The following is a 72,089-nucleotide window of genomic DNA, read 5'->3' as shown; positions in this document are numbered from 1 at the left end:
GATGTGCTTTTGATTATTAAAAATTAAAGTTGATAAAAACACCTAAATGATGAAACATCACTTCAACTTTTCTCAAAAATTTTTAAATATTATATTTCTCACGTTTTGATAAAAAATAACACATCATATTGAATTCATTTTCCCACCTAAGGATCACCTAATTTTCACCTATTTTAACTAAACGAAATAAATGATACTGTAAAAAAAATGATGATTCATTTGTTTTAAATTTAGCATTTTTTTTTTTTGTAGAAAGAATTTGAAATATGATTAAAAAATGATGGTGCGGGTCAAGCATAAAAAGTGAAGCAGACGTTCGGAACATCCTCGAACCACGGCGCTCTAGCTTTTTACGATTATTTTTCTTTGTGTTCACTTTTATTACAGTGTCAAAATGCTGGTGGAGCCGCGCGCGGCTTAATAATCTTGGGCGTTATTTCTTTTCGGCGAGCGCTAAGTGTTTATGCATACCCATCAAAAGGCACAAGACTGTTTAATAGATTTTCAATGTAATTAAACCATAAAATCCCCGCGAGCTCTCTTGGTGGCTTTTTTATTATCAATCCTCTGCTCCTTTTCTCCGTGTTTATTTTCCTCCGCGTCTGCAGACGACACAAAAAGATTGACACCGACATTTTCGAATTTATTCATCTCCAAGAGAGAGAAAGAGAAAATAATAATCCGAGCTCTTCGTAGATTCAGCATCCGAATGACGAGACATGCGGAGAGAACTAGATTGTAATCTTATTTCACAGTTGACCAAACATTAGTTATGAGATATCATTCATCATTCGGACTTAGCGGGCTGTTGTTTTGCGAGGGAGGGGGATGAATAAATAATATTTACGGCTCCTCTCTCTCTCGCTCCGGCAGTCCGTGGAGGACAGATTTTTGCATAAAGAAGAGAGAGATCCAAACTTCGAGATGTGTCTCCGTCATATCAGAGTGTGTAGTAATAATAACGCCAGTTAGATTAATCAATATCACGGTCGGTCGGGGCTGCCGCAGAGTGAGTGGCACGTCCAAGAACAAGGGATGGAAAAGGGAGAGATGGATTTGACAACACGCAAAACGGGGGTGAATGATTTTGAGCAGGGCCGCAGGGATGAATGCCATCATCCGATGGACACTCGCCTGCCTTTCCATTCGCCTCGCAGCCTTATTCAAATTAATGCTATCGGCTTTTCATGACGAGAACAGCGTGAGAGAGAAGCGCACAAGCAAATAATATTCAGTGCAGACATACATATCACAAAGATATGTATTTATGTAAGACCAGGTAAATTTCAAGATTTATAGACATAACATAATAGAAGACGTATGCGTTCGACATTTTCCACTATTGCAATATAGTTGCACGAGTAACATGGCATAACATTGTTTACAAACTAGGTTGATTGATTTAAAAGTAAGAAGATAACATTATTTATTGTTTTATAATATGTTATAAAATTTGGTTTCAAATGTTTAATACAAATAAAAAATAATTTTGTTTTTATTAATTCAGATTTTTATTTTAAATAGATCATTGAAATTTATCTTATTTATAAAATTAGTTTTTATTTTACTTTTTAAAATCTACTTTAATGTTATAATTGTTGATGAGTTCCACTTAATTTGATTAGTAGGGTGCTTGAGACTCAAGTTATGTTTAATTATTAATAGGAAAAACACTCTAATTCCACAGTCATTAAATCCCACACAAAATCATTTGCCAGGAATTTTTTGATAAAATATAAGTTGCAGGAAGTATACATATTATGAGAGTAAAATAAAAATCTACGAGAAAATCTCAAACTTTTCCAGATATTATATATATTTTTTTTTTAAATATTGCTACTTTGCTAAACCCTAAATCGTTTTCCTTTTCACTAAAAGTTCAAAACGTTCTCTTTTATGCATTTATATTTTCAATTTAATTGAAATCAATTTCAAAAATGACAAAAATTAATTGTAAATGTAATTTTGTAAAATGAATAGATTTTATCATCAGTTTTATAAAAATAAACCATTTATGTTCATAAATTTTTTGGAAATTGTATACTCTTTTGGTGTGTGACAAATCGATTCCAATTAACGCACTGGGAAAAAGGACCGGTGTGGTCAGTTTCGGTGGTACTTTTTATTTTCCATTTGGGTGCTACATGCATTGCCATTATAAATAACAACAACGGAGAGTGAGAGAGAGAAGGCCCGAGAGAGAGTAGCGAAGCATTATTGTTATTAGCAAAAGAGAGTCTGTGTGTGTGTCTGGTGCGGCTCTGGAAATAACAATAGTAATAGCGGTGGTGCTATGGTCAGCGGCGTAACGTAACGACATTGGATAATTCGCAGACCGTGACGAAAGTCTCGGCTCATATTTGATGTCACTAGCGCCGCGCGCAATTATTGTCCGGCAACAGCCAAAATTTACCTAACTTGCAAAAGTAAACACGCGTTTTAATTTAAAGGGTTGCATACTACTCTTTTAAAGCGTGTCCCCATCGTCGTTTTAATGAGAATCCGTATATGTACGAAATGGCAAAGGCTCTCGGTACTTTTTGATATCATTTGTCCTGGCCATTTAACACCGCCTCCATCAACGTGCCTCGCAATTTGAGCGCGCGTGGATTTGCAAATTCCGACCGAGACCCCGAGCAGCCGTTCAAACATGATGTCGAATGACACGCTTTGCTGACCGGCGTTTAATTCGGGGTGCAGCCAAATTCGTCTCGCCTACAACACTATTACAGAAGTCACGAACGTGAGAGAGCAAATAATAATATTCAAATGACGGGCATTTAAAAATTGCATCGTGCCAAATCCAAAGGTTTAAAAATTGAGTATAATTTGTTAAATGGAATAGATATTTAGTATTTAAATTCAAAAGTGTTTCAGTTTTTGATTATTTATCAATTATTATAAAAATTTCTGAGACTTATTACAGATTCTTTTTTCCACGGAGATATTTAATTCAACATTTAAACTGTGAATTGAATGAGGAAGATGATTAAATTTATAAATATTGTAAAAGATTAAATATTTTTCAATCAGAACTATCAAAGCAGATTCAAATTTCTGATTTAAGAAAAGAAAAGTTTTTAAATTAAAACATACAAATAAATAAAAGCAATTGCAACACCCTGAGCATGACTTGTGAAGTTTTCTTCCATTTCATTTTCAAAATAAACTTTGAATGTGATAAAAATGATTGAAATATAAAATTTTGAATTTGAAATATATTGACAATTTTGTGATTTTCATTGCTATTCACTTTTAAATTCTAATTTTAATATTCTCTCAAGCCTGAAAGAAATAACAAATTTTGCATGTTGTAGAGTAATTGGTAACGTTTTGCATGCCAACAGTAAAGTTTTTCCCAGGAAACTTCAATATTTCAAGTTGGCGTACACAATCCACTGCAGCAATCATTAAAAAGAAAAGTGTTCTCTCTCGGCATAATACTCGCGAGAGGGTCGCGGATTAAAAATATTTCCCTCAGGTGTCAGCAGAGAGTTTCAATCTGCAAGCAGGCAATTGCTCGCGGTGGAGGTGATGGAGAGGCGCGTTGTTTGGCGCGTGATAAATAATATTGCTCAAGGTTCGGCGGCGTCTATACCTGTGGGGTTAAAAGTGAGAGGAATTAAGGGGTTGAATGAGAGGTAAACGTTTTCGGGTGAAGTGCAGAGGGTGGTGAAGCGGCGGCGGCGGGCAAAAGAGCGAACAGCGGCACGGCGTGTACTACAAGTTAGTTTTCAACACTTTAGATCACAATATAGAGAGGTATATAGACTGGCTGGCTGGCTCATAAGTCGCTTGATTTCCCGTGAGAGATGACTCGCTACATCGCAGCTATAAACTCGGCATCAGCCGCGCACGCCACCATTCCGACGAGAGAGAGAGAGAAGCAAAGGGATGAGGAAATATTATATAGTTTGCGAGTAAAAATATTTCCATATCCGCTGCTGCCGCCGCTCCAATTTAAAAAACAAACCGACGCCGAGTTCTCTCTCTGCATTTCTTAATGGGCAAAACGAAACTCTGCGGATGAACTTGGTGGGGGAGAATTAAGACAGGTGCGAAATTGCCAGAAAGAAAGAGATGGAGTGAAAGGAGAGAGAAAAAAACATGCAATTTTTAAACTTTATGTAAAGCAATATAAAAATAGTTTGATTAGAGTTTAAGTTGAAAGAAAGGTGAATATGAAGGCTCAAAATAAACTTTGAATTACAAGAAATTTTTGATGGTGACTATAACGCTTTATATATTATCTGCAAAAAGTGCAGAAACTCTCATGATTAACAATTTATTTTGTAAGTTTGGTTGATAAAACTTTTTTCTGGACTTTTCCCATTTCCTGTTTTTTTTTTTAAATATAAGTTATTTAATGTTATTCACATATAAGGGAATTTTTATTTTATCACTCCCAATTGCATTCATTAAGTTAATATGGAAATTGTGAGATCATAACATAGAAAAAAATCTTAAGGACTCCTTATTGATATAGTCAAATCAAGTCTTTGCAACAATAGAAGCAATTTGTTGCTATTATTGTAAATTTAACAAATCATTGTTGTAAAGACTTGATTTGACTATATCAATAAGAAGTCCTTAAATAAAACAGTGTTGCTGCGTAGAGAAGTATTTTGTAATTATCAATGTTTCTGCCAATATCCATTAAATGATAGTCTCAGATTATTTATTATATTACTGGCAGCAATCTAAACATTTGAGCTTAGAAATAAAGCAGAAATAAAAAATTTTAAACAAAGAAAATTAAATAATTAAAGATCGCGTTATATTAAATAATTTTATATTCCATAAAAGATTGAAACTAATATAAAAACATAATTAAAAAAGCTAAAAATATTTATATATGTATTAAACTATTAAAAACATATAGATAAGCATTTAGTACGCATCTGTGTCTCATTTTGCTGTTCAATTGTGGAATTTTAAGTCAAATGATTTTTTTTCTTGCTCTCTGCTCGCACACGGTTTTAGTAATCCACCAAAGACTGCGCATCCCAAAATTATGTTGGTACACGGCTGCCGTCAGAGGGTGAGAGTTCTTATTAAATGTTTTTTACGAAAATGCAATCTAACATATTTGTATTTCCTAATCTGTTATCTTTTTTGTCTCACCTTTATTATTATTGTTGCTTATGTGTTCAAAATTATTGCATCACATTGTCTACATTCACTTGTTGAAAAAAATTATTCGAAAACAGAGGAATTGCAGGACAAAACGGTCAAAACTACTATTCATTCAAATTTATGATCTCGCTATGCAGCACGCTCATAATTTAGCTTCTCAACCATTTCTATACTTCCATACTTGGGCACATCACTCCCAATATATACAAAAAAATTTGTAATGAAATATACAACTAATGAAAATAAGGAGCAATTTTCAACTAGTGCCACGTGACTCATCAGCAAGGGCGAGCGAGAGCAACCCACACGGCTGCGGCTCCAAAATTGCAGCCGCCGATTTTTGAGCGTGAAATATTCAATGGGGCTAAATTTTTAATAAGCAGGAGGCGCGCGGCTGCCACGGGTGCGCGCGAGAATATTGGCGCTGGGTATTGACGTATAATACGAAGGGGTACATAAAAAAGTTAGTTAAGACGCTTTTTTCCAGGATGAGGTATGGAAATTGATGCTGGCTCCGGCGAGAGAGCGAGAGAGTTTGGCACGCTGCTGGATAAAGCCCTCTTATAAATTATGCCTGGCTTGTTGTGTGGTGCCGGCGCGGTGGTTAAAGGAAGGAGCCTCCAGCTTCATCAAAGTGCCAATATAGAAATTCCACCTACCCACCACTTTATCTCTTGATAACCCCGCAAACCTCATTTCTTTTTAAGCGAAAATGTTGCCCGCACCAATTTATGCCCCGCGTGTATAAAAATGGCAGCGCATTTTTTACGCACGCCAGACCAGAAATGGGCACCGCAACCCCTCGAAGAATCACTCGCCCCCGGCAGCGGAACCTCCGAGCTCTTAAAGTTTCATGCTTCTAATGGCGGCCGCGAGCGCTTTAAATTGTTTATTTCAGGCTTGGAAAGTCAAAAGAAATTTCAAAGTTTCCCAAACGAGTACGAAACTTTGCCAAAGAAAGAAAACTATGATGGACGAATTCAACGTTTTTCTTGCCAATTTCCATTTATTACGGATTTTCGTAGAATTTCAAAAATTCGGAATGAAACAAACTTAAATTTTAAAATTCTCATTGGAGTTATAAAAAAGTATTAAATTATGTGCTTTTAATTTAATTTCTCATGAAAGTTTGGCCAATAGTAATTATAATTTACTTTAATACCAGTGACTTCAAATTCTGAGACTTAAGTTTTAAAAATTTTCAGATTTCAATTAATGATGTAGATCGTTAAGCACAAAATTAAAGTAGCAATTAATTATTATAATTTTAATACAGTTCTTGAAAAATCCTTGCATTTTAATTATCCATTCATTTTTGGTGTTTTATAATCGAATTTCCACTCCACATTATTAATTCAATGATTTTTCTCAATTCTTTAAATTTATTTTCTTTTGTTAAATGCATTTTTCCACTCAACTTTTGAGTTAAAATAGTTAAAAACAAAGTAAAAAAAAAAATTAAGTTGTACAAGATAAAAAAATTCTGAACACTCATTTATCACTTCTGTAGGAGTTTCCCTTTTAAAAACATTAAAAAGTGTGAATCGAGCTCACCGCAGACGGAAACCTCGCATCAGTTGAGGGAATGGACCGTAAACGGCATAGGGGGCTGATGATTTTCACGCTTTTAGCGGCCGAAAAGGTAAACCACGGCAGATAAAAACGAGCGAGCGAAATCACATAAAACACATCGTGGGGTGCGTGGCGGTGAATGGGGATCGCGTATAAAAAATTCCTCCATTCATGCCGCTGAGGTTCATTGAAAAAATATATCACAAATCGTGCAGTCCATTCACGAACGACGGAGGGTCCGAATTGATCGAGAGGGGGTGAATAATGGGCGATGAGCGGCGAAAAATCTGGCGCACGCATCCCCTACCTAAAAGGATTGGAGTGTTGGAAAAAAACTGCGCGAGAGAGGAAATCTGGCGAATATAGATCAAGTTAACGCACTGATAAATCTCGGGTGCGCGCATAAAAGCAGGTGGAAAAGAAAAAGGAAAAAATCGCTGTCGCCCGCGACGGGTTGTTGTTTCCAACCAACAGCACGGCCGGGGTGTAAAGTGTAAAGCACCACTCGCGCTAATGTAAGTGCTCGCACCCAGTTAAATATGCCGTGATTCGATTTGAAATATTGTGGAGAAATGCAAAACAAGAGCAGAGCGCCCGGCCGCGCGACGAGCTCGCTGTTGCTCCTAGAAACTTTTCTTGTACAAAAAAAAACACTGTAGTTGTATATGAAAATGAAAAAAAGCACTGGTTACTGGTTTCATCACTTTTATAATTCTCTGCGACGCTTTGAATCGATTTCCATTTGCGCTTTAAATATGTATCCAATTAGAATTTTGCAGTGGGATGTGTTAAAAATAAGAAATTACAAAGTTATTCTTGCACTCTGGCGGAAAAAGTTTTTTAAATATAAATGGAATTCTCATTAAAATATATATTTTTTTTTTTTAAGAATTGCTGATTCAAATTATTCAAAATTTGTGAGAGCAAAAAAAATAGATTTTTTTATCTATTACTATTTTGAGAAATTTATTTGAAGTTCTGGTTTTTTCAATTATTTTTCTAGAATATTTTTTAGAATGGTCAAAAACGGGTTTTTTGCTAACCTTTTTGAAGAATTTTAATATATTCACATTACTGCTCATTGATTAAAATTGGTAAAAAATTCAACGAATTTCTTTTCAATATAAACATAATCGTTATGATTTATTTATGGAAAAAAAATGAAATAATTTAGCAAGTTTTTTTCTAATAATTTCCTACATCAATGACATAAATGCAATATATTTAACTTCTAAAAATTTTGGGGGAAAAAATGGCATGCTATTTTGAGACTTTTTGCTGGGGGTCTTTCAACCAATTACCAAAATTTGCGACAAAAAGTAATTTTATTTGAAGAAAAAATTAAACTCATTTCACATTATAATACTTTTTGTTTAAACGATCAATATTTCTACCATACATAATATTACACTGCCACATTGGTACCTAAGCAATAATAGGTATATTCATTAAAGAAAACATGATACTTTTTCTACAGCTGGAGAATATAATTATACTTTGTGAATTAACTTTGAAAAATAAATTATATTATTCATGATCCAACAAATCACTCAATTACCAATAATTATTAAAAGTGTTGTATAAATAATTTTTATAAAGTAATTAATTCTAATGCAAATAATAAAAACTTTTAGTAATTTGTATAGACTGTTTAAAATATTGTTGAAAAGAAAAATTTTCTTAAATATTATTAGTTTAAAATTTTAACTACCCTGCGTTTTCCTAGTTGCCATGCAGCACCCACTCTATAACAATGGACATCGATTAATTCAGTTAAAAACGCGGCTGCCCACCATCAACCCACCCACCCACCCATCCATCCGTCTGTCCATCGGATCGTGTAATAAATCTGCGATGATTTTTTACGGCTCTCGCCGCCGAGCGACCGTCCAAGAAGTGACAGGGGACCAATGGATTTGGCTCGGCACTCGCTCTCTCTCCCATTCATTCATTCATCCGGCCGTGTCGCTCAGAGAACGACGTGTCCAGGGTGGCGTTATTATTGTGGAGGAGGCGACGGTAGCTCTCTATGCTCCAATGATTATGAATAGCTACGTAATGTTTTGGAATCATTAGTAATTGTCTGCTGATGTCCATTTATCATCGGACGCGCGCTTAAATGCACGTAAGAGCCGCGCTCGGACGCGCCTGAAGTTGAAGCTGTGAATAAAAGACAAACAGGCCCGAGGGCGCTTCATAAATTGTGTCAAACTTAGTTTCGCTAGACAGCCTTTTCAATATTTATCATTACCACTTTGACACTCGCCGAGAGCTCTCGTTTTTTGCCCTGCTGGAGAGAGCTGATGGTGACAACTCAACTATGAATCCATCCTCCGCGCACCTCACCAGAGACAGACAGCACCCCCGACCGGAGTTTTGCTGCCGCTGAGCACCGACATTCATCACTTTTCAAAAAAGTTGGGCGGAAAAATGAGTTATCGTTCGGCAGTATTTAAGACCGCCGCGCTGATGATTCACGTGCGAGAGAGCGTTTTCTCCTATGAGAAATGGAATTTAAACTGGCCCAATGTTTGACGAGCAATATTTCTCCCGAACACATAACACCGGTGTCAAACGTGAAAAATACTTTGAGCTCAAAATACAAAAAAACTACTTGCTGCTAATAAACAAGTTAAAAAAATAATTATAATTATTATTTTAATAATATAAATTTTTAAATTTTTAATTTCATATTGTATTTAAAATAAATTATTTCAATACTATATTATGTAGTGAAAAAATTAAAGTAAAATAAGATTTTAAATTTATCAAAAAACACAAGAAAAAAAGACAAAAAATTTTTAACATTTTAAGGCAAGGGAAAATATAAAAAAATGAAATTACATCAGTGATAGAATGCAATTTTCAAAAATAATTAGATTAGTCTTTATCCTTTACTCCTTTGCTTCTTTCAAGCTAGTCAAATTGATAATATTATTAAGTTTGAAAGAAATTGATCAGAATTATTTTTATCTTGGAAAATGATAATTTAGAAGACAATGTGAATAAGAGGTTTTGTGAGATTATTGTCGAGAAACATAATTTCCGTATAGATTCAGAAAAACACAGTTTTGAAAAGTTCAAACTTGAATTGTGATTAATGATCATTTCCTAATTTCTTATTGGTTTCACATACAATTCTTTTAATTTTACTATAAAAATATGATAAAAAAAATATATTTATCAAACTGTTTCTGTCTAACTTCTCTGCAGCATGCGAACACAAAAAAGCATAGTTCAAAACTATATCGACGATTTAAAAAGTCGTCAGAATTCGATTAACCAATATTTTTATACCTTTTGTACACAATTTGATAAAAATGATAAATTACATCCTGAACCCAAAAAGATAATTTTAAATTATTTTTTCCATTTCTCACTGGGCTCATTTTAAGAGGCCTAATTTATTAATCTTTTCGATTATTTCCAAGGACCAATCGGTGCATATGGTTAATCACCGAAGACCAGCAGTTGAGCAACAGCTGCCGGGTGAAATTCCAATAATAATTCAGCCTAGCTGCTGTATGTCGCTCTCGGCGCGCACTTTACCAGAGATAAATCGTTTCCATCACCGAAACATCAATTCCATCATCTATTAGAGGGACGAGAGAAGTGGTGCGCGCAGCCCCGGTAATGGCCCCAATATGGTCCTGCTGCTTTTCTTGCTCTCGTCGATCCCCCGTCATTACGAGCTCCGTCGGATAAATAAGATAAAACAATACAAACCAAATGGACGCCATCACTTATACGAGAGAGAGAGGCGCATCACTGTGTGTAATATTTCCTATATCGCACATAAATCGACCGAAATTCATCATCAGCAGCCAGATACCCGAGCAAGAAAGGGCATCTGGGCGCCATATAGAGGGGTGAATTGAAGGAAAATCCTATAAACATACAAGGTTTTCAGATTTAAAGGAAATGATTTCATATTTTTAGACGGTACCTTTTTTTAGAATCTTGAATTTTTATAACGATCATTAAGATCTGCTGCTGAATAAGTTTAAAGTTTATAAATAACTAATAATAGAAATCAAGCCATGATAGATCAAGTACGCAGAGGTTGTCAACCCCATTTCTAGTTTTTTAAATCATGAGGACTTTACTGCATTATGTGATAAATTTAGCATAATATTAGTTCCCATGTTACAAAATAATTTAATTTTATAATATATTATAATTCTCAAAAAACAAATTAATGCTACCGAGATTATGTAGATCACTAAACCTGCTAGGACTAGTAAATTGTGCGAGTATTAAGTTTTAGTTATTTCTGAATTTATTTCTATTATTACATGTTTGTCAAATTTAACATCGTTATTCGTTATAAATCAGCTATAAATAAATGAATTTGATAAAATAATTTAATATAAATAATTTTTATTACTTAAACTCATTAAAATAATATACTAAAAATTTGTGTTAATCAATATTAAGGGAAAAAATATAAAAATTTGTTACTTTTTAGTAATTTTTGTTCAATAATCAGCCAACACCCTGTCTGCATACTCGAGGTACTCGCCTTTAAAAATAACAATAATCAGCAAGTCTACTGCAGCAACACACCTCTCGCGTCGGATAATATTGGATAATTTGAGCTGCAAACTCACTCTCTCACAGTCTGATCTACGTCTCGTGGAAAAAGGCGACGCGCCGTGAATTTTTGATGGGTAATTAGCAAGGATTATTGGCGCTAATTCAAATTGTCCGTACCCGCAAAAAGGGCGTGTGTAAATAACAATAATAATATCGTGCGGATATACATAATGACGGCGAGCGAGACGCGATGGCGGTGTAATTTATTATTCAGTTAGGCGTAATTTATCGCTTGTCTCGACGCCGGAGCCGCCGCAGCTCTCACTCTCTCGCGAAAATCAAACTGCGCTATTTTCGAAGTATTTGCATCACAAAAGAAGTTACGGCGCAGCAGAGGTGCTGAAAGGGTTGCATATTATTCGTTTCCCGGCTCCGTAGATAAAAGTATCGGATTATCTGCCTTGAGGCATCACATGATTCAAATTCCAACTTTGATCTCCTTCTTCCTATACTTCTATATCGCACGGAATGCCACCGCCGCTATATGTACTCTGTGCTGTGTGAGCGCGGTGATATAGCAGAAGCAACTCTTTGTGTACGTACGTATATTAAAGCAGCGAAATATACACACAGCACGCCTTTATGTAATTTTATATAAAGTACTACATGATAGAGAGAAAGAGCGGCCGCCGGCGTCTATAACATAGACTCTCGCACACACGGTAGTGCAGCCCTGTTTTTGTTTAGCATGCTAAGCTCACGGCTTGCAATTAAAAGAAGAGACTGACTTGGGAGAGCTAAAGAGACGCATTCCTTCTGGAAGCTAATACAGTAAACAAAGGTGACATTATAGCTCCAGGTCCTATCCTAACTCTCACTTTGACCTTTTTTAAAAACAAATGTAGCTAATTTCCAATTAGTAAATTAAATCAGAGCCTTAAAATATTCAATGGCTGTTTTACATCATATTTAAAAAAAATTTAAAGAGCAAATAAAGTGTGTTGATTCATGCAGTTTATCTGAAAATTATCTGAAATTAATTGAAAAAAAAAGATAAATATATCAGTTTCAAATTTTTTTAAATTCATACTATCTTTTTAATTGATTGAATTTCAGTGATATAAATGTTGTTTTTTTTTTAAATTTTATTATTAATTTAATGTTTATTTTCACTACAATGATTCATTTTTCTTAAAGCTAAGTATTTTCTCTAATTAGGAATGGCATATAAATATTTTGTTAGCAGAATTGGTTAAAATCAATACGTAACTTTACTTTATCATCTGTATCAATTTCATTGTAGTCATTTAATATAATTTATTGAGGTTATGGAGGAATTTTTACAAATTGTATACATACATATCTTGATACTTTTAATTATAATTAAAGAACATATAAAATTAAGAAATCATTATGAAATATAAAATTTATAAAAAATAAATAAAAATTAATACTTAATTTTTTATAAAAGTAATTTGTAAGGCCAGAAATAAAATATTTATTATAAAATTTATAAGTTTGGAATTAACTTAAAAGAAAATTAGGGGCTTTCTCTGGGCAGCAAAAATCACATGTGGGGCCAGCGCGGAAAAAGAGGAGAAATGCTGGCAAGAGTTAATCTTCCAATATCTGCGGTGCGCCTCGGTTGCCTTAACGCGCTCCATCAAAACCAAAGTAAAGCATTTTGCATGTAGAGCGGGTGGGCATCTCTGAAGCTGCGCTATGGCTGGAGCGATTCTTTTTCCCTGGGTGCGCCTCCGAGGGATTTGTCACTGCAGACCACGACCACTGCTCTGCTCTCTCTCGTATGTAGAAAAGGGTGGCTCGCAATCAATAAGTGTATAGAGTCGGCGGCATCTGACTGCCAAAGGCGGCGAGCGGCGGCCGGCTTAATACCCTTTTCTGATGTCCACTTGCAATTGGCTTTATCTCGGGAGATAGCCGGGCGACCGCCAGCGCCGCCGCCGCCACCACCGCACCCTCGCAAGAGCTTATTTTTAAAATCAATATTCCATCCCCTGAAACAAAGAAAATAAGCATCCCAAATGGAGTTGCTACGCATTTATTAGCCGCTGGCCGCGCGCGTATAGGCCACGTGCGTGCTCTCGTTCCCATCTCCCTAATCAGTACAGCCGAGGGTGCGTGGAAAAGGAGCAATGGCAGGCAAGGGTTGCCGCCGCTGATATTGGCTTCTCGCCCTTTTTATATTTGCTTCGACCACATTTTCTTTAAAATAAAATCCCCTCCGCTCTTGTTTAGAAAATTTACTGCACAGAACCAAACAAAGCTGGCCAAAGTTCTTATTCTCTTTTCCAAAAATAAAGTTAAACTTTGTTGCAAGAAAATTAAATATTCATTCCTTATTGAAAAATTGTGTAATAAAGTCATCAATGCAACGATTTGAAACAAAAAATACATGTATAACTCCATAATTCAATTACTCTTTAGAATTGATGCAAATTAGATATTTAATACAAAAAATATTTGTAAACCTTCTTAAATCTCAGAATTATCAATTTGATTTGAAAGCAGTTTTAATTAAATCAAATTAATTTTTTGCTTTTAAAGCAGAAAAGAGGAAGAATTAAAATCGATTTTCTTCCCAGGCTCCGTTGAAGTTTAAACAGTCGCAGGTCCAAAGTAAATCCCTTTTCAGCCCGCCTGCAAGTAACTGACATTTGTCAACAAAAATTCGGCGAAAAAGCGCGTACCATCTCCAAGCATATTACTTGTATGTGTGTCCCTGCCCGTGTATTTGTCCGCACTAATTTTATGGTCCAGAACAAATGAAACAATAAATCCAGCCGCCGGGTGCAACCCTTTGCTTATTCTCCTCACCCGCCCGCCGGCATTCTTTATCTCGTCGCGATGCGTGCGCGTACATGTGCGTCTGCTGTTTGCATAGCGCCAAAGTTATAGCCCGTAAAGGAATTCAAACCGCGGAGGGCCCATCAGCGAGTGTGTGTGAGCGCGAATTATCGTCTCGCCAGCTCCACTTTTCCGCGCCGAATCCATAAATAAACATTGGGAAGACGAACGCTGCACGCCCGAATAATGCCGGGCACGCGTTTTCATTTGGACCTCGAGGCCGTAAACTGAAACATTTCGTCGGCCGTGGCAATTTGGCGCAATGAAAGAGAGGCTGTCGTTATCCCCGGCGGAGACGATATGAATATATATGCAGACGCATGTATAAGACAAAGGAGACAATCTTGCATGTCGAAGAATTTGCATATCACACTCGGTGTCACATGTGTGTGCGGGGCCGCATTGCTCGGATACTTTTATGCAGATGAAAAGAATTTTTAATACGCCTCACTCACGCCGAGGGACTCAATTTCTCGTGTGTCTCGCGAGAAGGCGTAAAGTCTCTGCACGCGGGTCGATCGACGCGTTATTTACCATAATAATAAGAATTTAGCCTGGGTGTGTGTACAGACGAACCGAGGAATGGGATGATATCGGCGCGTCGTGTTGCCGAGAGCAAGGGTTGCGAAATTTATGACCGGAAGGAAAGGATAAATTAGCGGTGGTATTGTAGAACACACACTCTCGGTACTTATAGCGGCAGCAACTCTAGTACGCGATGTAAGGAAGCTGAAATTGCCGGTTTTGTGTACAGTGCACACTTTCCCAGCACGATTGTAAATATTGAAACGGAATAAAATTGTTCATAGTTTTTAACAACCATGCTATGTAATTTTGGTTTTTATTGAATTAATTCACAAATTTATTTACAAAATCTAAATAGATATTGCTTTCAAAGTATAAAATCATATCAAATTTTCACTGTTAGATCCAAAATATTTTATTATGCTCCACAGAGCTATGCTTTTTTATTTATTTAATTAAAATAATTCATTTTATTCATATTTTCAGTCACAAAATAATCAAAACTTTTTTTAAGAAAGATAATTATAAGTCTTCAATTGTGATTTTTATATTGAACTTATCTTCAACAATACTCAAAAAGCAAGAATAAATAATTTGTGCTTTGTTAAAATTGGTGATTGTTGGAGATTTCAAAACTCCACAAAGTCTTGTGGGTTGAGAATGTGGAAAGGATGGCCGAAAAGTTCTGCCCAGCCAGCCCAGAGATTGCCAAATTCAAAGGTTCAGGACACCACCACCTCGAAACCGCCAAGAAAACGCTCCTTCCGAAAGCCATCCATCTGCATCATGGCCAACCAGGCCATCGTCAAAAAAGCAGCCGACCGACTGGAGCTGGTTGAGGTCGGCGAGAATTCTGCTTGGAACGTCTTGTGGACAGATCAACCCATCACTGTCCAGCAGTGCCTGTCCATGGAGCGCTTCCAGATGGTCAACTACATTCCTGGCATCAGCGAAATCACCCGGAAAGACTTGCTGGCCAGGAATCTCACCAGAATGCAGAAGATGTTTCCAGAGGACTACGACTTTTTCCCTAAAACCTGGTGGCTTCCCGCTGATCTTAAAGTATTTAAAAAAAAATTATTATTATCTTGTTATTTTGAAATTTTGTTACAGGAGCTGACGCTGTTTTCTCGCCAAAATCGTGGCTCCGTCTACATCGTGAAGCCGGGCAGCAGTTCTCAGGGTCGAGGAATTTTCATCACCAAGTGTCTGGGCGAGCTGGAGAGTTTGCAGCAGTTTGTCTGCCAGGCCTACATCGCCAGACCTTTACTCATCGACGGCTTCAAGTTTGACATGCGCATCTACGGCCTGATCACGACCTGTGACCCTCTGCGTCTGTATCTCTACAACGAAGGCATCGCCCGATTTGCAACGCAGAAGTACGAGGTGCCGGGCAACAACAATCTGCACAACGTCTTCATGCACCTGACCAACTATTCGATCAACAAGCACAGTTGCGAGTTTGTGAGCGGCGAGGATGGCAGCAAACGCAGAATTTCGACCATCAACGCGTGGATGCAGACTCAAGGTTTTGACGTCGGCCTGATTTGGAACACGATCGACGACGCCATCATCAAAACCGTGATTCCTGCATCCGAGAATCTGAAGAGGCAGTACAAAATGTCCTTCCCAAGGTGAGTAAAAAAGTAATTATATTTTTATTTAAAAAAAAAAATGTATATATAAAAATAAAAATCAATAAAATGCATTTTATAAATATATTGAATAAATGTATTTTCAGACACCCTCAAGGTTGCTTTGTTTTGTTGGGCTTTGACGTGCTGCTGGACGCTGACCTGAAACCACACATCCTCGAAGTCAATCGGTGCCCCAGTCTAAACATTGATTCTCCTATGGACGAAGAGGTCAAGGAGCAGCTGCTGGTGGACATCTTCACTCTGCTAAATCTGGGTCGTCTTGACCAGCACAGAGTGAAAGACCAGGAGAGGAAGAGACTGTTCGAGTCGAACCAGTTGACCATCAAGAAAATTGCCCAGAAAGTTGCAAATGCTCCTCAGAAAGAGAATGATGAGGATGATTCAAAAATCCAGGCCGACGCTTTAGAGGCTTGTTTGAGGGCCCAGGTTGAGTGGGAGGAGCAGAACTTGGGCAACTTCCGCATCGCCTATCCCAATGTTAATAGCGAGGAAAAATACTCCAAATTCTTCTCAGCAGCAGACGTAAACAGTTCCCTCTTTCAAGAAACAGTTGCCTCAAAGGCCAGAAAGGCGATGGTCTTGAAAAGTCTGCAGGTGGTTGAGGAGGAAATTGCACCAGCCTTTGAAGACTTCAGCCTCAAGGAGGAAGAAATCAAGCTGAATGGGAGCACCGTGTCTCGTGGACGAATCACCGCTCTCAACTCATTCGAGCCTTCCTTCATCAACTTGGCTGAGGAGCGCGAGCGAGTCAGAGAAATGGACAAAAGGGATTTTCTGGTCCAATCTTTCAACCTGAGGGCCTACATCGTCGAGGCAATGAGACAGAATGGACTGCTCAGGCAGCTTGAAATCGAAGAGCCAAGGAAGCTGGAAAAGTCCAAATTCGCTGTTTTGCCAAAAATTCAACCTGATTTCATGCCATTCGAAGCAGGATTTCACCACTTTTGAGAGAAAATGTGCCCTGTATAAACGAAAACTTTTGTTACAAGTTAATTACATTTAAAGCTGACTTAAAAATGCATATTATTAATTTGAGAAACATAAAGTTTAATTAATAAAAGTCATATTTTAATATAAAAAATTAATAACTGAATTACATCCAATTACAAATTGAAAAAAATATGCTAAATAAATATTTCCTCCTTTTAACAGGCCGGTTTTTTGCTTCAACTGAGGCGATCGTCATATGTATTTAAAATACCATGGCTATGTGTCTCGGGATTACTTGTAAAGAATCGATCGTGGAACATTATGAGAAGGAAAGATAAACGCTGAGCTCTTTTAAATAAAAACTCCAACACGAGACATCAGTCTCGGCGCGACCGTCTCTAGCTAAATGCATGCGCACATGTATAGACGGCAGAAGGACAAATGTTGTATGGGCCAAGAATTTATCCCGACGTAAATTAATGTGCGTGATTAAAGCGATCAGGCTTTACTCTCGCTGCTCGCTGCTTTTTTACTTTTATAGATCCGTGGCCATCTTTCATTCCGGCGCTCACTTCACAGATAAATGTACAAGCCGATATATCAGCCGGCGCGGCACTAAATTACAAAATTGTTGTCTTTGGAAAGGCCATTGGATTTATTTTCCGAATAAATCGAGCGTGCAGCCCGCGCTGATCGTGACCAAATTTAATTATTCGCGTTCGCATAAATATCCAGCGAAATCGGTGCCCACTAATTGAATGCAATCGTGTCCCGCCGATACCAGTGTAGGTTATTGTTTTCTATTGAGCAATGCCGCCCTGTAATAAGTAATATAACAATAATCGGCGGCCCACAAAAGGTAGTAAAACCGCTCGAGCGGCGAATTGTTATATTGCGCTTCACACCGTGAGCGCCGGAATTTGATGTTGTTCGACCCCACAAGCCGATCGGGAGAGAAATAAAGTGCCACGGGGAAAATAAATCGGCTCAATTTGTGCATGGAGAGGCACACGAGCAGTAAATATAGCAATTATCCTGATGAGCGGTATCGAAGTCTTTGATTACCCACCCGATACACATGAAGTGCATCTCTGGAGGAAAAAAATCTAGAGCATCTAAATTATTTGACACATACATCTCGAGCCAATTATTAATTTAAAAGAATTTTAAAATTATAATTCAATTGCATAATTTAAAGTGATAAAATTTTTAATATATGTTTTATTTGGGCAGTAATTGTGTAATGGAGTGAAGTTTTATCAATAAATGAAGCTTTGCAACTAATTAAACATTCTAATAAGGCATATAAATTGATTTTTTTTTAATATTTAGTATATATAGAAATTTGTTATAAATTAATTAATTATAATCCTAATAAAATTTTTGAATTCTAATAGAAAGTGATGAGATCAAATAATATAAAATCAGTATTGGGAGACAATAAAAAATTAAATGCATATAATCGCTTATACTAACAAAACCTTCCCGGTCTCCAAGTATAGAAGGAAGCTATAAATCGTATTTGAAATCCATGAGAAATAATAAAATATTTAACCGACTTCATCTAAAATTAATCTCTCTGATCAAATCCAGGATCTCTGATCCCAAAGAACAGAACCCATCCAGATGAATTATGCCCGTCAAAAAGCAACACAAGCTCTGCCCGATAAAATATACGCTGCCGCCGTGTTTCTTTGCCTTCTCTCTGCGGTTCTCCTCGGCTGGAAATTTATCGCGACGCTTATTAATTTATTAATAATCAAATTTGAATTATTTAAGCCGCGTCTAATTTTGAGTTATTGCGCCGAGCATTCCATTCTGATAGTGACAAAATGAGTTTTGTGAGTTGGTTTCGTTGCGGAGGCCTTATATTATTTTTTTAATTCCTCCGCTGCTGCCAATATAAGTAATGCGTGGTGAATAATTCTCTCGGCGCGGTGCGCAGAGCACCCACCTCGCAGCGTGAAAAATAGCCGCGCACACGATAAAGAATAAAGAAAGGAAGCCAAAAGCTTACAAATCATCGGTGTAGTCACGATTTATGAGGTTTCAAGTTCCATACTCTCGCGTACAAGACGCCATACGTTATCCATAGAACGCGGCAATATATCTCTGATCACCGTTGGGAGACTTTGAGGGGGGTCCGTGGCCTCTCGGGCATCCTTATTTACGAGGTGATTTTCTCATTAACCGGCCAATATAGTTGCAAATTAAGGCCACTGAGATACAGGTGTCCGCCTGCTGGGCACTCCTGTTGATTTTCAGAATGCTCAGAAATACATAAAAATTACAGCACTATTATATTTTACAACTGATCCAATTAATAGTATAGAAGAAAATCAGAAAATTTATTTATAAAAAATGTTAAAATAAATAGAGCTTAAAATGTGAAAAATTTGTTCCTTCTATTGATTTTTATTTATAAAATTACTATGAAATTTTAAGAAATTATTCCTAGCAGAATAGTCGGATACAAAATTTTTATTCTTAATATTTTTGAGATGCAGAAAAATGTTTATATAATAAAAAACAAATCTTTTTAAAATTGTAATTACTGAAAAATAGGTTGTTTTCATTTAGGTAATATAAAAATTGCAGATAAAAAAAGAAGCTACTTGCACAAATGAGACTTGGTAACTTTCACTATCAAAACCACTGAAAGTGAGAATAAAGAAAATGCAAGTAGTCGGAGCGTGTCTTCTTCTTCACTGGGCTCGGTTGCTTGGGCACGGCGTGGCCGGATTTTGCAGAGAGAGCATACTTTAGTACTTAATACATACAATGCACGCGGGAGGAAAAACTCTCGCGTAATTCTCTTTCTGCACTTCTTCTCCTTCCCAGATATAAATATATGAAAGTGGAGGCTAAGTAAGGTCGCGGCACTGCACATTTACTTATACTCGCGCATATAAACTCATGTTATAATAATAATAATAATCGTTTTCCCCACCCACGAAGCTTTAAATGTTTGTTCACGCCAAAGACATGATCTACAACCTTCCAGTTCCTTCGCACATTATTTTATTCTGCATGTTCTTTTCGTTTAAAAGTTCCTCGAGGAGAAAAAAGACGACGACCAGCGCCTCTCTCTATAAAAGGAAAAAGTAGCCGTGTGTGTGTATGTATTTTATAAATACAAATATTCGTGCGAACAAATAATGCTGTGGCGGCGCCAGCAAAAATAAATGCTCGTAAATTATCCGCGCCGTCGCCGTCGCGGCTTTACCAGGAAAGGAGAAAAATTTGTCAAAATCTGCATGCAAGGGACCGGATGATAAATCGTATTTGGTTAGGAGATAAATTTATTTTCATTAGATAGTAATTAATTAAACGGGGGTTCTTTTTACTCTTCTTTCTTTCTTGCAGTGCCAGCAGCGGTCGGATGTGCAAATACACCTGATGTATTTCTTCTTGCCCGCAGTCGGACCAAAATGTCACTCCAAGATTAATTTTCTTTCAGCGCCGCCGCGGTAATATATGATGGCGAAACCTTTCTGCTCTCTCAGTGTTTGCGAGCCTTGTTGTTAAATTACACTCTCCGCTGTGGGCCTCATTGTGATACACATTTTTATACCTTTTTCTTTTGGTGAAACACGTTCGAAAATATACGACGATCCGGGCGAGTTTTTATATGCCGCGCCGATGACAATAAATCTTTGTTTTTTGAATAAATTTTTGTGAGAGGTACAATAACAAAGTGCACGGCGGATAGATGTAATCAATTTATTCCAGCCGCAGACGTGCTCACAAAAAGAGAATGGGCGAGAAGAAAGAGAAGAATAAAAGGACGGAAGGGAAGGTCTGAAAAGCGGTGCACTACTTGGGATTTAGTGGCGTTACCAGGTTTAAAATTATTTATCATGTGTTTTGTTGTTCATGGCCGAGACCTTGATGATAATTTCTAAATATGGCAATACCAACTCTTGATAATTTATTGATTGGGGTATCTTCATTTGATTAATTTTTGTATATTTATCCATGAGTACTAACATTGTAGCAAAGACGATCCACCAATAATAAGCTTTGGTTCAAGGGATTGATATTAATAATTGTTTGACTCTGTACACTTATAAATATTTTTTTTTGCTGTAACAATTTTTTTCTGAACTCAGTAAAAAATTAACAAAATATAAGCAATAAATTAAAATTAATGTGCATAATTAATGCTTAAAATAAAACAATAATGCATTATATAAAGTAGTTAAAACATGAAAAATTAAACAACATTAAAAATAATATTTTGTTGTAAATTATTAATTTAATTTGACCATTTTATTAATTTTTTTTTTTTTTTAAAGGGTTTCCAGTGAGTAATAATTCATTGGCACAGTAGAGTGTAAAGCCGGCGTGTACGGCTCGATGCGAGAATGATGCCAAAATCCTCACCTGTTTGCCGAGAGAGAGAAGGGCCGAAAATAAATATAGAAAGGGCATTAAAAATTGCGCCATACTTTACATTATGCAGGGCATTGCGATGGGTCGTGCTGCGTATGATTAAAAGCAGCCAGCCGAATAAATCACGGCTGCCAAAAAACAGCAGCAGCGCAGAAAAAGATGCGCGCACAAAGGGGTCCATTTTAATAAATCAAAATGTTCAAAGGCCCGTTAAATAGGTACGAATTTGCTGCCGCGAGTTGAAGCTTTTTCTTCGCGCCCTATTCCAATAATATCTAGAGACAACTGACTGACTGACCGACCTGCTTCTTTTGCCGTAGCTTTTGGTAAAAAAATCTTCTTCTAGGAGTAGCAGTTCAAAAGTCTGCTCGACGGCGACAGAGGTTAACAGATGGGAGGTGCGCGGCCATAACTCACGGCCGCCGCTGCTGGTAAGTGAGAAACGCCGAATGAAATTTTTGAAAACAACTCGGCTTTTCAGCATTCTTGCCGTTAAATTAAAACATATTTCATCGCACCGCCTGCACGCCGAAAAAGATTAATCTGCCGCTTCAAAGTAGAGACTGCGCGCACTTAAGCAAAAAGAGGAGGCAAGCGAAGCTTTTTGCTCAACATCAAATTTGGCATGACTGGAATTGCGTAATTTTTTCGCCAGCAAATAAGCAAATGGAATGGATGTTTTTAAATTTCTGCGTTTCCTTTTAAACTCAGTATAATTTTGAAATTTCTGTTCATCAACATGTTCTGGATATAAAATCAAACTCTATCTTCGACTCTGAATTGTTAATATTAATGTCACTTCAATTTCTAGGTAAAATATTGTGAATATTTAATTTTATAAAGGAAATGTAAATTTTACCAATAAGGTAAATTAATTTTAATTCAAAAATTTAAAAAAAAATGTTTCAAATATCTTTGATATGTAAAAATCACAAAAAATTATAATTTTATGTTTTAATAAAAATTTTTATTGCACTACAGTTATAAGGTTATTTTATCTTGGCTTAAATTACATTCTGTTTAAATTATAGTATTAACTGTTATTTGAAAATGGAATATATTCTTAGGAGCCAGCAAAATTTTCCTAAATTATCCTTGTTAGGTGTTCCCCAGGTCTATTGAAGACAATTTCTAATTATAAAATGTCAACATAAAATTATGCATTCACCATGGAAACCGTTTAAGATTGAAACAAATGATTAGCTTTGTCAGCTAATGCTTTACATGTGGATTTCAAATCCCTTCTTTCGTTATTTATTAGACCATTCAGGTAAACAACTGGATGAATAAATATTTCCAAACGTGTCTCCGTAAAGTATCAGCATTATTTCGCCTCATTATAATAAAGCAGTTAATCATTTGCGTAAAAAAAACGCGCAGTTCTATCTCCCATTATACAATTTCAGAGGGATATAAGTTATGCTGCTCCGGCAGCGATGAAATGATCCCATGTGTGTTTTACTACACAAATCTCAAGCAGTCATATTTTCCCCAAGATATCGATCGGCGCACTCTTTCTGGACGTGATTCTGTCTCTGCGGCAACTAAATAAATAATTTCTACCTGACTTGGTATCATAATAAAAGACATTAAAAAAGGGTGGAATAAAATCATTCTCGGAATAAATTTCTACATCAGATTTCCAGGCAGCGAAAGATGACACATAAAAGTGCCTCTTTTTCCATTTTCTTTTGTACATATTTATTCTAAAGTTACTTTGCCCAAAGTGATTTGTTGCGTTTCTTATCGACGTGACACTTTAATGTGCGCGCACCGAGCAGCGCGGGGCGAGGAGGAGTCGGAAAAAAAGATGCATGACCGGACCTGGCAACTTGATCTGCCGGAATGTGTGGGAATTTGATTGGATTTACGCGGGTTGATTTATTTTGGCACTGGAATGAAATTAATTTCCCTCGTAGCAAGGGTTACACGTAACATTTATTTCAAACAATTTAAAAGTTGTATTGAAATAGACTGATATAGAGTGTTATGTGAGAGAATGTGCAAGATGACTTTCAGCTCTTAATTCATAATTGTTGCATACTGATGAATAATTATTTATTTTTAACTACAAAATAAAGAAATTTGAAAAAAAAATTAGTTATTTTCCATGCACTTTGAATATTTTCTAGAAATTTGGTTGTAGTAATTTAGCATTAATTAATTATTAATTTATTCGCCATTTCAAAACTTTGTCATTAAACGCGCTTTATCATCAAGAGAAGATTAGGTAGGATCATAAAATTTTAGTCAAACTCTTGTCTTCGCAGATTAATCTTAATTTGGTCCCTAATGTGACACTACTTCTTTTTTGCCTTGCGAAATTTAATGGTTACAACCCTCGGTGGCATTTAATTTGGCCTGCAAGCTCGTCGCAATAACACATTCTCGGCGCTCGCAACTTCGCCAAAAGCCATTAATCGTGCGAATGCCCAGGTAGACGGAATAAATTTTCGCATCTTCGGCGAGAGAGGTCGGGCGGACGTAAAAAGCTCAGCCCCTGCGTGGGTATGCAACACTCACTTCCTCACCGCACACAGCCGCCGGCAGCGCGCACTATTTCTTATTTGAAAAGACCCTTTTCTTATACCTTACATACATCTTGGCGTGTCCAGAAGTTACGGCCCTTGTTATATATTATTGTTTCAAGTATTGTATGTGTAACGCGCGCGCCAGAGAAGTTTAAACTGCCAACGAGCCGAGTGAGCATTGTGTGTGCGCGCTGAAAAAAGCGAGACCGAGCGGCTTCTCGCACTCGCACAGATGCAATTATACGGCCCCGTACTGTGATCTACGAGTTTGGTGTGCGAAAACTATTTAATTGAACTTTAGCAATTAAACTCGAAGAGCAAAGCAAGCCGGTCGACGTCGTTTCACCCTCCCCGCGGCTCCACTTGCACTGTTTCTTACCCCCTTTCAAAAGGAACACTCACATAAACACTGCATAGAAAATAAGGGATGAAAGTTCCACAAAGCTAAACATTAAGAAATGTTTTCTGATTCAAATTTGAGCAAAGAAGTGCAAAGATTCATAAAAAAAATTCATACAATAAGATTTTATTGCAAATTAATGATTTTTTTTTCGTGAATATTGAAACTAATATAAAATTTGGCTAATTTTTTACCCAAAACTTATTCGTTTGAGAAACTACAAAATAAAAATAAATTAAACAAATATTATAAATTATAATTTTATTTATGCATTTTTTTATTATCACTTTTCAAATCATGAATAGGAATTTTATACGTAAGCGTTTTTCTATTATCAGCATTTAAATTTAGATGATTTTTTTTTCTAAAAAAAAAATTAATGTAAAAAAGAACATATCTTCACTTTCTTCCTTTCAAAATAATTGTAACTTGTGACAAAAAAAACTTTAAGATTCCTAAAAAAAAAAAAAAAACGAATCCACGCCCATTCATTCCTCACGTCTTTAATCAAGCAAATGTATATAAAAACTGACAAATAACACGCTTCCTGATAAAAACTGCGGTATCTCTCTCTGGGCCGAAAGTAAACGATCGGAGCGCAATAAAATCACTTTAAACGCCGCGTCAGCGAGCGAGTGCTCTTCGGAATAAAAAAGGATCACGGAACGAACAGTGTGAAATTCTATCAGGCCATAAAATGTGTATAATTTGGGGCTCGCCGCACCGCCTGCCTCTCTTTCATTCCTTTTCTTTTGGAGCCGCCGAGGTGCAATCGCCGCCGATCGAACGCGGCGTGTTTTTTACCTGTGAGGTCTCTCCATTCGCCGCCGCCGTTGTGATCGTTTTGGGAGGAGCAGCGTTTCGTTCGAAAAGAAGAAATTATTTCCTGGCCGATAAGCGACCGGGTATCAAATTGGTGCGATAATATAGCAATCATTAAATTCTCTCTGTAATTTCGGCGCTCTCGATCCTCTGAACGCATGAATATTTCATCAATCCATCGGAATTATTACACGAATAGAGAGCAGAGCGATGCACTCAATTTTATGAAAATTGATCCATTAAATCGGGACGGCGCAACACGACTATAAGCTAATTTTTTTGAAGGAGTGATGATGGAAAAATTTGAAATTGGTTCTGATTTTAATACATTATAATAATTCCTCCTCCTAGAGAGCTCCTGTAATTTTTTTCTACGATCACAAAAAAATGTGAATAGATTGCAACTACAATCTACAAGTAACAGAGCAAGGGAAAAACCCCGTACGTAAAATTCCCTTAAAGTGATGCTGATGAAGTAATCAGTTATCTTATTGCAGTTAAATTATGGCTAATACAGGAGATAAAAGAATGTTGGGGAATTTGAATCCAATTAAGGGAGTTTCTTAAGATTACGGGTTTCCGCCCAAAGACAAAATTGATCAGCATTTCCGGTGATACAGAACTTCAGAGTGATACAATAAATTAAATAAAAACTTTCCACTAACAAAAAAAATAAAAATTTCCTCTTGTATGGTAATTGATACTAAAACTTTGGTGGGAAAACCGTCATCGCAGCAGTTTGGTTTCAAGTTTGCCGGCGTTGCAGGTTTTTAGCACACTGGCGTTAATCAACAAGGGCACTGAAAGAACACGCATAATATAAGGCCTTCTTTATTCGCACACACACGGCGGTCCAGATCACAGACTTTTCTCCGAGAGTCAAATTGCAATTGAAACCGTCTGCGGCAGATGCGTGCATTAGGAAAGAAATTACGTCCGAGTGGATTTCGGATATCAAGCAACGCATCTTGCGCGTGGGAGGAGGTGCAGCTTGTGCGGCCGCCGATCTCTTAATTTGCGCGCGTGGGTTTTGTGTTTTATTGGAGAGAGAAAATAAAATTTGATTGCATTAGCGGCGGCGGCGTCGGGGCCTTTGGTACGTATAGGTGTTGTGTGCCAATGGACCACCGATGAGTGCTAATCATTCGGGACTGTGAAGAGCAAGTTGGAACCAATATCAGCAGCCGCGGGCAAGGATGTGCGCTCGGCGGGGGGAGGCGACTTCAAAGACGCCGACGCCAACCTGCTGCAATAAAAAACTATCAGTCCGTTCCTTATTCTCCGACTTCTCATCTCTCTTGATCTGTGCGTTTCACATTTACACGCGCAGGACACCATAGCGCACACGCTGCACGATGAAGGAATTGCATTGTGCGCGCCCAACTTGATCATGCGATCGGCTCGAGATTTCTGTGAAATTTGTGATATCGAGGACAAACACCAGGAAAGAAAACACGGAAAGTGAATCAGGTGGTTTCCAGCAGGGGAAAATTCAAACTTGGAAATTAAGAAACATAAATTTTATTTATAGCGATTGATCTGACATGAATGATATTTTGATTGTATTTAAAATGTATTGTGTGGAAATTATTAAATTTGTTATTAAATAAAAGGAAGCACAAAATTTGTCTAAGAAAGTGAAATGTATTTATTGATTCATGGATATAATGGAAATGATTATGTTATTAAATTCTTACTACGAGTGAAGTACAAATATTATGAAAATGAATGGTAAAGGAAAAAGAAATTCTAAATAATAGAAAAATGGTGTAAAAAAAAATTGCAAAAAGCTTATTGCGAAGACTTGGCATAAATATGTTTACTTGAAACGCTCATCGCGATCATCATTATCTTTTCTGTGTTAATAAAATCTATCTGCAAAAGAAAAATGCATAAGTGGGCTAAATTTTTGCCCACTTAAATAATCTCTTTGATTATGAAGCGAATAAATAAACGACAGTTTCAGAAGCGTATAGTATAGAAAATAATAATAACCATGATTCTAACTGATCAGCTCTTAGATTGCGTTATGTGTCAGATTATGTTATATTTGCCGATGTGATATTTCAATCATCCGAAACATTTATATGATTTATATTAATTGGTTGGGCTCATGGTTAAGGTAATTATAGATAAATAATATTAAACCATTCAACATTATTTATAAATTTTGCTAGACAATAATATAATTAATATTTTATACATGCTATGAATAATATGCATTTCAGAATTTAAAAAAATATTTACATTATATATTACAAAGGACAAATTGTTGATGATGAGGTCAGAGATTCATATTATGTATATAGGAATCAATTTCTTATATTCCAGATTGCATATTGTTTACATTAAGTAAATATTTATAATACAAAGATAATATTTTTACTATTCTAAGAGCACGTGAGAGAAAAATAGTATAATAAACAAAATATTGATTAAATTAAAAATATATTTGAAAAAAAAATACAAATTTTCTAAATACGTAGTTATAAGTAAATATTTTCTTAAATGCTAAAATAGTATTTATTTTTAGTGGTATTATTTTAAATACAATTAATTATCTTAATTACACTAAAATAAATAGCCTGTTAAAGCTAAATGGTAGTAATAACGTTTTAAAATACTTTGCAAAAATGAAAAAAGGAGGTTAGAAAAAGCACACGCTGATAGGAAACCTTCAGCCCATATAAAAAAATTTATAATGCTGCAGCCCATTGCCCACATCTGTCGTCTGCAATGATCTGCAAGACTGGCAAGAATCTAAAGAATAACAATTACTTAATGAATCCTGTTTCACTTCGCCGTTGCAAAAATTCCGATTATTATATTGGCCGTCGATGGAGGAGACGCTTCTCGGGGCCGCACATTACAGAAGGGCATTAGAAGGATGACGGATCGAGGCGCAATATTGGCTGCAATTACTCTTGATCAAAGGCTCGCCGCCGAGAAGCGCATATCATGACAATTGAAAGAAAAAAAAAATGGAATAAAAAAGTTCGGCGTGATGCATGGATGCGAATCAAATATAGATAAAGGCAATTAAAAATCACTGTCATGCGGCCGATCGTGTATTAATTAGACCATCCGAAGATAATGGCAGATCGTGCCGCCGCGGCCAGAGTTCACTGGCTCTAATTCAAAATTACACCCGCGGCTATCGTCAATACATAATAACAGAATTAATGATAATTTGCTCCTGATGGGTTCACGACGACGCCAAGGCCGGAGAATTGGTAATTTATAATTGTAGCTCTTGGAAAAAATTGCAACTTCTGTCGTGAGAATAGATTAAAGCGGTTTTGTATCTTTTGAAACGTTTGAATTTGCTCTCGGTTTTTCTCTTTAAGGAAGCGAATTAAAAAAAGCTTCTGTGTGACATTGTCTTGCAGCATCGGGGTTCTGTCACGACTTTTACCACGTTTCAATCGAAGATCAAATTAATTCATGCACGAACGGGTTCTTTCACTTTTGCGCAAATCCATTACACGATTTCCAATTCACGGTGCTCAGCCTCAAAACCAACTCATTGAATTTTGACTAACACCTATTGTATCTTTTCTAAAAAAAATCTAAAAATAAGGTTTTTTCATATTTTTTTTTCTATATAGAGATCATGACATAATAAGTGTGTTTTTTTTTTATGTTCAACAGAAAATATACATTAAAAATTTGGAAGTTTTATTTAAGCTTGAAAAACTGTTGAATAAATACCAAGCAATATTTCCCCTTTGAATTTTTGCTGCAATTTTTTTCTCACATCACCTCTGACAGGTATATCCAATTTCTACACCGGGACAGCGGAGAATCTAATCGAAATTCGTAATGAAGATATTAATTAATGAGCCTCTGCGTCCGACTGACTCTCGGCGTGATTAAATACAAAACAGCTCTTAGCCGTCCAGCTCCTCTCTCACTCTCTCGGCTTGGCTGGCAGGGAATAAATTAGAGGCGAAGCAATTTGGTGCTAGGGAGATTTGATTAGAATAAGACGCGGGAGAAATGATATTATTTTAATTCCGACGGTGGAATTAAAGTGGGTCGTCATGCGGCTCTCTTAATTTTAATAATCAGCACCTAAGCAGCGGCTGATAGTGCGCGCCGTAATCAAAGTAATCATCTTATTCCGGCGCGCGCACGAGAGTGAGGGCCTTGCGATGCCCATTCTAATAATTATACTTGTTGGCTGCGGTCCCTGGGCGTCGACCTCACCAAGAATAAAAATTCGAACTTCATCGAATATCAACTTATGCTAATTAAGCAATACACAGTCTCCGATGGTATGTTTTGATGTACAAAATCTTAAATAAATATACCAAATTTATTATTATTTTTTTTTTATTACAGTCAGTCAAAGTTTTCACTATAATAAGAATTAAAAAAAAATATAATGCATCAAAATATAAAATATTATTTTATTTAATGATGTTGTTGATTATTTTTCCAAATTGTTACAATACATTTCATTCAATTGTTGAAAACAATTGATTTAAAAAAATTCAAATATTTTACAGAACCAAACTGTAGTTTAGAATTAAGAATATTAAAACGACTGGAAAGGATTTGTCAGTACAGAAATCACGTCTAAATTTTATTCAACGTATCAGAAGGGGGCTGGGAAAATGATCTTGGTGAGAATAATTCCCCATTATTCAAATGAAGCATGAATGACAGCACCTGAGAATGAGCGATTTCATAAGCCTATATGGGCATTATTTTTCAATCGTTGTCTTTTGTCTGACAAAAATCCCTATCGCATACATTCAAATAAGAGGAAGGGTATAAATAATGTTCAAGGTGTTTGATGGATCTGAGGAGATAACAAAGAGGAAGCGAGGATGCAAGTAAAATCGCTCAACGTGAATATGTATATCGGTCCAATAATAGAATAATGAAAAAATAATGAAAGACTGGAACACTTTTAGCCGAGAGATGTCTATCAGCCTTCTATGTTATAAAAAAATTTTATATAGGCGTCGAGTACTAATTCCATCTGGGCAGATCTGCATGAGAAAAAGAGGGAGCGGAATTAGAAATATGATTTGCATACGCATTTCGATCCTTCCAGGAGCACAAAACCATTCTTTTCCTCTCTCTCGCTCACTTGAGAGAGATTTTATCGCGGACGACGACGGGCAGGTAGAGGCGTCGTGTCAAAAAATAAACCTTTGAACGTTTAATATGTAGATCGCGCGCCGGACTAGGGTTGAATCGGTAATTATTTCCAACTGTTTCCATTCGCACCTTCTGCAATAACTCTTCTCGCTGAACAAACTTGATGATTATCAGAGAATGGGCCAGATGAGGACCTTCTCAGATGATCTACTTTGCATGTGTGCATATTATTGTTTCTCATCTTCTCCCACTTGCTTTGAAGTCCGTTACAAAAAAAATGTCTTCCAACGGTCGGGCAATAGGTAAAACTATAAATTCCATTTTTATTTTTATATTCTGGATACTAGAATTAAAGTATGTATGAATAGTAAGATTAACCATAGAAGTTTCATGTGCTTCAGTTGTTGTTTTATAGACTTTTAATTTTTAATAACGATTTTCTTGAATAACAGACGACCTGTTACATCGGAGATTGATCTTACTTTAGCCTTCTATGCATACGCTACCATATTTATATGATATTTATACATTAAAATTAATACTAAAAAATATTTACACGCAGTCAATTACAATCTAAACCAATAAATGTCAAGAAATAAAACTAAATGAAATATAAATTATACAAATAAAATATTTGAAATGCTAATAAAAAATAAATATGCCATCATTTGAAAATTTTAATAACTCAAGTTGATTTTGACGTTAACAATAAAATATTATAAAAAAGCGCATCCAATACTATTTTTTTCTTTATTATTTCTACTTGAGAATTGACTGCTGCTAAATATTAAATTTTAATCAAGCTTTTACTGCAGAGCAGTGCAATGCCCACACAACAGCAAAGCAATTAACGATTTTTCAGCTACTACTAAAAAAATAATTGCTCTCTTCAGGATGATTAAAACCGAGTGAGAGAGAAAGAGGACGTCTGCAAAAGACACATTTTAATATTGACTGAGCGAGCACCGCCCGCGTTCGTTCTCTTGTGTTTTGAATTAATTTAGATCCATCATCTGCTCTCTTATATACTTTTTTTTATTTATTTCCCTCCACTCAACGACTGCTCCGCTGATAACGCAAACAAGAGGCTCTCGCGTCAGCCCAGCAGCGCCAGACTCATTTTTCTGTTTTATAATAAAATAATAATATTCCATCCGCTCGCTCTCTTTCCGCAAAAACAATCAGCCTAAGATGACATGTTATTAAAAATTGCATAAATTCTTGACGGATTGACGTTTTAATCTTGCAGCATCAAAATGTGAAAAAATAGCGCACACTCTCTCTTGTTCTCTCCTCTCTTTTTTCCCATTCTGCGGAGAGGCCTGTGTGCAAATTGAAACGATTTCCCTCTCTGCGTTTCAGCGGCTGTTGGGCACGGCGTAAAAAAAATAAAGCTGTTCTCGGCAGCGAGCTGTCTTGCCAAATAAGCAGGTGATTTTCCTCCACTTTAATTAGAATTCAACAATTTGTACGAAACAAGCCGGTGGCAAAAGGGGATAAAAGAAGAAGTGTTTGTTTGCATTTTCGCTGAATAATAATGAGCGAGCAGCGCGCAGTCAAAGCTCTCTCTCTCTCTTTTATTTTATTTGCTGTCAATACTTTTGTGTGTTGCGGATTTTCCGGCACCGCTCCCCTCGCCTCGAAACTCAATATCATCACCCCATTCAACTCACACAGCCTTTTGCATTCAGCACCGAATTGAAAGGCGGCAGCTCCCGTGCAACTTTTTGTCTTAATTTGAACAATTAATTCCCGCGAGATAATTGCACCGTTGAATGAATCTTTAATGAACTCTCCCGTGAGTGCCGCCGTCGCTTTTGATTCCTAATTTAATTATCGGCTTCTCCTTTCTGAATCGAGCAGAGGAAAAAATAAAGAAAAATGATTAATTCTGCCTGTGTGTTCTCGGTAATTTCTCCTCCTCGGACGTGCTACTGAATGTTTGTATATTTATTTTTTTTATTCGTATGCAGTGACCATGAAAGGCATACAAATGTGCGTTCGTCTCTTTCCAGTAGTCATCTTTCTCTTCTTTGACTAATGTTGATGATCGAATCGCGCTGCCTGTATTGTCAGTTTGGCATCTACTGAATGTACGTATGTATGAGTGGCAGCGAGCCCAATCAAGAAAAGCTAAAACCCGATCTTGCCTTCTGATGGATGCTGACTGTGGGGGGCCCCCGACTTTGAGCCACAGATGAACGAAAGAAAACTCACTCTTTCAACCGAGATGCAGCAGCAGCAGCAGCCCGAACAAAGGCAGTGCTTTGACTAGCCACCGGAAAAATGAAAAGAATCGAACTGCTGCCTGATGCTTGATTGCCGCTGTTTGAATAAATGAGATGCTGTGGTATCGGAAATCAAAGGAGGCTTCCTTGAAAATTTACGCTCGTTTGAACGCGGCGACCAACAGTCTGGCTCTTTGCTATTCACAATCAAATCCAACAGACCTTGGAGTAAGTAAAATAAACCAAAAGCACCACCACATGGAAACACAGCATTGTATGACACGAAATAAAATATATTGAAATATATTTTATTCCAATTTCCCCCCGAAATGTATGATTTATTGCATTCTTGATCATTTGATTAATTGACCCTTTAAATGTTTTTTTTTATTGTTTTTCTAGGCTTCAATAAAAATCATGAATTTTCTAGAATTTTATTCATTTAATGAAAGTTGCAGTTTTACTTATTTCTTGTAGATCTTATCAAAGCCATTTTTATGCTTTATTTTTTATGTAGAAGTAATTTGTACTCCATTTTTAAGATATGTCCGATTCTAACATTGAGCATCAATTAAATTTTGCAATTAGCAAAAAATTTACTCCAATGTACTTTTTAATTTTATCACAGCAAATTTTTATTTAAATTATTTAGTTAGGATTAGAAGAACGATTTTCTTTGGCATAATATTACCTATTACCCAATATTGAACCAACTGACTAAATTGAATTTTCAATTCATCAGTTTAAACGATAAGTGAAACCGATACACCATGAAATTTTGCAATTACTGATTGTCAGGACCGACTATAATTTTCCGCATCATCTGCCACAGACAAAGTCTCAAAATACTGTGACTTCGTGGTGTTGAGAAATGAAATTCCCGCCAAAGCGTGTCATTGCCTGTTAATAACAATAAAAGAGCGGCAGATCCACACACAAGCTGCTTCTTTTTGTCCCGCGCCGCATCAAGGGCAGATCGAGCGCGGCGCATTAAAAGCGCTTGTAATTGGTTTGGTATTCCTGAAAGATGGCCTGTCAATCCAGTAATGAAAGGATATCAGCCACTAATGCCACCTTGGAGAGAGGCAAAAAGTCGCCCAATAAAAGCTTTTTACATCAAGAAGACCTCTCGCCAATGATAAACCATAAATTATATATCCAGCAGCATTTTTCTCTCCGATCAATTACGCGGCACCGATAAACGCCGCAGAATGGCGTGTCTAATGCTTCTCCAGGCGGCAAAAAACGCCCATGGAAAAAAGCTAGAGCGGCGACACGTTTGGTAATTTGCGATCAAGCGGAGCAATTTAATTATTTCAGATCATTCACGCAGCAAAAAGGTGCAGGATTATTTTTCTTTATTGCCGCCCGTTCCCGTGTATAGTTCTGACAAGTTTGGTGGCAGGCCTCGTTGTTATGTTTCTTTGGGTCGCGCAGGCACGATGAAAGTTTTAAGATTGAGCTTAAAAATCCCGTAAATTATGTAAATTAGAAGAGAGTTGGCACGGGAATTGGGAATTAAATTGATTGAAAGAGAGAAATGAAATATCATATTTTTATTATTGATAAAACAGTGAAGGGAGGCTGGTGACGGTATTTAACCTAGCTCATAAAGTAAGTTCTGATTAAGAACAAAAGTTCACCCTTGCCTAGCCTAGACAAATCCTAGTTTTATTGTGGTTGTGACTTATGGCTTTACAACCACGGGCGCTAGTGGTGTCGTTTTTGCACCGCGGTAAAACCTATAATAGGTTCGGTAGTTTTACACGTTGTGCGCCATTAAGCGTTTTCTAAGTGATTTTAATGACAATTTAATACTTAATTTTGAAGAATTTTATTTCTTTCTATAGAAAAGAAATGATTTTAAAGTAACTTACTTAATCTAAAACACTAAATTTCTGAATGTTAATAAAGAGGTATAATAACTGAAATAATTAATTTTTAACAAAATCAGCCAATTCAATATAAATGAAAATTTATCTAATCAACTTTCTTCTACACCAGTTTCTAAAAAAAAAACATTGCGGGAAATTTTGCCCTCAATAAAAATATTTTAAAAAGTTTCAATCATAATTTTAATATGTTATTGATTTAAGTTGTGGCTTAACAACGACATCTACGTTAAAAAAATAATTTTCTCTTTAAGAAAGAGTTTTGAATCCACTATACGCACTATATACTTTTAAAATTTCTCTATACTTCTGCGGCTGATTGCCTACTCAAAAATAAATAAGTGAATAAATCAATATAAAAAATGAATCAGTGATGAGAACTATTTGTGAGATTTCAGATCTTTTTTGTTGCATTTTTTTCTAATCATGAAGTTTTTACTATAAAAAAAATGATTATTAATTTTTGCTAAAATTAGACAAAAAAAAATCATAAAATTTTTTTAAAAATTAAAAAAATTAAAAAAAACTCGCATTTTGCAACAATAAATCAATTTTTTTTCATTTCCATGAATTTTTTAATTTCAAAACCTAAGAAAAAATTGTTAGGTATGGCCAAAATTATTAGGTTTTAGGTACTGGTAGGTTTCTTAAAAAAACCTACCTAACCTAAAAAACCGGTTATTTTTGATACGTTTTAGGTCTAACTGTGAAAATCGACACTTTAAGCGGGCGCCGCGTAGTACACTGTGTTTCCATTGAACATATATGTTCGCAGCCAGAACTTACCAGTAACCTTGTTGTCAGTAACAGTAGTGCGTATGTTGAAATCAGGAGACAAAATTGATCCTAAGTATGCCTTCTTCTTTTGAGCAGGCTTCTTTGCCGGTGATGTTGCACTCGGCTCATTGCTGGTTTTCTTTTCAGTGGTCGTAGCAGATCCAGATGCATCAGGGCCAGATTTCTTATTGCTAAGACTTTTTGCAGGTTTAGCAGGTTCCGGTTCTGGTTCAGGCACTGCCTTAGCGTGAGTGCAGATCACCACAAGGGCGACGGTGAAGAAAAGTACCTGAAATTTATAAAGAAAATAATGGAATATAGTAGAAATTGATATCTAATGATATCAAAATATTTGGTTGATATTGCATTTAGGTGTAAATATTTCAAATGTAGAGTTCAGTTGGATAAAACTTTTTATACTTTTTTAAACAGTTTATTTTCATGCATTTAAAAGAAACCAGATGATACGCATGTCTAGAAAAATTCAATATTTCAGAAGGATATTATCATGTTCAGTATACTTTCAATTAGAATTTGGATATCACTTATATGAATCCATAACTATCGTGATAATTTTGAATTTATTCACAATAAAATAAGGGTTCAAAATATAATTGATAAAATTTTACTCACAACGATGGCGGTACGCATGTTGCTTGGCTTTTCTCTGGTGAGTTACCTCTGAAAAGTTAAATTTGATGCTTGCCAATTTATACTGATATGGCACAGGATGCACTAAGGTTGCAGATGAAAAGGACAACGATCGCTCAAAGTTGTGACGCACTTTTTCCTCAGGAAGTGCAATGTGGTAATATGCAAACTGATTTTTCCACACTCTAGAACGTTTTTAATTATTTTTCATGTGCGTCGCAAGCGAAATCAAGCCGGATTTCCGATTTTCGACCGAAAACTGTCGCGTTTGATAGTGGAAAATTTGCAACGGTTGGTAAATGTTGTATCGAACCGTGGGATCTGTGTTTTGCAGTCCAAGGACTTTGTAGAATTTGCGTCAATTTACATTTTGTTTTGACCGGCAAAACTCGTGGAAAACTTTGTTCTTCCAACTTCCGTCCAAAATCGCGCAGCAAATTTTTATAACTGCTAAAATTTGTTAACGTAAAAATTGTTTTCTGGATAAGTAAATTTTTACATTTTGCACTTTTAAGTGTCGCCTTCAAAAGTTCAAAACATTTTGCTAGCGGTACTTTATCAGACAATTGCATAAGCTAAGCACACATTTTATTCAGTCAAAAGTTACTAATTTTACACTATACACCTCTACAAGAGTGGAAAATAATATTTTAACAAAAAAATTGTATTGGAATCTATTAACAATAATTATGTTATAAATATTGTTGTAAAAAAATATTTTTTAAAAGAAGTATTTAATAAATTGAAAAAAATAATGTGTTGCATCACAATAATTAAAAAGAACTTTAAAACAAATAATAAGCATTTTAATTATATCAAATTTACGTGTATCATTTTTTTTAACAATTCTTCAATATAATAACATTAAATTAAATTAACATCACAATTCTCTTAGATTTGATATTAAAACTCACTGACAGGGCGCGCACATGAATCACCCAATTTGTGACGTGGCGCGAGTTTGATGGCAGCGATGAAAAGCAAATTAGGTTTCGGTTGGCATAGTTTATTGGCGAGGCGTCAATGAGCGACGGACGCGAAATCAGTAGATGCATTATTGACGAGTCAATTTTAATTCCACTGCGAGTTGAATAAAAGCGTGTGTCGGCTGAAATAACGCGTGGCAGGGCCGCCGCAAATCGAATTTCGCAGGCCGCGTGACGCGAATGTGGGCAATTACGCGCATAATGTGCGAACCGTGATTCCTCATAACGCTGATTAATAAATATTTCGCGGCCCTAGCTTTTTCCACAGAGTTTTACGAGCATCGGCGCCCGCACAAACACAAAACTATTTAGCATTTTTGCACACACCAAATCTGCGTATATGTGCAACGAGCGCGTGCGAAAATATGCGAGCAAAAAAGCAATGAATAAGTGTGCGCTGGTGTTTGTTATTATTTGTTTGCTCCAGCCGTGTTCATTCTGAACTGTATGGTAGCCAGACGATTATTAATAAAACTGATGTAGAAAAAAGTAAATAAGATTTTTTTAAATGTATTTTCTCATTTTCAGAATTCTCATTTGAAAATTTAAAGGGAAAAGGAATTATTTATTAGGCAACAATACCAATTTATTAAATATTTATTTATTGTTAGTACGATTGATTTTTTAATAATCCAGATTAAATCATTTAATTATAGCAAGGATCGCATGTGAACTATACGCTGCATAGCCATCATTAATAACTGAAAGCTGCAGGAGGCCGAATTTTTAAATAAAATAATTGGCTATTTAATATTTAAAAAATGATTAAATGATATGGTAAAAAAAGAAATACAGAACAAAAAAAACAAAATTGGAACACAATAAATTTTGTAAAATATAATATACTATAAAAAAGAAATAATCTGTTTATTTAAACGCTGAATATTTAGCACATATAATATATTATTTTTTTTTCATTACAAACACATTCAGGCACACTGAAAATGCAATAATAATTTTATGACTGCTCTGATAATTCTAATGGATAAAAAGCATGCTTATCAATTAATAATGGTGGTGAGCGAAAAATCCCTCTGTGTGCAAAATCCGGCGGTCGTATTAATTTGCATTCATTTGCGATCGCAATAAATGCTCTCTGTGCATGTTGTGGGTGGTGTGTATGTGTGTGTGCAGTGTGCGGATGTATATTAAAATTTTTATCTGTTGATTAATTCAATGAGGCGCTCTCGCTATTTTTGCCAGTGCACGCGGCCGCCGGTGATGCTCGTAAAATTTTTATAAATACGTGCGGATAACGAAACGCATAACGTATACACCAAAAAATATAATTTATATCAGCGACGACGAGAAAAATATAACAATAAATTTTTCCCGGCCATGCTGCTGGCGACGGTCGCTCTATTAAAAATGCTGACGCCTCAAATTAAATTCGAGTCGTCTCAGCAGCTCCTCGTTTTTACGGTAATTGGTCACGTTTTATTGAAAAATGTCGCCGAATTATATTTGTTGATCTCTCTCGGCCAGACAATGACAATTTGTTTTTCCATATCCAAAGGGGGATGATGGCGAGCATTGTCGCGGCAGTTCAGATTTTTTGCTGCCTGCACGATTAAGTGGCGAAAATCCTCTCGAAAAGAGACAGACAGACACGTACCGAGATGACAAAGTCAAAAAATAACGTACAATAATTTTTATTTAATGATCGTCTCTTGGAGAAGTTGTTCGACCGTAAGATTATTCCCTGTCATCGCGCGACGGACACACTGCACGGAATTATTATGATGATGACAAAAATGAGAGTTCCGAGTATACGAAAAGAGACAGTCGTTCATCATCGCGCGGGCCAAGTGCCGCCTTAATGTCAAGGGTTCCTATTCTTCTCAATCACGCGAGTGAGTAAACACACTACTACTGGAATTCCGTGTTTTCCTGCATCAATTTTCACGAACAAAAAGTCCAAAGGAGCGATGATGAATGATGAAGAGGGAAAATTATATACAACGGCGGGAATTACGTTCGGGAGACAATATTTACCAAACAATCACAGACAGAGAGAGCAACCGAATAAACTTGACGTTTTCCTCTCTCTCGACTCGTCACTTTTTGTTGCAGGGGTTGGTTATTATGAGTAATCAAAGCAGAACACCCACGCTAAGCTGAAATAGCTTAAATATCGTTATTTTCGCTAAGAGAAAAATATATGTGATGCTCAACATTTGCTCACCTTTTCTACAAGAACAGCAAAATTTGAACTTTTTAATAATTGGAGGCTAAATGAGTTTGCATAGATTATAATGCTAATCGCCAATGTAATAACACATTTGCACTTAAAAAAAGTAATAATAATAATTTTACTTCACTTTTGATGGAAAATTTTCAACGTATAAGCTTTCAAAGGCTTTCAAAAATATATGTTTTCCGATAAAAATTGTAGGCATAATATGACTAATCAAAGTGGCTTCTCGTTTCAAACACGATTTGGATTTGACTAAAAAAAAAAGTGAAAATTCAATTTCAAATTGATTAATTACCAACTATATGATTTTCTTTTCCATTATTAGATTTAAGCTAAATTAGAACTTAAAATAGTGTATAGAATTCAAAATTGGCTTTCCCTCCAAGTCCTTTATTTCTCTTGCAATGTTTGTATAAAAAAAAATAATAATAAAATTAAAGTTCCATAACTTATTTGATATTTAGTCGCTACAATTGATTTTTCAACATCATTCCCTTATTGCTAGACATAATTCAAGAGTGTTAAATGAGTTATTTATTTGAGATTTTTTTTTGTCCGTTGTTATTTTTTTTGACATTGATTATTTTGCAGGTAAAATTTTGATCTCGTCATGACCCAATGTATTGTGTTTATTTTGTATATCTGCGAAATCTTTCCAAGAAATTCCCAATCCTCTTTCATTCACCACCTCTTAAATCGCTGGCACTTGAAATAACATTGGCATAAAAAAGAATCAGCAGCTCTTTCAATCGTCGTCGATCTGCTGTTGTTCGACAAACAACATTGCGATTTTTGGCAAGCGGTAATTGCGCATAAATATTATTATTACCGGCAAGAGTCGAGGTGCGCGGCGCTGATGACGGCAGATTACCAATCGAGTGTGAATCGCACACTCAATTGCTGCTGCCAAATTCCAGCCGAAATAATAATAAAATAAACGCGCGACGATAAAATCGCGTCCGGCCCCATCAGAAATACATAATGACATCATCTCGCGGGCACTCATCCGCCTGCCTTTATTTGCAGAAGCGAATAAAAATTCACAAAAGACGAAGGAGCTGCAGCAGATGAAGGAGGAAAGGATTTGAGAATGGGAAAAAATCTCTCTCTAATACTTGTCTCGTCCCATGCCTATTCAAAAGTCATTTTCATTTAAAATGTTTGTACACAACCCAATCTGCGGCTACCGGAATTTGTGCAGGGCTCTCTTGAGGATCAGCCAGTCATGCACACGATTACGTTCGGAACGCGCAGGCAATAATGATTTTAAAACGTGCATTATGCGACGAATAATGGCCGCCGGCTGCTACCGAAGCAGCATTTAATAATATCTCCATCATTGACATTATTGTGCGCGCCGGATTGAATGAGTTGGCGATTTTTCCGAGGTAGGTGTGCTGCTGGCTCGCGGGTCCAGCAGACGAGATCTTCTCGCCACGTACAGTAATGATAATAGAGACGTGTATGGGTACTCACTCGTTTTGTGCCACTGCACCGACGATTCTTCAGACAATTCAGCCACGGACACAATGAACGCAAACGTGGTTAATCTGGCTGCTCGCAGGTAATGAGCAACTCCTTCATTCGAACACAACCACCTGAAAAATTAAAATTGAAATTAGAATTACTATCAATTAGAAGGAAATAAAAATTTATTTTTATAAAATTCATTTCCTTTTGTAAACGTTGAAGATTAAAATTTGTAAAAAGACCATAATCTAATTAAAAAAGTTAAGCTCAAATTTCAAATTTAAATTGTGTCTTCCCATTTAAAAATATAAATCCCACTTAAAAGATGCCAAAATAAGATAATATTATGCTGGAAGAAAAAATCCCAGACCTATTCAAAATTCAACAATTTTTTTCAATTAAAATGCCACTATCATCAAAATTTCCATTTAATAATATCCTTGAAGAACCAAGAATCTTGAGAAAAAATTATGATGGATTTTTTTTACACATTTTTGTGCTTTCAATTACTCATACGTTTGAAACTATTCCTATAATAATTCACTGAAATAGCCAAACGTCTATTGGACAATTAAATTATTCTCTTAATTATAATATTAATTTTCTGACCTTCAATTTTATACATGAATTAGTCATAATTACATAAATTAACAGACTTCATAATGCACAATTATAAAGAGTGTATTTGGAGATAATGAATAAATGTATATTTTTTGTATTAATTCTGCACTGCAAACGTTTACTTTGTAAATAACAAAAAATTTTACTTAAATAAATCAGTAAAATCCATTATTAGCAAAATATTGCTTTTAGCAGAGATAATTTTTACTTGAAAAACCGTTTAATTAAAATAAAAGTAAAAATATTCAAAAATTATTATTTGTTTGTTAATAATAGTAAATTATAAAATGTGTACTAAAAATATTAAATTTTTATAATACACATTTAAAATGTTGAGGCAACAACTTTAAAAAAGTAAAGCTCATAAATTTTGCCAAGTAATTCGTCTCCAAATATTAATGTGCATGTTTTATGCTCGACAGCACTCAAGCATTCGCTTGTGCCAAGACGAAATATGAAAAATTCATTTTCGAGCACCTAATCCGCAACAGCGAAAAATTGTATTCTTATTTAAATTCGTTTAATCCTTTCCGATGCATTAGTGCGACGACCCTCCCGCTCTTATTTAATGGTCCTGCTCGTTGCGCCGCAAAGATAAACTTTGAAAAATTGCAAAGACGGGAACGTTCGAGGCGCACACATACATATACACAGATTAACTTTCTGAGCTTAATAAATAGCTGCCGGCGGCCGAGTGTATCGTTTTTGCATATCGCAAGTTTGCGTGCGGCCTGTGCACGTTTCTATAGCCAATCACCCCAACGGCCGGCCGGCTTTGGCCATGCAGTGGTCGTCGTCATCTGATGGCCATAAACCATGTATACGTCCAAACTAACGCGAGCAAACTCCCAGTCCTCATGCTGGAAAATGTGCCGGGTTGTGGATTTAAATTTTACATCAAAAATACGTTTTGAATATTTTAATTATTCAAAATATTTTGATTTATTTTAAGAAGGATTTAATTAAAACCGTAATCTAATTACATTTTTTAAAACTAATTAATATCCATACTGATACACAATGAGAAAGTAAGTACATTATATCGAGATTTAATTTATTTTAATTATAAAAGTTTTCTGCTTGGTTGAAATGTTTAGAAGAATATTTTAGTGAAAAATTCTAATTGAATGAAAACTAAAGTCTCTGATATAAAAATTGAAGAAAAATATTCTGCTTCCTGCGACGTTACAGAAGTGCACCTAATTTTAACAGTATTACCAATTTTTAAATTCTATTTTCAAGAATTTCTCGAATTTCTAATGGAACTTTTTTTAAAGAAAAATTAATAACAAAAATTTACTTTCAAAATAAATATATAAGAAAACTCAATCCCAATGTGTTTAATTTCCATAACCCGTCAGAAATATCTTATTGCAACATAAATACATCGCAACCATGCTATTACGTCTTTTTATCGGAAAGGCTTTTAATTGCTGTTGGGGCGGCTGTTAAAGTCCGTCGCCGTCGTCGTCCGTGTTCCGCACAACAACTCCTAAACGAGCTGCGTATAAATAGGTGCTATTAGAAATCGTGGCGGAAAATTCATATTACGACCAGGTGCCCTATCGATGCTGGCGAATATTATTATGTACAGAGAGAATTTATTCCAAATTGCCTTTTGCCGCATGGCCAAGTGGATTTGCTTTTATGGGTGTCCCCCCGCTTTTGATGAATTGGACGGAGACACGCGTGAATATGCTCGGGGTTTCAAAGGGTTGCATGTGTTTTGTGTCGAAAACATTATTGAATCAATATATAGCGTATTTATGTTCGTGTAATAATTTTGTGACTGCAATAAAACGCCAACATCCACACGCGTGTAATGGGATTTTATTATTGTTTTGTTTTTGTGATCGGAATGATATTCCGCGTATATTCTTGGGAATCCTTGATAAACTGGTACGAAATGGCAGACGAAGGGTTATTTTTGTCAAAATAATGATAAAATAACCTTTCTATTAAAAATCCATGAAAATAAAATAAAACGATCAATTGAAGTTGCTTTATATATATTATATATATATTTTTTTATCGTAAATTGGACCGAAATTGGTGCACCAATGAATACAATTTGCAATTAAAATATACATGTAACCAGGATGGTTTCAAATAACTCATAAAATTATATCTTTAATGAATATTGAAAGGAAAAATTTCATTAATTAGTGAAAATATTCTGGGAAAATTATGAGCAACTAAGTTGGAAAAGAAGAAGTAAAAGAGATGAAAAAATATTAATTTTGCAAATAAATATTCATTATTATTTTGTTTGAATAACAACTGATTTTTAACTTTCCTCATCATAGTAAAAACGCCTGGAGTGTATGCAACCTGGGCGAACACGTGTTCTGTGTAAAAGAGGAGCGTGTTTTTTTTTCTTCTGTTGATCAAAAAGTTTAATAAAAAGCGCGATTAAATTACTCAACGGAATGGAAAATTTTCCAACCACCAGCAGAATTTCATCTTTTTTGATCGACTGCTGCATACAGGGTGGGATTATTTCGCGTCGAATACAAAAGAAAATATAACGATAGCGAGACGGAAACCAGTGTGTGGAGCAACAGCCTGCTATGGTCGCTACACTGCTGATGACGATAATAATACACATGTTCAGATTTTCTGTTACGAAAAATTAATTCCCAAGATACATATTTTTATTTTGCCATTATGAATATTTTACTGTTAATAATACGCACAGCACATTATGCATGACAAAAAAAAAATAAATAAAATAACAGCGGAGACCATTGTGAATTGTGCAGAGCGGCTGTTGTCGGTCGGTCGATGCTGAAACTTGTCACGCATGCATGCAAATTTTTTTCCTCTCCGGCCGATAACAATAGACGCACATTCACATTATCGTGCGTTATGATTGTGTTATTGCGATCGTCTTGTCTTCGGATCTCTTCTTTCTCATCACACACCCCAATCGCGATTTGCATATTCGCGGCCCGTTATTGTCATTATTGTTATCCTCTTTGGCGCGCTTATAAATCAATGCAATCCTCTTTTCCCTCTTGCATGTAATGAGACCTTTTTCATTGTAATGAAATTCGTAATTAAAATCGGCGGGCACGGAATATTCGAGACAGGCAGATGCTGGCAATTATTTTCCCATATTATCTATTCGGCACCGGCTAATCAGAATATCGCTCCACTACATTATGCTAATGCATTTTCAAGTTTTATGCTACGGGTGTAATAAAATATAAAATTTTATTCACTTGTGATGCACATTTCTTGTACCCTATAGAGCGTTAGATACTCATGCACGGCCAGAATTAAAGAACGTGTTGAAAAATAGGATACAAGACTTTGGTTTAAACAATTTTATCAAGAGAATTTTAAGAAATTGTTGTTTTTTATTTGAGAATCTTAAAAAATACTACGAGATTCTAAAGACAAAATGAAAATTAATTTTGGTTTCATATATCACAATTTTTTTTTTAATTGAATGCTATCCAAGTGTGGTCATGAAAGAATCACAGCTGATAAATTTTTGATGCAAACAATTATGATATGTGTATTGTAATATATAAAGAAAGTAATTGTAGTCATGCCACTTTTAATTAAATTTTTTTAGTGAATACTATCACAATGTGCTGATCGTGATAATTATTTTTAAAAAAGCTTCTGCTAAAAAATATTTTTTTTTTACTAAAAAAACACACATCAGTTTCAGTAAATTTAGGAAATTTAGTATTGGTTGACAAAAATATTTAAATATAATAAAATAAAATGCAAATAAATATCACAAAAGAAATAAAAAAATTTATATTTAAGTACAAAAATTATTATATTTATTTTATAGTTAAAATTCAAAATATCTTTATTACATACATACATAATTAGTTATTTTTACTAATTATTTTGTTACTGTTACTGACTCAGTACTTTAAATCATTACTCTAAATCATTTTTAAAATTGGAATAATAAAATAAATCACGAATTTGATGCGAGTGAATGCGAAATACACACAAACAATATTTGCCATCACGGCTGGAATTTATCATTTAATTCGATCCAAGGTCAGCAAGATGCCTGGTGGGTCGTCCGTTCGCGCGCGGCCGAGAGCGAAAAATCATATTCGCGTCGTTTTGATTTTCATGTGCGTGTGCATGTCGTACAATAAAACGCGAGATTTGCGATTCGCCAATAATCTTTCACCGCATCACACTTTTTACAACTCATTCAGCGGCGCGCGGATCTTCCTGCTGTGCGCAATAACTAATTTCATATTTCAGATGTGGCGCCGTTAAGCGTCGAATTTATTGATACCGAATGGCACTATTTTTGCGCAAACAACATTTCAATCCACCGTAAAATAATTTTGGCCGCCGTAAAAACGTCAAACGCCGGCGCAGGAAATAATGTTGCCGGAGCCGCCGCTTGCGATATTCGCGCGCGAGCTGCGAGCAAAAAAATGGGCAGATGACAGCTGATATTAAATTCGCATCACATTATGTTGCCTGTATTATTGCTTTCAACCGTCACGAGAAATCACAAGGCAAAATGAAGAAGAATAAATATCATCTGATATTTGTGTTATTTCATTTCAAATTTTGCATGAATCATGAATCTAGGAAATAATATTTGAAGTAAAAGATGAAAATTCGGAACAATTATTGATAAGATTACTTTTATAATTTATCTTCGAACATGATTGATATTACACATTATAAGACAGTTGATATTCAGTTTAATTGAAATCGTCCTATAGTTCAATCTGATGATTAAATTTTGCGAATTTTACAATTGTTCATTGTGATAAAAATTATTTTACTACAGGTCCTTTTTTTAGCACAATGTCATACAAAAATGTTTTGGCTATCAGGATATTTTGATATTTTTAATTTACTATTTTATAGATGATTATATCATACCACAATTTTGAGATATTATCTCAAAATTGTGCCGATGCATAGAGATACATTATTTCATACATCAATAATTAATTAATTCAAATTTTCTTATCATTTTATGAGCTGTTTTATTTTTAATTGTATTCCAATGTATGTTATTCAATGCTGAACAGTTTCAATTCCAAGTAAAAGTTCTGAAATATACATTTAAAATTATAATTGATGATTGCAAAATCATTTTATTTGCGGAACAGATTTGCTTTTAAAAACTCAAGAATAAGATGGAAAAATATTATATCATGCCATATGCCTTTAGAAAGCGGGACAAAAGAGATTTTAGTTGCTACGCAGTTGCATAAAAGCTGCAAGAGGGTCCCATATCAGAACGAATTAAGATAATGTATCCAGTCAATCAAACATGAAACTGCCGCTGCCCGGCTGCGCACAAGAAAAATAACAAAAATTATAATTGTAACACGCTCATTTGCGTACGTAGAAAGAAGCGAACCGGTTTTCTCACTCTTTCTTCTGCATAATCGATGCCATTCTTTTAATTCCTCTCGCGACCCTTTCCCTTCGATGCGTGCGGCCCCTTGAGAGAGAAGCAAACAAAAAATCTCGGGGGCCTCTCATTTCATTGTGCATCTTTCGTCGTCAGTCACCAGTCAGCGACCAGACGTGCACTGAAATTTGAATACGCCGCGACCTAAATCATTGATTATTACTCAGTCATTGTTTAACTTTTTTAAAGGCAGGCTGTAAAACTACCGTGAGAGCCAAATCGGCTGAAAAAGTGGCCATCGCTTGACGGCTAATTAGAATTTATTCATCTCGGCTGCGACTCAATGAGCTGTGCTTGCTCTGTTTTGCATATAAATTTCCTATGCACTCTCCGAGGGATATTATTTCGGTGCTTGGTCTTTTTGTTTTGTCAAGTCGCACTGATGGGAAAAGTGTCAGGGTTCGTCCGTTTGTTGAACTAATTACTATTCAAATTTTTAAATAAATTGCTGATTGGAGAGGGGATCCTCAGGCTTTTGAAAATTAGAAACCTTTCTTGTGAAACAGATGGAATTTTTTTGTTTAAATTTAAATGTATGGATTAAAAATTTTATATTCGATATATTTTTTATACTTAGGATTATGATTGACGTTCACATTCATTTTAATTTTATGAAAAGTGAAAAGTTGAATGCAATAAGTAATTACTAAGAAACCAAACCGAATACGTTGCTACATCATTTATTATCAAAAATAATCATCCATCATTATATACAATGTTATGGCTCAATCTATATATAACATTTAAATTATTGATGACTTTCTTAAAAAAAAATTCAGCTTCTATTTTTATTAATACTGTTAACTAATAATATTTAATTGAAAAAATAATTACCTTTCAAAATATAAAAATACTACTAAATTTAAGTTAATATAATCAAAAATCGCAAAAATCAAGTTAATTTGCTAAACATAAATAATTTAGCAGTTATTTTTATTATTTTAATAAAATAAAAAGAAACAAAATTTTTGCTTCAAATATGATTGATGTTGTGAAATATAATCTCATTTCATCTGTAGACAGCAGCACACTTCAGCACGCGCTGTCGAAGCTAAACAAACAAAACACACGCTCGTCTGGCATAGCACATTAGGTCAGCAGTTTATTGAAAAGAAATTCGACACAAAAGTCGAAGGGCTCCTTGTCAGCAGCAATTGCAACACACAAAATTTAAAGGGAGAAAAAAGGACAAAAAATAATAAAAAAAGAACACATTCAAATAAATACGATTGGAAGGCTGAGAGGAAAGAAAGAAGTTGCTCCGATTCTCTCTTTATTCTCTTTTTTGATCTGATTCTCCCCCTTTTCGGTGGCGTTCCACTTGAATTCACGCGGCGGCAGAGCTCCTTTGGCCGCAGCACTTCGTCTTTTTCCTTTTCACTCGAATATTTATTTCGCCCTCTCTCTTTTTCTTCCCTGATCTGGTATACAGCGGCGGCGCGAGGCCCGTTTGTCGATTGAGTCTATTGAGAGCGTTTGAATCCAACAGGTGATCGGGAAGGGTATAAAATTGAGAGCGAGGGGGAACAAACTGTTTGAATGTCTATAGACCCCGACACACACCATTCAATAAAAATAAAAAAGTGATAAAAAGCGAGGTGGAGTAGCTGCCGCCGCTTTTGCCTCGACCAGAGAGGGAAAAAGGAAATAAAAACAGTGTTTTTTTTCCAAAGAATGTTTTATCAACTTTTTAAATGCTCGAATAATTTTGTGCAGAATCATCGGATCTCTAATTAAAATGCGCGGGACGATGCATCAGAAAATCTCTCTCTGCGCTGTAATGTATGCCGAATATGCATGCATTGTGTGGCTATAATGAAAGTAGTTTTTCGGGCCTGATAATTAAAACTGATAAATGCCAGAGAGTTGATTTAATTTTTTCGGCGTGCGCTCTCCGTGCGGATCGAGCCCTAGTTTAGCTAAAGAGCTTTCGGCTCTCTTCTCGCCAGTCAGATAAGGATTTCGCTGTTAAATTTATAAGAATGCATGCACGCGCATTGTATGCAAATTAGCCACGACTTGGCGGCTCGTTGTTTGTTTGTTAGCTGCTTGTTCACAAAACGAAATTTGCTCTCTGCGTGGCCGTTTATTAATTGGAGAAGTTTTTGCTTGGCGGTTCGCACGCGAAATTAAAATCCCTTGCAGCACACGCGTGGATGAATACATTTTTAGGTGAAAAAATTAGCACTTTCGAGCTGATTTGATAATGTGTGACGTTTTGTGAGGAGTGAAAGGGCCAGTTAGAAAGTTACAAGTTATTAAAGTAGAGAGTTAGGAACGTAATTGAATTCAAAAAATTAAAATAAATTTTTTAAGTAAATTCTAAATGAAAAGATAAATATATTTTATGTCGTGGAAAGATATTCAATAATGCAGATTCAAAATGAACCAGTTGAGTTAAAATGCATAAAAACGATCCGATGAATCTTAATTTTCTTCAATGAATTTTTTAATGCTAGAAAAACAAATCAATTTTGTACATTAATTGTATTCTTACCAGACTAATGGATTTTATTAAGATATTCTTTATGTAACTTAATAAATCCTTTAAGGACTTCTTATTGACATGGCCAAATCAAGTCCTTACAACATTGTAAAATATTTTTGTGATTTTGAAAGACAATTGGAAATTTTAATCACCATTGTTGTAAAGACTTGATTTGACTATATCAATAATGAGTCCTTAAGTGAATGAAGTTGATATTCATAATTTAATTTTTAATTCTTGGCATTGATTATGAGTAGCCTATCAATTTTCTTCAAACTTCAAAAGTCCTGAACCATTAGATGGTAACATACAAATTTGTCTTAAAAATACATTAAGTTAAGATGAGCATAGCCACAACATAAATTATTATTTAATAAACCTAAAGTTAAATCATTTTGTGGTTAAGACTACAAAAATATCAATTAAGAATAATTGAATAATAATAATATTACAGAAATGAAATATTATTAAAAGTTAAAATTTTAATAAAATGTATATCATATATATAATATAATGTAGTGAATTATGGAGAATGATTTCTTATTTTTTTGTTGTTGTTACAATTTCAATATAAAATTTAGAAAAAAAATACAGGGTTCCACTGGACTTTGGAACATGATTCTGTTTTTTAGCACATATTTTTATTCCAGAAATTTATTTCTCCACTGATTTGAAGTTAAATTTTATTGAGGAAAATCTAAGGTACTCAGTCACTAATGGTTGGCAAACAACGATTGTGAAACGCAGGAGAATATAATTCATTTATTCCTGCAGAAGCAAAGATAAAAAGAGGAAATAAAAAAGGCCGAGCGCAATTGATTATGTGAAAATTCACACGCAATGTTTGCAGGCGAGCAGAACAATGCCGCGCGCCGCAGCTTACACAAACGCTCGCGCGAGCGCACACATTATGGAATTATTACCGTCAAGATAAATATCCACTTAATGATTCTATTTAATCAAAGCACCTATTTAATGAAACAATTAATTCGCCAGCACCGAGTGGAGATAGTTCTGCGGAAAACAATTACAAAAGCAACGGAGCTGATTATTATGCACAATCATTAAATGCTTGCGGATGAAAGAATACCAAGGCATTGTTTTTGTAACGAGAAATATGTGAGTGTGTGTGTGTGTAATCTTTAATTTATAGGCCTAGCTGAATTATGCCCGCTTTCTATCTGGCACTCAGTGACATAGAAAGATTTTGCCGCTGATTAATTCGAAAATTATTTAATGGACTGCGCATCAATCCTCTTTCCTTTCCAACTTCGTGTGCGGTTCTTTGGAAACAACACCGGAGCTAATTAATACACATATTAAAGTGTTTTGGATGCAACTCACGGTCATTGTAGCACAACCATAGAGCAATCGGTCCACCTGCTTTCCAAATTGCTTTCGGAAGTCTGAAACCAAAATATGAGAGGAACAGTTAGAAATTTAATATCTGGAATTGTAAAGGGTTAGGTCTGATTGTTAATAAAAATACATAATTTGTTCAGAATTATATTGATGGAAATTGTTTTGTCCAAATATTCCATCTACTTTTGTATATTCGATAAATTTTTTACATCTTATACTATATATTATTAAGTCTAGATAATAGCAATTATATAAGGTGATTTAAAAAGACATGAGATGCGAAAATACAGAAAAAAAATCATTCTTTTTCATCATCTAATTTGATCAAAATATATTGTAAAATTATATGATCAGTGCATTATTTCAAAATTAGCTTTAGATCAAATCAAATTCACAATTTTCTTTATTAACTTCAATAATTTTCAAAATTATTAAAAAAGAAAATGCAAAAATTTGATATGATCCTGAAATTTTCATGCTAAACCAAAAGACTATTTGTAGACAATTCATTACAATGAAAAATTTCAAACTTTGTAATGCCAGCTAGATTATAAAAATTATTATTTATTATCAACCTTGATTTTTTTTAAAGCAGGTATATAATTTAAATGCATGAAAGGCAGTAACGAGTCTAGAGATCGGTTGATTAAAAAATAATTAGACAACTTTTTTTATAGAACGGAAGTTGAAATCTTCAGTCTGATGAAACCAAACCACTTTGAACACCGAACGGCCAGCAGTTCACGGACATCAGTTCTCTCTATCTCTTCTTCTCCTTCGCCTTATAAAGCTACTTTGCATTGTGTGTTATTTTTTTTTCATCGTTCCGCTTGACGCCATGGGAAGAATAAAATTTGACCATCGCCGCCGCCAACTCATTGTGCTTTTTTGTTTCTATTCCACCGACTTGGGCTGTTTTGTGATTATCAATTCAATCGAAACCGGAAATGAAATTTTCCTGCAGCACAAATCAGATTAGCAATAATTATTATTATATGCGACTAGTCATCGTAATTAACTCCACGATGTTAATCATCCGGTTGCTTAATACCGACGCGCGCATTTCAGCGGCAAGATTAGATAAAAAGGAGAAGTATAACAACGCACAGAGCCAGGCCATTCTTTCCTACAATTTTATGGGGCCTTTTTGCCAGCGAATTCTGCTTTCCGGCCATACATCAGAAGATTATAGAAAAATAATGTATTTGTCATTTTATCGTGAAAGGAGGGAGGGAGCGAGAGAGCTGCGCACAATGAGGGGGAATTTTTATTTATTAGATCCATCATAAGTTGTTTTCCTCTAATCTACTGCAGAAAAAGCGCGCGGGCGAAGAGAAGAAGAAGAAGTAGCTCAAGAAAGGGCTCTTTCTCTGCTTTTGCAGCGAGAAGAATCATTATATTATTGTCGGGCTGGGCATATAAAAAGGAAATGTGCGCGCGAGAGCCTCTCTGATATACCATTAGTGGGTTCGGCTCTGAAATATATATAAAAGCGAGAGAGGAAAAGTTGATCTGTTTTGTATTTCGGCCCGCAGATCACAGGGAAGCTGCGGAAAACTTTTTGATCTTCGGTGGAGAGGGTGTGATAATATCATTTGTATTAGTAAGTCAATGAGAGAGCAGCTGCGACAGAAGCGCCAGGGCCATTTCTTTTGCGACGAGCCCTTCGCTTTGGCGCTCGGCCCACGGCTAATGGCACCCCCTGATAATAAATAATAACATGGTTATTGCCTCTAATGACAAAATTTGATCACAGGGAGCAGAGAAGAAAAATAGCTGTGGCGTCCCATTGGATTTATAGCCACCCTTCAGATATTTACTCAAATAAAGAATTGAGACCTAAAAATGCAATATTTTAAATTTAAATAGAATAACTCGTTTAAAAAAAATATTATTGCACATTTAAATTTATTCTTAAATAAAACACAAGACTTTTAACTGACATTAAATTATTTTTTTTTAAATCTATTATTAATACTATTTATTTCATTTTATAAACATGTTGCCTAAATTACTAGTTCCATATCCCTTATTTCAGACATAAAGGTTTTGCAGAATTTACTAATTGTATATATATGATCTAATAGTTTCTTATTTATCACTAGCTAAAAACTTAAATTGGTAAATTGCAACCTATTAAACATATTAAATTTCCGTGCTAATTGGATAAAAAAAATTAGACTAAAATAAAAGTGAATACATCCTTATCCCTATACTTGTATGAACAAAGTACAGCATTTCATCGAAATAATTTATTTATTTCACTATTAATAGATTTAAATGTGTTATTGTCATTGAATAAATCACGGCGTTAGTAAATTATACAATATTAATTAAATAGAAGTTTCCGCTGATTTTGCGAAAAAAAATTGATTTATTTTTTTGCTACTTGTGATTTTTCATATTTTAGTCTTCAAATAGCATAAAAAAGTTGAAGTAGTGCTCTATAGTCCCGTATTTATAAGCCATTGCCATATTCTGTGATGCGCAATGGACAGATTAGCAAGGTAAAAATCGCCAGCTCTGGGAGCACTTTGAGGGATGATCTACTTTGCCAAGATTTCATTAGAGGACTTACTTTGGGGATGAGAAGGAGAACAGTTTGGCGACGGCGGTGGTTGTTCGCTAGCTTGCTACCGCCTGCTAAGACGACCGAATCCTTTAAAAGCTAATGCCTTTATCAACACACTAATGCACACCACATTTCATTTCCCATCTGCCTGTAAGCAGAACAACGTCTTGTTTTTCCATAAACATGAGAAAGCCTGTGTTTCCAATCTCCAGCTGACAAGTAAATCGCGCTTCAAATAATATGTCGGTAAATTTTAACAAAACGCAACGAGAACCTTCTGTGATTTAATGTAAAATACTTAAATTGGATCAAATATATTAATATTAAAAGTTTAATTATATCAATGAAATCAACTACCATAGAGGTGATCCAGTATTAGTTTTATTATTCACACATCATAATATATTATAACAACGCTATGAAATTATATATAAATATTTAATCTAAATTTATATTAGGAAAACGTCGGTCTAGAAATTATGTATACATATATTATAAAAGATCTCACAGAAATCGGTTAGGTACCCATCGTGTTTACAATTGCGATACTTCTAGTATACTTTTAGTATTCATCACGTCTCGCGGTCTAAAACGCTTATTTTTCGGTCCCGCACGCATACATTTGCAATACTCTAGGTTTACTTTTGACAGCTCGCCTGCTGCGCGACCCTTGCCGGCCGCGCTCTAAAATACATGCGTTTGCATCCCTCCCCCTCCTTTCTTTACAAAACACAATAGTTTGACGAGCAGGTATAAAAACCCTCCCTCATAAGGCCCGTGTTAAACAGGTATACAGTTTTTAAAAAGTAAAGCAAGTGAATAGCAAAAGTATAGCTGAAGTATCGCAAAAGTAAACACGATGCGGATCTAAATTTTTTCTGTGAGATATTAAACTAAAACAAAACAGATAAATAAGAATAAATAAAGATTATGTTAAAATAAAATAGCATAAAAATATAATTATTATTATACGTGAGTATTTTACTAAAAAAAAATAATAATTTAGCTGTGGAACTATTTTAAATTGTCAAATAAAATTGTACATTTAAAATTTGTATGCTATTTAATCGAATTTTTAATAACTACCATGGAATATAATTTAAATTTATTTCTTCCCTATAAAATTGTCTAGTAAAATAAATTTGATTTGCTTTGCTAATTAAATTGGAATAATATATTGAAAATACATTGTTTGGCAAATCACAATCAGCCGAAGCAGCAGATTAAATTGAAATTCAGCGCACCAAAAGCCCAAACGCGATCAGAATGGACGCAATCAAGCGTCTCGTTATCGCCTCATTTAACCCTTTCGCTATTGTCACGTAAACGGCTCCGGCAGATGAAGCTCCAGACTCTAGCAGCAGCATCCGCCTGGTGCACAGCCTAGTCTCATCCCCCGCCTTTATTATTATACACGAGACTAAAGTGAACGTGCACCGGCGGGCGAGCGGAAGATAATGACGTGCACGCCGATTGATAATGTGCTGATGACGGAGGTGCATTTAATCAATTGGCGCTTAATTCGCGTCTAATTGTAATTGAGGCCGCCCGTCGTGATTTGTCATCAGATTATACATATGCAAATTCGCCCTCGCGAGGGTTGTCTCATTGTATGTGATCCTGACGTGAAAGCATTCAACTGTTAATTTGAGGATGTGCAGATTCACCTAATGGGAATGAAGCAGTTACAAAAAATAATCAAACTCCAGAGCAAAAATACTATTATTGAATAATTTATACATTTGCCAGAGACAGAATTTAAAACTGAATCTTAAATTAATAAATTTGAATAAAAGAAAATTGTGCCTGCAAATCAAAAGTGAAGAATCGAAACTGCTTTTAATCTTATTGAAAAAATAACTGAATCCAGAGAATCACAAAGGTGATCTCAATTTTAACTTTAAAATTAATTTTGAAGAATGGGGAACCGAAAATATTTAGCATTTTGACTCTATATAAAAACTCTTTCGTTTATTATGTATCTCTAAAATTAATATAGCTAATGATTTGCAAATACTTCTTATATTGATGGGAAAGGGGAAAGGAGTGAGAATAGAAACGATTTTTCTTGGAAAATAATACATATTTTTGCTGCATTAAGACTTTCTTAGGCTTATAAATATCTTAAAATTTAACACACAATGTCAAGTTTTTTCTGGACAATTTCTAGATAATTATGAACTTTTGACATTTTATATTTTTGTTTTTATTTTTTGGATTGCGATTAAATTCTTACAATTGTTTACATACCATACAATTTAAAACAAATCACTCTCTACTGAAACAGTGTTTCATACTCTTTTGTTTATAATTAGAGCTTGATCGCTTTCAACTACAAATTGGGGATCTTTTCAGTGATTTCCCGTTTCGGAATAATTTTTTAATTTTTTTTTTTTTTTTATTCTGTTTTAACAGCAGAAAATTTAAAGAATTTGCCAGCAAGTAACTATTGGTCAACTACTGTTCCTGTCTGGATTCAATATAGCAGCGGTCACAACCCGTTTACTGTTTAGCGTGTGCTATGCTCCTTGCACGGCTTCCAAATTAAATTTCCGAGGCTGCTCTGCTGCTTTTCCATCATGGTTACTTAATTAGTTACTTTGTATGTGCTCCAGCGCATTCAAACCACGGCGGGCGGAGTCTATTTTTCGCCTCAAAACAATTATTACCATTATTCCTAGTTGGCCGTGTGTGTGTGTACAGTGTGTATAATCATTGTCAACCGGGTCGGCCGGTTAGCCGGCGTGTATATTATTTGTTCAAAATGCAAAAGCACATGTGAAACTGGAGGCATGTGCGAGCGAAAGAGCCCAGCAGAGAGACCGGAGACGTATAAATAATGAAATAATATGGCCACACAGAGCGAGAGCCGCAGAGTTTCGGTCAACTCTTTTGTTGTATGATTTCCCTATGCTGTATTAATTTTCATATTATTATTATTTGAGTTAAGTACACACACAGAGTGGTACGGTTGGCTATTTTGCGTCTCCGTTTATATGCGTCGCCGCGCTATTATTATTTCGAATGTGCTTTCCTTCAACCTGCTTCCCTTTAGGCCAATCTTTTCATTTATGAATAAAGCTCTCGTTGCCCGCCCAGACACCCTCACTCGCTGTAGCTCTCCTGGGGAATAATAACGTAATGTTACGCGGCCACGCACTCGCTCACATTTTTTGGCATTGTCGCCTGGCCATTGTCCCGACGCAAATAATTATTTACTCTCTTTGGTCAAATAAATGCCCGTGTATGCTTTTCTACCTGGTCGGTGTGTGCATAGGGGATTTGGCAAACAAAACACACTTCTGGAATTTGAATGCTCAATATTTGTGCAACCAGAGAATGATTAACTGCATAAAGTTGGTTGAGTTTATTATCATTGTTGCAATGTATGGACAAAGAATAAAAGAAATATATTTATGTAGTGATTTATATATTCCAATTAATGATACCTTAATGTAAAAAATGCAGATTCTTAATTTTCTTCACAATATGCAAAAAAAATTTAATTTACAAATGGCAAGAACCAGAAACCTGTATAATTTTAAATTTTTTAATGGAGTTATTATGTTATTGTACTTGGTGACAGTATAAATTTTTTTGCAGTTTGAAAATTATTTTTAATTTTAAAGTCAATTTACGTTAAAAAAATTTAAATAAATTTAACCACTGTTAAAGCTACAAAATTTAAAAAAACATAAATATTTAAAATATAATAAAAGTTCAATAAGGAATAAAAATAAATTTTATTGTAAAATTTAAAATTTATGTTTTTCTCCTTTAATAAAAATTAAACAAGATCTTTATACATTTAAATTTTTCTTTTTACGCAGTCAGATAGGCTGATTTAAAACAATAATTTGAGAGGCGTAAAAAAGTTCTTTATTTTGCGTATTGGAATAGTAGAGAAAACAGGATGCATAATTTGCAATCGGATAAGATTTATTTTATGTTGTATATTTTTTACTATTCAAGAAGAGAAAAGAGGAAAATCTAAGAAACAATCTTATTTTGAAAGTTTCCAGGCGTTGAATAGAAATTCAAAGTGGCTCGTTGGGCCGAAAACGGTGGAGGAGCGATTTCGCTGCTTTATTCACAATTCAGCTTTTATACATCGCGCGGGTGCGAAAGTTGGTCTCGAAGTTTAGGAGATGCTCGACTGCGGCTGCTTCCTCTCTCTTTCTCGTGCCAAAAAGGGGCTGCTGATTGTTTTTCCATTATTCATTCAATATTTCGCCGCATATTAGCATAATCTTATTGTATATAATATCGCCTTAAGGCTCGCTCGTCTCCTGTTCGCAAGATTCAGCAGCGGCGCATCTCACACTTGGATTATTTCCCATCAAGAAAAGGTTTAATAATTAATATTCAGAAACTTAACCGTGTAAAAGTTTGGACGAGAGAGTGAGTGAGATGCCGTCTCTGCCTCTCTCTCGGCATCGAGTTTGCTGCCGCTGCTTTTTCTACACCGATAGGTATAATAACTCATAATAAATTTGAATTAATTTCATTGTGCTGCGAGGTTTTATGCAAAATAGCACCCTGGGACTCCAAAAGTGAATTCAGCGTGAAAATTCGATTCATCCCATCCACACCACAAACACTACAAGCCTGCAAAATCCTCTTAGGACCATGAAGATAAGTAAGTTTCAACCCTCATTATCTCTATATTTTTAATATTTGTATAATAATCAAAAATAATGTCTTGAATTGTTAGTTAAGAAAATAATTTATATCTAGAAATGAAATTTTAATATAAAAAATACTTAAGTCAAAAATAAACATGCAAAAGAAAAACGTCAAGAGCTCTGGCTAGTTCAGAAATAATTATTTATGTAGATTTTTTATAGTTTGATAAATAAATTTTGTACAAGGCGCCAAATTTACCCCCCCCCCCCCCCAATGAAACACATGCTTGTAAATTACGGGAACAATTTTAATAACAAAAAATTAATGTTTATTGATGAGTCTTTCCGTTTGAGTAAAGACTATTTTTCAGATATTATATAAAAATAAATAATTCTGCTATAGCTTTTTTCTATACTTGATCAATTATTAAAAGATCCCAGGAATGTTTTTTTTTCTATCGGACAATGCTCATCACTGGTAACGAAGGCGATTTGGAAATTTTTTGTGAAAGTTGCTCAGTCGGCATCTAATAAATAATTTAATGACTCAATCAGCAAAGTGGCTTTAAAACCGCGATAAAACGCTCCTGAGAACGAACTGCTTTTGTTCAAACAATGGCGTGCTGCTGCTCGCGGGCAATAAAAGAGCAGTGCATCGAAATCGCATTATTCGTCGACTGTAAGAAATCCTGAACTCGCGTGTGTACGGATGGCATCATAATTGCAGGCACTACTTTTGTGCCGTGTGAGAAAACCGGATTGTTTACTAATGCGAGATATTTACCGGCGAAAATAATTTAGGCGAGATTAAATTTTTAGGCCATTCGTTTAAAAAGCAGTGATGGGAACTGGGAAGACGGAAGGAAGGGTCCTATTTGTTCAAAATATAGAGAGTAGACCTCTCTCGCGTTTTTTATTGCCGAAGCCAACGAACTTTGAACAAAATCAGATAGCGAACGCCACACACCGTCGGCTAGCTGCAATAAACAAAGGGCAAATAATTTAAAAGCGCCTCTTAATCAGTGGCTTGCTTAACAATGATGATTATTAACAATTTAGTCGAGCGGCTCTCTGAGAATTATTCACGTAGAGCTCCTTTGTCCGCCGAGTGCGTATTCAAATTAAACGCAGCCTATTAATTAGGAGACGCTTAAAAAAATTATCATAATTTTCGTGCAGCCACCTGCAACGGCAGGAATCTAATCGCGAGTTTCTAAGCTTCCTGTTCACCTATTAGCACAAGAAAATTGTAATTCACACAAATGTCTTAAGTCAATATGAATGCAAATATATTTGAAGTAATAATTTTTTTATCTAAATTTTTTCAATACCTTTTTCATCATTAAAATATTTATTAAACACATGTGTGTACGACATACAAAAATGGTAATACAATTTACAATGTTTACAAATTTTACTTTCAATACCTTTTTTTGTATAATATTTTTTATTTTATTTCAAGAATATTGTAGCTCAGTTTTCAAGCAGTGCTTAAGTTATATGATTACTGATATTTTAATTTATTTTTCGGTAGTTTATTTACTTCCTCATCTTAACTTCATATTTTTGGCAATTATTATAATGGTATGACATGGATAATAGAAAAAACTGATAAAGACTATGTACTTTAGAGATAGTAAAACTGATTTAGTGGTCTGTCATTGCTGAACCATTATTAACTATTTTGTTATATTATATAGTTTGTTTAAGATATAATTATATGTCATTTATAAAAACTTTAAATAATAAATAAAATAATAAATAAAAAATGTAATTATTAAAAAAAATATGCAAAATTGCAACCTTTTTTATAATTGCATTATTTGTAAAAATAGCTTGCTTCAAATTTTTTGTTTGTTTTTTTATAAGCTATTGCTTATTTGAAAGTCTCAAAATCAGAAATGTGCTATAGCACTCAAATTCGCTTTAGTGGCACATTAACTATTTGATTATCTCGCATGTATAAAAGCGCGCGCTCTCTCGTCCACCAGGGGCACTCGCTCTCGCTCATTTTTGGAATAAATTTAATTTTAATTCAAATCACATAAGCCATTAACTCGCGCGCGCATTGTGTGTTCGGCTGGACGTGAATTAAATTCCAGCCGCATTCGATTATTAGCAATATAATTTAATTGTTTTGTGTGCCGTGGGCCGAGAGCTCGGCGCTGGCAAATTGAAAGCTGGCGATTGTTTCAAATAACATACGGTCACTTAACAATAATCAAATTACAGATACACACAATAGCCGCGGCCGGCACAATGAGCAGCTTTTCGCGCGCGTTGCTCCACTCCGTGCACACACGCCCGTGTGTGTATATTTTGCGCCGGGGCGGGCAGCACACCGTTGAATGAGTGATTTACATGAAATTTGCAATAAACGTGCTTATTCAGGCACATTTCTCCGTGCCGGCTGATGATGAATTATTATCATTTTGCCCTCTGACGCGCTTTCACACTGCTCGCTGGACCACCGGAGGATTTTCGGCACATGAAATTTGCGAGAGGACCAAACTAGGCAGGCAATTCAGTCGTTCTGACAATTTGAGAGCGAGTTTCCGCCTTCAATTTTTTATTCTTACAGCAGGCTGTATAATTTTAAGTTGGTGTCTGATTTATAAAAAAGGTATCTCATTGAAAATGAAAATATCATACAATTCGTTATTTAATTTTAAATTAAAAATTACAGAATTAAGATAATAATGAAATAAGGAGTAAAAGGCCAACTTTCTAAAGTAAAATTCTACCAGAGATTATATTAAATATTAGTGTTCACGTTTTTTTAACAGTGCTCTTTGTCAACGTCTTTTAAATAATTAAAATGTCTCATTTATAGAGACGTTGACTTTAATTGAAAAGTGATTCTTTACAAATAAACATAAATCAGAAATGGATATAGGCGATATAGCTTAAGTTAAATTCGAGGATATAAATAAACTTGATTTATTTAATGTTGGTGTCTTACAATTTCGGAATTTCAAACAATTTCGGCTCCGAAAAGCTCAAGAGTAATTATTCACGTCAGTTCATCTGAGGAATTTTTATTTCCATCATCATGACGTGTGCCCAATGTTTACGTATTTGCGTGTACATTTAAATGATACGCATGTGGGGCCGCTCCTCGCAGTGCGCGGTCAGAAATTTGCTTCTGCCGTAATTACACGCATGGGGGTTGGAAATAATTAAAATACTCTCCACACACACGTTAATTTGAAGCCAAGTGTGAATTTTTACGATACTAAAAATATTCCACACGCGACCGTTTCTCTGCTCCTGCGGAAGAGCCCATCAGTTTTATTTTAAGACGAATGAATTTATATGGAATGAGAGAGAGAAGAGCGAAATCCTACGCCCCCTCAAATGTAGAGGGAGTTTAATTATTTACACTAAATTTCTCCCGTTGCTCGCGTGTGTACATAAATAACAATTAGAGCGACAATTGCAGTGCACCTTCGACCAACCCTTTTGTGTCCCGTCCGAGGCAATAACACTAAAACGGCACTTGGCGCGCAGCTATGCAAGCACAATAATTCTCCAATTCAAAAAGTAGTCGTCGAAATGCAAACGCCGCTGCGCCGCCGAAAACCAAACCTCCGCTGTAAATTACGGACGTCGGCTTTTAGCGATCCATTTTCTCTTCGCTCTTTATAGCCCGGAGAGAATTCAATTGGAATTTTGTAATTAAACTTGCATAATTGAAGTGTTCAGCTAACTGCTCTATGTCCACCAAGATGTGCTGCAAATAAAGCTCGATTTGGTCGGAAGCACGCGCTTCTGTCGGCGATAAATTTCTTAAGGTGGTTCTTTCCTGGCAATTCAGATGTAATTGGAAGGAGGAGGGCTTGGATTGAAGAAACTTTATTCCAGTGTTGATGGAAGATTCGAGTAAAAGTCAAAGGGTAAAAGAAAACTTTCAAGAACCAAGTACGAAGGTAAAAATTTTAAATACGACAAAAATATTTTAAAGCCCTATTCATTGAAAAATATTTAAATTGATTCAATTTGAAAATATGCTTTTTTAATTCTAATTGGATAATTTAGAGTGCCTCATTCCTTCCCAAATAAAATTTTGTTCTGTACAGTGAAGGAAAATGTTGGTGATTTAAATAGCTTTTTGTTTTTTAATAACATTTGCTATTAATTGAGACAAAATTATTCCAATAAACACTCAAAGCAATGTACTTGCTTCCAATTCGTGGTAATTGAAGCCGTTCAATTAGCCAAAATATCATTTGTTTAGCCTAAGTGCTCTTCTTGCGCCACAACAACTCATAAACTTCGCATTCCGCGGCGAAAACGGCGCAGTTGTGTGGGCACAATACCCGTCGCGCGGTGCTGAGGTGTGTCTCGCCTTCGTGTGTTCCCTTTTCGTCTGCGCTGCAAATCAATCACGAATTTTCAAGGGGATTGAAGTCTAATTGGCACAGAGAGCGAGGCTAATTACACACACTTCGAGTTCCGAGAATCGGCTGCTGCTTTATTTCCACCTCGGCAGCTGCGAACGAATTCTCTGAATCAAGGGTCAATCAATCGCGTCGCGGCGGCCATCAATTAACAATGCATGCCGTGAAATCTTCTCTCTCTTCGAACGGCCCGCTGATTAATAATAATAGAAATCGTCGCCTGCCTTGGCTCGGTCTACAAATGCACTCAATGCAAGTGGATTGAATTAGCAATTGACAATGTTTAATTCAAGTAATGTCTCGTGAGAAAGCGGCGGCTGACTTGCGATTTGCGCCGGAAAACAATCGACTCGGTGGAGACAAAGACTAAGACGAACGACGACCAAAGGTGACCACCGGTGATTCTCAAATGAACGGACAATTAACGTTGGCAAAGAGCTCTTTTTCTCTCTGGTTATGTCTCACGTCATAGCCAGCTGGCTCCGCGAGAAGTGATTCGGAGAGTGAGTCATTATTCCAAATGCAAATCGACATTACACGGGGCCGATTGTTATTTTCGATCGACTCTGTAGCCGATTGTGAGCTTTGGAGTTAAGGGCCAATGTGATTCATTGGCAATTGGAAAGTTAGTCACATGATTTGACTGCTATATTTAAAACATTACCTTATATTTTGTTCTCTTCGCCTATCAAACGATATATTATAAATTCAAATGCAATTGGAAATAAATTTCAGAAAAAATTTAAATAGGGAAATAAGCTGAATTATTTTGTATAGAATATATTTATCAAAAATCTCAAATTATTTGCTTTTCTTTTAATAATCTATTATCCCAACTTTACATTCCGAATCTGATAAGTCAAGTTTCTTAATTTTGCATAATTTTAAATCTGATTTTAAACTAATTTTTAGAAAAAGTTTTCACTCTCTTGTCATTGAAGAATATTTAAAAATATAATAATAGTGACCATCAAACATGAAACAAAAATAGACCGTTTTTTGTGAGACATGTTGACAGACAGTCGCCTCAAATTGGACACATGTTCCCAAGTCGATTAATTACAGCCCAAAGTGGTTGGCTCCCGATCGGAGTTTGGCTCTTGTTTCCGTCACACGGCCATTCATCATGTTTGGAAGTAGGCGATGAGTTGAGAGAGCCACCCAGCAGCAGCAACACGCTGCTCGTCGTACATGGCGCCTGGAATGTAGGCTTTTTGTCGGACACACGCGGAGGAGCGGAGAGAAAAAGCGGCGGCGAAGCAGCTCATTGATTTATTTTGGGCATCAGGAATCCGGCGGCCGCGTGCTCTCGCGAGAGACGCGCGAGCGTAATCCCTGATTAATTGCTCGCTCGATTGCCAGACTGGCATAATTCAATACGGGCGCATTGCGCGACATCGGCATCAAGTGAATGCTAATTGCACGCGGCGCGAACACCGCATTCCGACTCATCTTCGCCAGAGAAGAAATATTTTTTTAGCTGCGAGGCACTGCCAAGACAAAATGCAGGCAAAAGTTTATCTTCAAAATACGACTAAAAGTCCAAATGAAATCAAATTATTTTTAATTTATCAGACGGACAATTATTGCAGTTATCACAATACATGGACACATTAAGGACAATTTTTCAAATTATATGTAACAGAGATGATTATTAAAATGGTTTTTGAAGCATCAGATACAAGTTGCTTAAAGGGCTGCGATATTTAAATATTGTATGAATAGCAATAATTATCATTTTTTCATATAACTTTTGAATATTTAGCCTCAAACTTTTTCAAGTTTATCATATTGGATATTGGTCTCTAAGCACTAATTACTAGTTCAAATTGCATTCATTGATGAGAGGTGATTTACTACATTCAATCTTGATCCTTTAATTATTTTTATTTATTAGTAACTAAATATCTTGTTACACATATTGACATAATTGGCCAAAAGAATTTGAAAGTTATTCAAAACCAAGAGACTCTCCAGAGATTAGATTGAAATCTTTGATTTAATGTTGAATAAATATTCCAAATTTCATACAAATTATAATTTGGGCTTTTAAATAAGTTCAAAAATTAATCTCTAAACTTTTTAATTAAATGATGTTTTAAAAAATGAACAAAATAAAAAAATCTCATTATATCTGTAAATATAATAATAATATTAATATTAAACATGAGATTAGAATATAACAAAAAATTATTTTATTTAAAATTTTAATAGTAAACCAAATATTTTTATAATTTGTTTTCTATAACATTTAAGACATGTATGCAGTTGATCTCCATTTTGTCTCATACAGCACGGTGGTCAAAAATTTGCACTCACAAACAACGGATTAACTTCTTTAGCAACCTTCGCAGATCAGATTGGATTGCGAGAATTATTTCGGTCACCGTTTCCGCCCCATTGGTTGATTTGTCCTCGTCCCTCTCTGCTCTGCATCTCTCTGTTCGTATTTTGCGTTGCTGGCAAGCGCTTTAATGAAGCCACGGTGTCGTTTTAATGGGCATTTGCAGGCACTCTAATGTGCTCCATTTCTGCGTTTAATTGCAAATAAATCAGCGTTTTCCTGTCACTACACACACACAAAGTCGCAATTGGCACACGCTGAAATGTGAGCGAGAGGCGCGTAGAACGCCGAGATTACACATTTGGCAAATCGGAATGCAATCACCCCTCGAACTTGCTAACGGATGGCCTGGCACGTGGAGTAGAGTTTTTTTAAACCTACGACCAAATTAAGAGACTAGATTTTATTGCGAAATTTGAGCTTAATGATGAAGACGTATTTGCTAAAAAATTTATAATTAAAAAAAAATTGATCGCAATTTTTTAGACAATGTTTTTTAAATCTACATGAATCAATCAATAAACATAATAAAATGAAAATAAAATTTACCAATCAGAGATTTTAATTTAAAGATTGCTAAAAGGAATGCTGCTCATTTCTGAGACATCGAAGAGCAAACGAGAAACGCTGAAGAGCGCCGTGTCGTCTGCGGAAAGCGAATTCGTCAGTTCGTCGGATTGCTTTTGTTAGTCAAATAAGAAATGGAAATCTAATCAAACACGCACTGGTTAAGACACGGTGTCGTTTCGCCCGGAGAGAATGTACGTCTTACATGGAGGACGTACGACAACGGCGGGGGATATTTATTTAATAGGGGGAACATATTTGTTTGACATTCGTCTCATCTCTCTCCGGCAGCACCACCGAGGAGGGAATAAGTAAGAAGAGAGAAAGCGACGGATATAAAGCAAGAGGCGCAAGTAAAATAGTGAGAGAGCGCGCAAGAACGTCGTTTTCATTAATTGGAACACATATTGCCGAGCGAGCAAATTCCTCAGCACGACACGCTGCCTGTAATTACATTTGAAATCCAAATAATTACAAATACTCACACACGGACGGGGAAGAGAGAAAGAAAATCGAGAGGAACTTCTGCGAGAGCAAACGACGCCCATTTTTGATTCATACCTTTCAGCGGAATTGCGATAAAGAAAGAGGAAAGTGCGAGATGATGAAAATTGCCGGGTGGTGCGAAGGGATCGGGTGAGTTTTTCAACAGATCGCTCGCAGCTCGGCAAAGGCTTCGTGTGATGAAAGACGATCTTCACTCGAGGCCAAAAACCGTTTTAGCATCATCAACCATCAGGAGTACAAGAAGTATTTTCGTGTAATAAAGAAGAAAGCTCTTCTTGCTTCCTCGCTCGCTATAGCTCCCCGCCCACTCTTTGAGTTTGACAAACTGCACGTTGGTAAGGGTTGCGCGAGCAAAGTTGAGCGATGACCTGGCAAACGAGCGATTTTTCTGGGAAATTATTTTTTAAGATTTATCATCAGGAGGCGGCATTTGCGATTTTTGTATGAATGTCACTGCATTAAGCCACTTTTTTTCTTACAAAGCAGGAACCAAATAAGAAAATCATCCCCAATTTCCAGCTGAGATATAAATTGCTCAACTGATTCTGAGAATGTAAATCTTCCAAATTGGGGCAACTTGTTTTTCTAAAGAGGTGAAGTAAGCCAGAAATGTAAACGCTTTTAAGGCTAATTCTGGACAGTTTCAACTGGAAAATAATTTAAATTATTGATTTTTCTCAAAGTTTTAAATACGTATGTTTTTTTTTTAAGTGAGCAAGCATAGCAACTTATTGTTTCTTTTGTTGCAGAATTTGCATTAAATTCCAAAACCAGAATAAAAAAATAAAAGGTTTTCTTAATTTATGGGCTAAAAACAAAAATACACCAAATTTATGCATAACTCAAAATTCAGCAATAAGTTTAATATATATGAGATCAACATTTTATCAAAAATACTGAATAGCTTACTGAATTTTGGTATTGATGCCAAAATTTTTGTTTTATATTTAAAAATTGAATTGAATTCGGAAAAAATCTAGCAGATTTAACAGTATTATCAAAACATTTTTACAAAAAAAAAAACTAATTCATTCTCGGATCTCTAATATTTCCCACATGACAAAAACCGATGTGCTTCTTCCGCCTCTAATTATATTTTTACTCTTGTGGCAAGTGTAAAAGCGTGCCAAGAATTCACTCACCAGATCTTTAACTAATACTTCATCCCGCTCTAGCGAACAGTTTCGATAATATTCTGGAGAATATCCTGTCGTAAAACACGCAAAAGCAGCCGTCTATTTCAAGTGGATTAGGCGCGCCTGTACTACACACATTTCGCAATTCGCTCAAATTTCGTGCAAAAAAAAAATCAAGACACCACCGCACACCTCGCTTGGGCAACACCACGGTCAGGAAACGCCGGGATCAAATCGGCGACATAACTCACTCGCGACCATCGTAAATAAAAAACGCGATATTTTGCCCCAAAGTCGTAAATCTCTCCCACTTGAAACCCTTTCGCTTTTTCACAGCTTTGACGCACGGCGCGTCCGAAAACATCTTATAATTTAAAAAAAAAAATCCCACCGGTTCTCTTTTAATCTGGGCCTGCGAGTTTCGACAGGAAATAATTTGGCCCCGAGCAAAGTTTGACCGGCGAACTCATCATTTCAGCGCGAAATTTATCACAAGTTTTATACAAGAGAGAGCAGGAAAACACTCGGCCAGGCGAGAGGGATGCACCCCCTCGTCAGGCCACCCTCTTCGGATGTCAAAGGCTTTAAATGGCTGCCGCTGGACCTCTCTCTCTCCTTTTACAATTCGCGCGGCAACTTTGCCACGCTACAATGCTTTCTTATTTCCGGTTCTTTGGACTGGCGCTCTCCTTGGCGCTCTGTCACCAGCGTGCTTTTACATAAATTACCTCCTTATATATTCCATTCTTGTGCCGTCATTAGCCCTTTGACGGATTAAAATCCGCTCGGCTTGAATTTCTCCGCACGCCGGACCAAATTAGCTAATTAAAATTTCCCTCGGCCCGACTGCTGCTCTTTTTCACTTCAAAGCCATCCATAAAGTGCGGTAATCTATCTATCAACGTGGCGGTTTCTGCCGAGAAAACGCGGCGCCCCGTGGCACTAATGACGAGATTAAGGCGGCCGATTATTTTTAAAAATCTATATCCAAACAGCTGGACTCATCCGAGCGAGCAGCCTTCCCAGCGACGTCCCGAATATAAAAATAATTGATCGATCTGCTCCGGTCGTGTTTTCGGCCGCGGCTCTTCGTTGGGTCCAAATGACTTATATTTCGGATGGGCCGTGTGCAGCCAGCACGTGAGTTATGCCTCTTGATTGTCTGCCAGTAAAATCAGAGAAATCCTTGTTAATCCTTCCACCTGCCCACCAAGATAAATAAAAGTGGCGAACAACTTTACAATTTATTCAATGTTGACTTGTAATTGCCCCGCTTGTTAATTATTGCATAAATGAATATGTGCAATAAAAATATTTAAAACTTGTTTTTAGTGCTTATTTCATAATCTTGTTATTTATTTAATACATAATTCATTTTTCACCGTCTTCCTTTTAAATTGTGAAATTTTTTAGATGCTGATTTTGTGAATTCTTTCTTTTGTTTTTTATTACTTTGGTAAATTCTAAGTTTTTATTTCAATAATTAAAAAAAAAAATTAAAAAGAAAAGGCACAGTTCAAAGAAAATAATTTCACTCCTGAATTATATTTAATTTGCTAACTTTTTTACTTCTTAATCCCCCAAATAATACTAAATTTGAATAAAAAATGGAATTCATAAACTAGGAAAGCCAATTTCCTGAATATTTGTTACAATTTTATAAAATAACTGTATTTGTAAATTACGCTATATTAAATTTTTTTGGTGCAAAGAAAAATGAACATGTTTTTTATCTTTTCAGTCGCAGAATTTGGTGCCAGACAAACGTGCGTCTCAAAGAACGACGCGGGTGATCAGTCAAATGGGCACTGTGGGCTCGCCTCGAAAAATTCTAATTCCGTCATCTGCGATATAAAAATGACTGAGAGCGGCATCGAGAAAAGAGCAGGGCCAGTCTGTGAGCGCGTGAGAGTTTAAATGAGGTGCTTCTTGAAGCATGTTTTACACTAATTTATTTCGAAAAATAAATATAACGCCGGCGACTACCTCGCTTTTTGATGTTTCAGTTTTTCTATTAAAAATAATCAATGGCCACTTATGTCTTACCACAGGCAAATAAAAATGATTAATCGCCAACCTCGCGTTTGGCGTTCAGTGAACGGCGACAAAAAGTGGCGCGCTGAATAAAAATATGATTTAATACCGTGGCCTGGAATCGCACTCGAAATCTCTCGAGAGGTGTTTTACAATTTTTCCAGGCGCAAAAAGTCTCGCCAATTTTCGTTCTGCGTCACCTACTCGGCTCTGGATATACGAACATATTTTTTTTTTCGCAATTCCTTCTTGATGTGAAAAATATTTATAAAAATAAGGCTAACGAACGAACAGGAATGGGCGATCGCGCGCGTCTGTGATGCTCTTTGAATGGCTGCTAATACTAATCACACGGGTCTTTCATGCTAATCAAGCAGCGACCTTCCTCGTTCGTTTTAAATCCACTTCATATCTGAATGCGGCGCAATCAGAAAAAAAATGTATACGGGAATAATATGTAATACACAGTGTATAGAAAAAGGGCGGTGATGAAATAAGCGAGCTGATGACACAAATGATGTCTTCATTATTCAATCGTTTGTCCCGATTGCTCATTTTTGCAATAGCATTTCGCAAAAAAAAAAAACATGTAAATAAAAATAGAGTATTTTGAATTATCTTTTTGATACCCAAATTGAATGCTTTGTTTTCAGAAAATGTTGAATTATTTGTTTGATTTTAATTAAAATTTAAAAGCTATTTATAAACAATTCTGATTATAATTTTGTTAAATATGTCTATACAGTAAACATTAAAAATAATTATAATTCAATTTTTAATGAATAAAATTATCTGGTTTCAATTGATCCATATCTCTTGAATATCCGTCCTCCTCTTCCTCATTGTAGAATTTAATTAATTCTCCACATTTTTTTTTTTTAGTTTTTATTTTTACACAACAATCATTTCCAGTACAAACAACTTATAAGTGAAATTTATGAATAAATCATTCTGAAGCAAGCCATGAATATTTATTTCTAAAAAGAGAAATAATGTTGGAAATTGCACAAACAGCTCGAGGCCATGTTTCGCATCATTTTAATTTTAGAGAACCGCAAGCTCTCTCGACAGTTCAAGGAAAATAATAATAACACGAGCGCATCACTCATCTCATATTTATCATTGATGTGATTTTCCACCTGCGGAAAAGATGGAACAGAGCGAGAGGGAGAATTAAAATTAGAATGGCTTCGAGATATTTTATTTTAATTAGGCCGCGAGCTGCGCATTGATGGGAATAAGACTTCGCGGTGTTACATTTTGCATTAATTCAGCACCACCCCGCAGCGGCGAGAGCGTTTAGAAGAGCACGCGCAGATTACAGAATGTTCTTGAAAATTTCTTTGCCATTAAATAAATTAAACTCACCTTCAGCAACTTTTGTACTAATATTAAAATATATATTCCCGCCGTCAGCAGCAGAACAAAAGGAGAAAAATTCCCTAACCTAAGAGAGAGATTCTCTCTCTTTCTCTTTCCTTTCTTTCAGCACTGGCGGAAGATGAAGTTTTGAATTAATTTGCACCTTTATTCTTTGAGCAAAGATGAAATAATTTAATCCGAGGAATTTGTCTTGAATAGCAGCAAAAGTGGGAGGCTGCTGAAAATTCTCTCATTATTCAGCAGAAGCTAAAAGAGAGAAAAAAGAGAGTGCGACGAAAGCGGGCAAAAGTTGGCCTGGCGACCAAAGTGCTCTCGGCTATTTTCACTCAATTTACAACTCGGGGATGCATTTATCCGACCTTTCGAGACAAAGAAATATGCGTCTCTGTTCGCCAGCCAAAATAATCCGACCGATATCATTAGCAAATAGAGCCAGAGAGCGATTCGGCGACGCACACGCAAGGGAGAATAAATACGTAGCTGGCCGCCAGATAAATATTCTCCGGCGGGCAATTTATAGTTTTTGGCACCAATATCGCGACGCCGAGCCGCTTTCGAACCGACACCTTTTCGTTTTCAGCAGCGGATAATAAAGCGTCTCGAGATGTATTGCCAAAGCGCCTCCAGTCGCATCGATCACCGCCACCAGGCAAATTGCTATTTTTTGTCCAGCGGTCTCAAAGTTGTGTCACCTGTCACGCTAATTGGTGATTATCATTCGTTCTGTGATTTTTTGCAGCGTTCGGACATTGACGGATGCTGTCGCGGGATGCTGCAAAATGATCTTCGCGTTTGTGCAATTAGTTAAAACTGGGCATTAAAAAATAGCTGTGTAATATACTGGTAGCAAATATTGTGAATTAATTTGCACGATTAAAATAAATTTGAATAATCTAGACACTAAAATTCATCCATGTCAATTATTCATTTATTATACAATATTTTTATTAATTATTACTATTAATTCATCAATTAAATAAATATGAATAATTCAAAAATCATCTAAATCAATTTTAATAACAAGCGTAGAAAATCTCATTTAAGGAGAGGCTTATGATCATCAAAACAAGGCATTGTTTGATTGTTGTTGCCGATTGTTGAATTCTAGAGTCAAATCTGGTTTAACATTGTTTAAAATGGGTAAAAAAGGTCAAGCAATACCCTCATTTCCCTTCATCATAATTTTCACTGCAGTTCTTAATGCAAACAGTACAATTTTGAGCTAAATTGATCGGGCAGTATATCATCATTTTTAAAACATTATTTTAAGTTGACTCTACATTGTGTGATTAGGAACATACCTAGAGTTGCGCTGAGTGAGTTCTTTTTTAACGTGAGCTATGCAACCTGCGCTACATTTAAAAGGATGTGTTTTTATAACATTCATAACAAGTAGAACGGTGGAATAATATTAACAGATAGTTATATATAACAGTTTAAATGTATTTTTAAACGTGTTTTCAAAATACATAATAAATGGATTAAATCTACATTTTAGATATTTTTTTAGTTTAAAGGAGAAATATTTTTTTTAACTTTAATTGTTAATTTGATTTTATGTACTCATCATACTTTTATTTTACATCTGTCTATTTTGCATTCAAAGTTCTCTTGTCAATTTAATTTAAATAAGTCAAATTTACCACCGAAAGCACATACAATATTATTTAAATAAGTTTTGATCCAGCATATGTGGAAGTTTTAAGAAGTATTGAATAGCAGTAAGTTTAATTTTCTGCGTATTATTATAACTAAAGAAAGATCACATAGGTTTCCAGGAATATGTTCGAATGCATATTGTGCAGATGCAAGAAAATTATGAAAATCATTTCAAAAATAATGAAGTTTAAATGTAAGCTTAAATTTGCAGCAGAATGATGTAAAACGCAAAACTGCGTTTTATTAATCAACAAAAAATATAATATATATGTAAGTTTTT

General features: G+C 35.6%; 2 protein-coding genes across 2 annotated transcripts; one reads left to right on the top strand and one right to left on the bottom strand.

The window, feature by feature from the left end:
* The first annotated feature begins 15,297 nt into the window (after positions 1–15,297).
* Positions 15,298–17,243, top strand: LOC132205249 (tubulin polyglutamylase TTLL6-like). Its single transcript, XM_059634201.1, has 3 exons — positions 15,298–15,699; positions 15,751–16,271; positions 16,379–17,243. The coding sequence occupies exons 1-3, from the start codon at positions 15,298–15,300 to the stop codon at positions 17,241–17,243; spliced, it is 1,788 nt and encodes a 595-aa protein (XP_059490184.1).
* A 16,883-nt stretch (positions 17,244–34,126) lies between these two features.
* Positions 34,127–36,116, bottom strand: LOC132205172 (uncharacterized). The gene is made up of 2 exons (XM_059634086.1): positions 36,016–36,116; positions 34,127–35,671 (listed from the first exon to the last, which is right to left on the bottom strand). The coding sequence occupies exons 1-2, from the start codon at positions 36,031–36,033 to the stop codon at positions 35,327–35,329; spliced, it is 363 nt and encodes a 120-aa protein (XP_059490069.1). The 5' UTR covers positions 36,034–36,116; the 3' UTR covers positions 34,127–35,326.
* Positions 36,117–72,089: the final 35,973 nt, after the last annotated feature.

Source organism: Neocloeon triangulifer, unplaced genomic scaffold, assembly GCF_031216515.1.
Source record: "Neocloeon triangulifer isolate White Clay Creek 2 clone unplaced genomic scaffold, ASM3121651v1 ptg000002l, whole genome shotgun sequence".
In the NCBI taxonomy this organism is placed as follows: Eukaryota; Metazoa; Arthropoda; class Insecta; order Ephemeroptera; family Baetidae; genus Neocloeon; species Neocloeon triangulifer.
Note: the sequence above shows the minus strand (reverse complement) of the source record. Positions and strands in the feature narration are given on the sequence as shown.

Excerpts from the sequence above, each read along its gene's own strand:
- LOC132205249 (XM_059634201.1), top strand. The coding sequence starts at position 15,298 with ATGTGGAAAGGATGGCCGAAAAGTTCTGCCCAGCCAGCCCAGAGATTG. Across the intron at positions 15,700-15,750 it reads GGCTTCCCGCTGATCTTAAA|GAGCTGACGCTGTTTTCTCG; the intron begins GTATTTAAAAAA and ends ATTTTGTTACAG. Across the intron at positions 16,272-16,378 it reads TACAAAATGTCCTTCCCAAG|ACACCCTCAAGGTTGCTTTG; the intron begins GTGAGTAAAAAA and ends ATGTATTTTCAG.